Source organism: Ursus americanus, chromosome 2 (genome assembly GCF_024610735.1).
Source record: "Ursus americanus isolate L20-20 chromosome 2, mUrsAme1.1.p, whole genome shotgun sequence".
Lineage (NCBI taxonomy): Eukaryota > Metazoa > Chordata > Mammalia > Carnivora > Ursidae > Ursus > Ursus americanus.
In genome coordinates, this window is record NC_142128.1 from 21,107,688 (window position 1) to 21,179,776 (window position 72,089).

General features: G+C 39.3%; 1 protein-coding gene across 3 annotated transcripts; it reads right to left on the reverse strand.

Annotated features, from left to right (window-relative positions):
- Positions 1–22,039: 22,039 nt before the first annotated feature.
- On the reverse strand, positions 22,040–52,897 carry RBBP6 (RB binding protein 6, ubiquitin ligase). Of its 3 annotated transcripts, XM_087869709.1 has the most exons (19): positions 51,630–52,897; positions 46,643–46,742; positions 44,492–44,528; positions 39,934–39,978; positions 37,759–37,847; positions 37,549–37,645; positions 37,020–37,159; positions 35,346–35,459; positions 34,223–34,395; positions 32,879–32,982; positions 32,423–32,760; positions 31,272–31,368; positions 31,037–31,115; positions 30,883–30,937; positions 29,637–29,705; positions 27,406–27,768; positions 27,014–27,115; positions 24,399–26,159; positions 22,040–24,032 (listed from the first exon to the last, which is right to left on the reverse strand). In XM_087869709.1, exons 1-19 carry the CDS (start codon positions 51,793–51,795, stop codon positions 22,460–22,462), a joined length of 5,502 nt encoding a protein of 1,833 aa, XP_087725835.1. In that variant the 5' UTR covers positions 51,796–52,897; the 3' UTR covers positions 22,040–22,459. The 3 variants fall into 3 exon arrangements, with proteins under 3 accessions (XP_087725835.1, XP_045632373.2, XP_045632374.2); XM_045776417.2 differs by lacking the exon at positions 35,346–35,459; XM_045776418.2 differs by lacking the exons at positions 27,014–27,115; positions 35,346–35,459.
- Between the last annotated feature and the right edge of the window lie 19,192 nt (positions 52,898–72,089).

Below are 72,089 nucleotides of genomic sequence, written 5' to 3' on the forward strand. Positions count from 1 at the left end.
TGATACTCACTCCAGTGAACTAGTAAGCTGTGTGGACCTTAGAAGGAGACAGAGTGCTTCCCTGTCACTTTGCAATGTGGGGGCGAGGTCCAGCAAAGGAGGATGATGTTTTAAGGCCAGATGGGTAGCGGTGTAAAATGCCTCTCACAGGAAAGAGCCTGCTCCAAATAATAAAAGTTCTATACTGTTCTATACGGGAAAGGAGAGAAGGTGTCTGTGGCACACACAGATGACTGCTTACCCCCATGGAGTTTACGAGATGTGATACTTTGTTTCCTGCATGTGGCAGAATGGGGGTTTAGGGTGGAAATTAGACTTGGGGGTAGACTAACAGAGAATTTACATTTCTGTACACCCAAGTTTGTGTGACCGGGAATTTTGCATTTGCTATATCTGTTTGTGTTGCTCTTGTCTCCCCCAGACAACGAGGACCTCAAGGGCAGAGACCTTGCCTTGCACATTTCTACAACTCATATTCCTTGTCAACAAAATCCCTTTCTTGTTCCAACAGCAATGTTGCCAACCCCAGGGATGACCTGAGTGACTGCTCCAGGGGTGGGTATGTGACAGCTCTTGCCAGAGGCGGTGAAAGGGTCAACTGCTTGGACCTTCTGGAAAGATTTGTCCTACTTGATAAGAGAGAGGCTCGTGAGGAAAAAAGTCCTTTTCTTGCTTGCTACGTTTTGCCCCCTGGATGTGGTTACGGGAGTCAGCCACCATGTGACAATGAGATAAAGAACATCACTGACATGCTAAAGATGACAAAGAGGAAGGACAGAAAAAAACATAGATCCTTCATGGAACGGAGCTGCCAAACCGACCAGCTGTTTTAGGAAAATTAAGCAACTCTATGGTTTAAGCTCCTTTTAGCCAGATAGTTTCTCACTTGTGGTTAGATACATACATCCTAACTGAAACAGCACCCAGGGAATTTGGCAGCTGCTACCTGATCATCAATGGCCTTTGAAGGACAGCATCCGTGAAGCTGTGGAGACGGAAGCCTGGTGATAGTGGGTTAAGAAGTAAATTGGGCCCCACATCGGGCTCCCCGTTCAGCGGGGAGCCTGTTTCTCCCTCTGCCTGCTACTCCCCCTACTTGTGTACACACTCTCTCTCTCTCTCTCTCTCACTGTCAAATAAATAAATAAATTCTAAAAAAAAAAAAAAAAAAGAAGAAGTAAATTGGAACATTCTGTTCTTGACAATACAGAGGACCCAATAGTCATAGAGAAGTTCTGGATAAAAATAGCAGACATTCCTTTAAGTCATAGCTGAGCTCTCTAAAAGGGAAGAAGAAACAAAACCAGAGAGCTAACCACATAAGTTAACCCCGTGCCAATCCTGAAGAACTGGCACTTGGTGGGGACATGGTATCCTTAGAAGATTGGGTTGTAGCTCTAAGCAGCTGTTGGTGACAAAGTCTTGTGCCTGAAAGCTGGAACTGAAATTTCCACATCAACTTAGGGACCTTAAAGCACTGTAGTCTCAGTGAAAATGTGGCACAGAACAAAGTTTACCTTTATGTCCAACCAAACATGGAATCTTGTGGGATTTAACCTGAATTCTAGGTCAGGGAAAAAAACTGACTCCTCCTGATAATTAAAAACCATGGCCTGTCCTCATGTGTCTTTAATGTTTGAATATACAGTTGACTCTTGAACAATGCAGGGGTGAGTGGCACTGACCCCTGATGCAGTCAAAAAGCCATACACAACCTTCGACTCTTCAAAAACTTAACTACTAATATCTTACTATTGACCAGAAGCCTTACTGATAACATAGTCGATTAATACATATTTTGTATATGTAATATATACTGTATTCTCATAAAGTAAGCTAGAGGAAAATGTTATTAAGAAAATTGTAACAAAGAGAAAATACATTTACAGTAATGTAAAACAAAAAAAAGTCCATATATAAGAGGACCCGCACAGTTCAAAACTGTGCTGTTCAAAGGTCAACTGTAAACCACTTTTATGACCCAGGAATATCAAAATAAAAAATAACACATAAAGGGGAAAGCCTTGGACAGGCAAACATAAAACTGATCTAGAGGCAAAGTTCTTAAGCCCAGGCCTCACAGAATTCCCACAGATTAAGGTCCCATTGCAGATGAGTTCATAACCCAAAATTATAAAACACCAGTTCTTTTAACACATGAAGTGCTAGTAGAACAAAGAGCAGGACAAACCCTATAAATTTTGTATAATAAAACAGTTGAGGGGCACGTGGGTGGCTCAGTTAAGTGTCTGACTCTTGATTTCAGCTCAGGTCATTATCTCAGGAGCCTGGGATCGAGCCCTGTACCCCCTCCACAGGCTCCCTGCTCAGCAGGGAGTCTGCTTGTCTCCCGCTCCCTCTGCCCCTCCTCCTGCTCATGCACTCTCTCTCTCTCTCTCTCAAATAAATCCTTAAAAAAACAGTTGAACGAAGTCTATTAAAAAAAACTTTATGCTTAACTTTTAAAAAAGAGGGAGTGCCTTTTGATTACAAATAAGATGGAACGACAGAAATTAGATGTACCTGTCTGCCTGAAATTGAAAAAAAAAAAAAAGACAAATATAAGATAACAGTTTTTTGAAGACGTTGAACATCAAATAACAAAGGACAGTGATCTGCAGGACAAAGGAAACAGATGAGTTGAGCCTTATTATTGCCCCATATTACTGCCCAGACAGAGGCTGCAGTGCGGAGGTAGAACTCAGACTGAGGCTGGTGGTCTTCCCAAATCAAAGAGACAGAGCTGGGAGTCCAGGGAGGCCAAGCAGATGGAGTGCGCAGGGCAGGGTGCTGGCAGAGCTGCACAGAAAATGAACTCCAGAGACCTGCAAAGGTGCCTCCCAAGTCTTCAAGCTGAGTACATATCATCATATGCATGTGAGAAAACTACCTAGAACAATGGAAAAAACTACCCAAAAGGATTTGAGAGACCAAGTTTTGGGGCACACATAGGGCCAGGAATCACCCCTCCTCACTACCTAGGATGGAAAACTTCCTAATTCACAGGGTATCAGGTGCAATTGTCAGAAATGTTTTGCCTCAGTGGTAATGAATTACCCATAGACTAAACACAACTCTGGTTTAGTCAAACAAACTTTAAAAGCAAGCCTTGAAAGGATCAACAAGGAACTTAGATGTATCCCATACCAAAGTTAACAATATTTAAAGAAACAAAGAAATAGCGAGCACACGTCAAAGGAAAATTCACTGTCTACCATCCAATCTCAAATATTATCAGACATGCAAGGAAACAGAAAAACATAACTCACAGAGAGGAGAAACCAATCAAAACTAATCTAGAAATGGCACAAAAAAATAGAATTAGTATATAAGGAAATTCAAGCAATTAAGATTATTATGTTCCATAATTATTCCATACAAGAAGCTAGAGGAAAGATGAGATATGTTAAGTAGAAACATGGATGATATAACAAAGAACAGAATCAATCTTCTAGATGTGAAAACTATAATGACTGAGAAGAAAATTACACTGCAGAAAATTAAAAGCAGATTATACTTGTAAGATATTAGTGAACCTGAAGACATAGCAATAGAAACAATCCAAAATGAAACACACAGAAAAAAAAGATAGAAAGAAAGGCACAGAGCATTAGTGAGCTAGGGGACAACTTCGAGCGGCCTAATAAACACATAATTGGAGACCCTGAAAGGAGGGGGATAGAAAAAATATTTTAAGAAATCATGACTGAAATTTTTTCAAATGATGAAAACTATACACATGCAGATTCAAAAAGCTAAACAAACACCAACCATAAAAAACATAAGGAAAACTATACCAAAGAACGTCGTAATCAAATTGCTTAAAACCAATTATAAGGAGAAAATATTAAAAATGGTCAGGGATCATTTGCTGGAATTGCTATAACTAAAAAAAACCCATATGCTTTTGTGTTGATAAAGTTGTGGAGGAATTGAAATCCTCATGCATTGCTGGTGAGAATGTAAAATGGTATAGCCACTTTGGAAAACAGTTTGGCAGTTCCTCAAGAAGTTAAACATTCAATTACTATTTGATCCAACAGTTCTGATCCTAGGTATATACCCAAGAAAAATTAAAACATGTTTTCATAAAAACTAATACATGAGTATTCATAGCAACATTAACCACAACAGCCAAAACATGGAAACCCAAATGTCTGTCAACTGATTAAAGAGAAGCAAAATGTGGTATGTACTTACAATGTAATGTTATTTGGCCATAAAAAGAAATTAAATACTGATACAAGGTATAGCATGAATGAACCTTAAAAGCATTATGTTAAGTGAAAGAAGGCAGTCACCAAAAAAACCACATATTATATGATCGCTTCATATCGACTATCCAGTATAGGCACATCTGTAAAGAAAAGTAGATCAGGGCTGGAGAGATAAGGATTTGGGGGATGTGGTAACAGCTAAAGGGTATGGGTTTCCTTTCAGGGTAATAAAATGTTCTAAAGTTGATTGTAGTGATCACTGCACAACTCTGTGAATACACTAAAAGCCAGTGAACCGTACATTTTAAATATATAGTATGTGAACTACATTTCAATAAAGCAGTTATAAAAAATAAAAGAGGGGGCGCCTGGGTGGCACAGCAGTTGAGCATCTGCCTTCAGCTCAGGGCGTGATCCCAGTGTTCTGGGATCGAGCCCCACATCAGGCTCCTCCGCTATGAGCCTGCTTCTTCCTCTCCCACTCCCCCTGCTTGTGTTCCCTCTCTCGCTGGCTGTCTCTATCTCTGTCGAATAAATAAATAAAATCTGTAAAAAAAATAAAAAATAAATAAAAGAACAATGAGAGAAGGGGAAAGATATTTTACAGAGAAACAAAGGTAAGGATGACAGATTTTTGTTGGAAAAAATGCATATGAGAAGACAGTATAACATCCTTAGAGTCCTAAAAGGGAAAAAGTGAACCTAGAATTCTATACGAACAAATAAATCTTTCAAAAATGAAAGCAAAATAAAAATACTTTTAGTCATATAGAAGCTGAAAGAATTCATCCCCAGCAGACCTTCACTCTAGGAAATGTTCAAGGAAGTTCTTCAGGCAGAAGAAAATGATGCCAGATGGAAATCTGGATCTACATAAAAGAATAAAGAGCACAAGGAATGGTAACTATGTGAGTAAATAGAAATACTTTGCTTCTTGTTATTTAAATCTCTACAAAAATAATAACAATGTATTGTAGGTATACAAAATAAGTAGAAGTAAAGTATATGACAAAAACAGCACAAAAACCAGAAGGGCAGAAAAAGAAGTATAATGTTGTAAGATTCTTATACTAACTACATGTGAAGTGGAGTATCACTTGAAAGTGGGCTGCAATAAGTTTAAGATGTCTACTATAAACCATAGAGCAAGCACTAAAATAACATAATTAAAAGTCATAGCTAATAAGCCACAGAGGAGATGAAATGGAATAACAAAAATATTCGTTTCATCTAAAAGCAGAAAAAAAAGGAAAAGGGAAACAAAGAACAGATCATCTCAGCCCATTCATATCAACAATCACATTAAATGTAAATGATCAAAACACCCATTCAAAAGCAGAGATTGTCAGATTGAATAAAAAAGCAAGAAATCAACTATATGCTAAAAGAAACCCATTTTGAATATAAAATACAAATAGGCTAAAAATACATGCACAGAGAAAGATTATACCATGCTAACATTAACCAAAGGAAGGTTGGAATGGTTCTATGAATACTGAACATAGAGAGATGTCTACTACAAGAGATAAAGAAGGTAATTTCCTAATGACAATAGGGGTTAATTCATCAAAAGGATATAACAAACTTAACATTTATTCACCAAGTAAGAGAGCTTCATAATAAATAAAGCACAACAGATAGAACAGTCAGGAAAAATGGGCAAATCCACAATTACAGGCAGATATTTCAACATCCATCTTTCAATAATTAATAGAATTAGACAAAAAACAAGCATAGATGACTTGAACATTTTGACAAACTCGCTCTAACTGACATTTATAGGACACTCCAAGCAAACAACAGCAGAATACACATTTCTTTCAAGTGCACATAGAATGTTTACCAGGTTAAACTACAGCCTTGGTCATAAGACAAATTTCAATAAACTCAAATAGATAAAAATCATACAAAGTATCTTCTACCAAAATGGAATTAGAAATCAGTAACATAAATATATTTGAAAAATCTCTAAATATTTGGAAACTAAATAACATACTTCTAAATAACCCATGGGTGAAAGGAGAAATCGAAAAGGAAACTAGAATTTTGAACCAAATAAAAATAAAAATTTAACATATAAAACTGTGTTGGATGCATCTAACATGGTATTTAAATGGAAATCTGTGACACTAAAATGCCTATACTAGAAAAGAAAGACCTCCACTCAATAACTTCAGCTATTGCCTTAAGAAATTAGGAGGGGAAAAAAGCAAATAAAACACACAGTAAGCAGAAGAAAGGAAATAAAAAATTAGAATTGATAACAAAACAGAAAACTAAAAGATAATACAGAAAAATCCATGAAACCAAAAGCTGATGTTTTCAGATCAATAAAATTAATAAACTTCCAACTATGCTGATCAAGGAGAAAAAAGAAGACACAAATTAACAATATCAGGAATGAGAAAGAAGGCATTGCTCCAGATTCTATGAATATTAAAAAGGATAAGAAGAAGATACTATGAGTAACTGTATGTTGATGAATGTGACAATTCTGATGAAATAGGCAAATGCCTGGAAAGACACAAACTGTCAAAGCTCACTCAAGAATAGATAGATAACTTGGATAAGTGTTGTATCTATTAAAGAAATTGAAATTGTACTTAAAATCTTTTCAACAAGGAAAATTCCAGAGCCAGATGACTTCAGTGAGTAATTCTACCAAATTCTTAAGGAAGAAAAAATTCCAATTCTACACCAGTTCTTCCAGAAAACTGAAGGAGGAGGAATATTTCTCAATGAACTCTACAAAGCCAGCACTATTCAGATAGCAAATTCAGACAAATATGGTACAAGGAACATAACTAAAAATTAATATCCCTCTTGAACATAGATGAAAAATTCTTAACAAAATTCTATTAAATTGAATTTAATATCATATGAAAAGGCTACCACATAATGATCCAGTGGGGTTTATTCCAACAATATAAGGTTAATTTAACATTTAATCGATGTAATTCACATAACTAGAAAAGAAAACCCACATAATTATTTCAATATATGCACCCCCAAAATATTGGACAAAACACAACACTCATTTTTTTTTTTTAAGATTTTATTTATTTATTTGACACAGAGAGAGAGACAGCCAGCGAGAGAGGGAACACAAGCAGGGGGAGTGGGAGAGGAAGAAGCAGGCTCCCAGTGGAGGAGCCTGATGTGGGGCTCCATCCCAGAATGCTGGGATCACGCCCTGAGCCGAAGGCAGATGCTTAACGACTGCGCCACCCAGGCACCCCCACAACACCCATTTCTAATAATTCTCAGCAAACTAGAAATAGAAGGGAATTCCCCTAACCTGATAAAAGGCATCTATGAGAACAATCTACAGCTAACATCACACATAGTGGTAAAAGACCAAAAACTTTCCCCCTAAGATCAGGAACAAGACAAGGACGTCTGTTCTCACTACCACTATTCGACATTGTAATACAGGTCTTGGCTAGGGCACTTAGGCAAGAAAATAAATAAATAAATAAATAAATAAATAAATAAATAAATAAATAAATAAATAAAGGCATCTAGATTGGAAAGAAAGAAGGAAAATTGTCTTTATGTGCAGGCAAAAGGGTAATTTATATTGAAAATAGTATTAAAAGAGTTACTAGAGGGGCGCCTGGGTGGCGCAGTCGTTAAGCGTCTGCCTTCAGCTCAGGGCATCATCCCAGGGTCCTGGGATCGAGCCCCGCATTGGGCTCCCTGCTCCGCTGGGAGCCTGCTTCTTCCTCTCCCACTCCCCCTGCTTGTGTTCCCTCTCTCGCTGGCTGTCTCTATCTCTGTCAAATAAATAAAATAAAATCTTTTTAAAAAATAAGTTACTAGAATTAACATGGTAAGTTTAGTGAGATTTCAAGATACAAGACCAATTTCCAAAATTGTTGCTAGACACTAGCAACTATCAGAATGGAAATTTTAAGAAATACTACGAAAATATGAAAAGCCTGGGGACAAATCTGACCCAAAATGTGTAAGTCCTGTACACTAAAAATTACAAAACCCTGAGAGAAATGAAAGAATATCTAAATAAGTGTAAAGGTACCGGGGTTTATGGATTGGAAGACTCAGTATTGTTAAAATGTCAATTCTCCCCAAATTGATCTATTGACTCAATTCAATCTTAATCAAAATTCCAGAAGGAGGGGTGCCTGGCTGGCTCAGCTGGTGGAGTGTGTGACTCTTGATCTCAGGGTTCTGAGTTCAAGGCCCACACTGGGTGTAGAAATTACTTAAAAATAAAATCTTAAGAAAAAATCCCAGAAGGCTTTTTTAAAATAAAAATTGGTAAGCTGAGTACATACTATTAGTGTTCATAGTAGCACTATTCACAAAGGCAAAAAAGTGAAAATATTCTAAATTTCTGGACAGAAGAATAGATAAACAAAAATGTGGCATATACATACAATGGGCTATTATTCAGCCTTAAAAAGAAAGCAAATTCTGACATGTGCTGTAACATGGATGAAACCTGAAGGAATTACACTAAGTGAAATAAATCAGACACAAAAGGACAAATGTAATAGAATTCCACTTATGTGAGGTTAAATTCATAAAGAAAGAAAATAGAATGGTTGTTGCCAGAGGCTGGGGGCGGGGAGGAGAGATGGGGTGTCACTGTTTAATGGATACAGACCTTCATTTTGGGATGATGAAAAAGATGGATGGTTGTGATGATTGTTCAACAGTGTGAAGGTACTTAATGCCACTGAACCGTACATCCAAAAATGGCTAAAATGCTAAGTGGTGTTATGTCCATTCTACCACAACAAAAATGTTGATTCCAAAATTCATGGTAATATGGAAGGTGTAGAACAGTGGGGGGAAACTTTGAATCAGATCAAAACTGGAGAATAGAGTTACAGTAACCAAGACAATGTAGTATTGGTGTAAAGACAGATGCAAAAAACAGTGGAACAAAACAGGAATTATGGAAGAAGACCCACATAAACCTGGCCAATTAATGTTTAACAAACCTGCAAAGGCAATTCGGTTGAGAAAGTTAGTCTTTTCAGCAAATGGTGCTAACAAAATTTATACATATGTTAAAAAACAAACAAATACTTCAACCCCTACCTTGTACTCAACAAAAGTTAACTCAAAATGGATCACGGGGACACCTCCCAATTCATTTTATGAGACCAGTGTTACCCTGATCCTAAAACCAGGCAGATATCACAAGAGAAAAACATTACACCCAATATCCCTTATAGATGAAAAATTCCTAAATAAAATACTAGCAAACAATTCAGTATCATATAAAAGTAATTATACACCATGATCAACTGGGATCTCAGGAATGCAAAGCTGGTGTTTAACCTATGAAAATAAATCAACATAATACACTATATTAAATAAAAAACAAAAACCACAGTATCATCTCAATAGACACAGAAAAAGCATTTGACCAACTCCAACACCCCTGGACTCAGTGAACTAGGGACACTCAATAAACTAGCAATAGAAGGAAGCTCCTTCAACCTGGTAAAAATTATTTATGAAAAATTTGGTGCTACTTAATCAGGAAAGCCTGACTGCTTTTTCCCTGGAAACAGAACATGACAAGAATGTTTCCTCTTGCCACTTCTATTTAACATCACCAGAAAAATTAGGCATAGAAAAAAGAAAGAGGGATCCAAATTGGAAAGGAAGAACCACTGTTTCCAGAGGACATGACCTTACATACAGAAAATCCTAAAGAACTCTACAAAAAACGGTGAGAGCTAATTAACGAGTTCAGCAAGGTTGCAGAATACGAGATCAATATATAGAAAAATCCATTGTAGTTCTATACACTACTAATGAACAACAAGAAATCAAATTAAAGAAGCAATTCAGTTTATAATAACATTACTAAGAATAAAGTACCAAGGAATAAGTTTGTCCAAGAATGTACAAAACTTGTACACTGAAAACTACAAAACATTGCTGAAAGAAGTTAATAAGATATAAAAAAGGGAAAGATTTCTTGTGTTTATGGACTAGAAGATTTAATATTATTAACATGGCAATACTACCACAAGAGATCATTGTAATCCCTATCAAAATCCCTGATATCTTTTTTTTTTCCAGAAATGGACAGTCTAACCCTAAAATTCATATGGAAATGCAAAGGACCCAGAAGAACCAAAACAAAATTTTTTTTAAAGAAGCAATTTGGAAGACTCATACTTCCCAATTTCAAAACTTATATAAAGATGCAGTGTGGTACTGGCTTAACGATGGGCATATGTATCAATGGAACAGAATTAAGAATCCAGATATAAACCCTTACCGTCATGGTCAATTGATTTTGGAGAAGGTGCCAAGATTCAGTGGGGAAACAGCAGCCTTCCAACAAATGGTGCTAGGACAAGAGAATGTCCACATGCAAAAGAATAAAGGTGGACCACTACCTCCTATCACACGCAAAATTTTACTCGAAATATATTAAAGACCTAAATGTAAGAGCTAAAACAGTAAAATTCCTGAAATGTAGAAAAGTAGATTTTCATGACCTTAGACTAGGCAATGTTTTCTTAGATGTGACACAAAAGCACAAGTGACAAAAGAAAAAAAATAAGGTAAATTCGACATCAACAAGATTAAAAGCTTGTGCTTCAAAGGACACCATAAAGGAAGTGAAAAGACAATCCACAGACTGGGAGAAGATATTTGCAAACATATATCTGATAAGGGACTTGTATCCAGACTATATAAGAACTCTTGCAACTCAACAGTAAAGACAAACAGCCCAAGGGAAAAATGGGCAGAGGATCTGAATTGACATTTCAAAAAAAAAAAAAGATATGCAAATAACCATTAAGCCCATGAAAAGATGCGCTTAACATCATCAGTCATCAGAGAAACACAAATCCAAACCACAATGAAATATCACTTTATATCCACCAGGAGAGCTATAAGCAAGAAGAATAACAGTAAGTGTTGGGGAGAATGTGGAGAAACTCTTCGAACACCACTGGTGAGAATATAAAATGGTAGAGCTGGGGCACCTGGCTGGTTCAGTCAAGAGAGCATGTGACTCTTGATCTGGGGGTAAATTCAAGCCCCATGTTGAGCATGGAGCCTACTTAAAAAAAAAAAAAATGGTAGAGCTGCTTTGGGAACCATTGGGCATATGATCCAGCAATTCCACTTATAGGATTGAGAACTGAAAATACACATCCACAGAAAAACTTGTATGTGAATATTCATAGCAGCATTGTTCATAATAACCAAAAAGTCTGAAACAGGTCAAATGTCCAACAAGTGATGGATCAACAAAATGTGGACTATTCAGTCATAGGAAGAAATGAGGTACTGATACACCCTACAACAGGGCTGAATCCTGAAAACGTTTTTTTTTTTTTGGTTGTTAAGATTTATTTATCTAATAGAGAGAGAGTGAGCGAGCATGAGTGGGGGGAGGAGTGCAGGGAGAGAGAGAAGCAGACTCCCCTCTGAGCAGGGAGACCAACAGACGACACGGGACTCAATCCCAAGACCCCGGGATCTCAACCCAAGCCAAAGGCAAACACTTAACTGACCGAGCCATCCAGGCACCCTGAACCCTGAAAACGTTTATGCTCAGTGAAAAGAAGCCAGACACAGAAGGTCACATACTGTATGATTCAGTTTACATGAAACGTCCATAATAGGCAAATCCACAGAGGCAGAAAGTAGATTAGTGGTTGCCAGGAGCAGAGGTGAGGAGGGAACGGGGAATGACTAATGGGCATGGGGTTCCTTTCTGGGGCGATGAAAGTGTTCTAATTAGATGGTGGTATCAGTGGTACAACTCTGTGAATATACTTAAAACCACTGAATCATATATGTGAAAGAGGTGAACTTTATGGTATATGAAATATATCTCAGTAGAGCTGGTATTAAAAACTGGATCATCAATCTAAGCTTAGAACCAAAGTTATAAAGTAAGCTTTCTGAATTTGGGTTAGGCAAAGATTTCTTAGAAATGCCACCAAAAGCATGGTCTTTAAGACTGAACATGTAAGCTGGACTCCACCAAAAGAAAAAACGCTGGGCTTCAAAAAACAATGTTAAGTGAATGAGAAACTAGCCACAGAATAGGAAAATATATTTGGATATCACATATTTGATAAAGGGCTTGTACCCAGAATATATAAAGAACTCTCAAAATAGTTAAATTTTAAAACGGGTGAAAGATTAGAACAGACACTTGGCTAAAGAAGATTGGCAAACACCACATGAAAAGGTGTTCAACAGGAAATGTAACTTAAGTGTACAATGAGATCCTTCTTATCAGGATGGCCAAAATAAAAAGACTGGCCACACATGTTGGCAAGGATGCGCAGGAACTTGAACTCCCTTACACCGCTGACAAAAATGAAAAATGGTCAGCCCCTTTAGAAAACAGTTGGGAAATTTCTTAAAGTATTAAACAGACACCTACTAGATGATCCAGGAACTTCATTCCTAGGTAATTATTATGAGAAACGAGAGTATATATGTATACATAAAAAAGACTTGTACCTGTATGTTCACCACAGGTTTGTAATATTCAAAAATTAGAAACAACCTGCATGTCCATCAATAGGTGAATAGATAAATAAAGAAAAATAAACTTTAAAAAAATCCGATTCAGCAAGAAAATAAATGATACATGCCATGGCAGGGATGAATCTCAAAATAATTACACTGAGTGAAGGAAGCCAGACCCCGCCCCCCCCAAAAAAAAGAATACCAACTGTATGATTCCATGTATATGAAGGTCTAGAAAATTCAAATTAATTTACACTGTTAGGAAGCAGATCAGTGGTTGCTTGGGGGCTGAGGATGGGGAAGAGTAAGACAGGGCCTTCCAAAAGGCACAAGAAAATATTTAGAGGTGACAGATATGTCCATTATCTTGATGGTAGTGATGGTTGATGGTTTTACAGGTATACGCATATGTAAAAATTTATCAAATTTTGTTGTTTAAATACATCAGCTTATTGTGTGATAATTTATTATTTTCATTTATTTCATTTATTTTATTTTATTTTATTTTATTTTATTTTATTTTATTTTATTTTATTTGAGAGAGAGATAGTGACAGAGAGCACAAGCAGGGGGAGCAGGAGAGAAAGAAGACGACTCCCCTCTGAGCAGGGAGACCGGCGGAAGACTTGATCCCAGGACCCCGGGATCATGACCTGAGCCGAAGGCAGATGCTTAACTGACTGAGCCACCCAGGCGCCCTTTATTGTGTGATAATTAAATCTCAGTAAAAATGCTTAAAATAAAAGAAAAATAGCCTGTGATGTCTGAGTATTTGAAACAATAATTGGGCTAAGAGAAAAGCGCCACTAAATTCAGTATTAGTGTACCTAACACTGTATGTAATAGCAATAGCTGATAATCTAAACTATCAATAGGTGACTAGTTAAATGTTACATTTATACAAAATGGAATATTATGCAACTGTAAAAAAATAATAGGAACATTTTTTTAATGCATTGATAAAGAAAGATGTCCAAGTTTTATTAGTAAGTGAAAAATGCAAAGGGCTAAATAGTATGCTCCGTACTATTTTGCTCTAAAGTTATTTGTATAATAAGGAAAAGTAATAAAGAGAGTGTGTCTGTGTGCATGTATATATATAAAGAAACTCTGGAAGGATATACAAGTACCTAATAACAGTGGTTACTTGGGCTGAGGGGTAATTATTGATGGAAAGTGTACAAAAATGTGTTGAAACTCTTCATATTCATATATGCACACACATAAACATATGCATACATAACACTAAAGGGCAAGCCACCAGCAGATATTTTAATACTATTATTGATCACAGAGAGTAGGATTGAGGAATTCCAGTTAAACATGATGAACTGCATAGATTTACCTCTGCTCCTTCCTTAAAGTGCACCTTGATGATAATGAAGAGGGGGAAAGGCATGAAGGAACAAGAACAAGAATAGGCAATAACAAGTTTTGGAAGGTGAAATTCACATGGAAGTGGTAACTGACCTAAAGGACCAGAAAATCAGAGGTCTAAATCAGAAGCCCAAAGCCAAATTATTCATAACACAGAAGCCCAGGAAGATCCAGAAGACACTGATAGCAAGTACTACTGAAATCAGCAATGCAGAGAGGGCCGAAAGAGAGAAGACAAAGCCGCTCACTCTGGCGGAAGAGTGGAGACTAACTCTCTGGAGAGTTGTAACTCGAGCAGCGGTTCCCAACTTTGGCTGTATGTTGGAATCACCTGGGAGATTCTAAAAAGCGTGATGTTCAGGTCATACCCTGATGTATTAAATCAGAAACTCTGGGGGTGGCATCCACCCAGTCTTCAGTACCAGTTAAGCTCCCCAGGTAATTGCAATACACAGCCCTTAGGAGAACCGCTAAACGGGAGAGCCTCTGCATTCAAGGACATTAGGCATAGCTGTGCACGGCTGTAATCAAAATAGGGAGAGCAAATGTAACCCTTTATACTTAATGGAGCCTACTTATCTCCAGAAAAGTTCCTGGTAGCCAGGTTGGTAATTATACTGCTCCTCCACTAGCCTGCTCTGAAGAGTGGAGAATTCCACTGGTGGGGAAACTAGCCCAGGAAAAATGCTTGAGAGCACACTTACCATGATGAGCACTGAGTGATGTATGGACCTGCTGAATCACTCTGTTGTACACCTGAAACTAACAGAACACTCTCTGTTAACTGTAGTGGAATTAAAATTTTTAAAATAAGGGGCGCCTGGGTAGCACAGTCGTTAAGCGTCTGCCTTCGGTTCAGGGCGTGATCCCGGCGTTTTGGGATCGAGTCCCACATCGGCTCCTCCGCTGGGAGCCTGCTTCTTCCTCTCCGACTCCCCTGCTGTGTTCCTTCTCTTGCTGGCTATCTCTCTGTCACATAAATAAATAAAATCTTAAAAAAAAATAAAATAAATAAAAATTTTAAAATAATTGTTCAAAAAAGGAAAATGCCTGGAAGATATTGGCAGCTGGGGATCCGCTAATAAAATGATCTAATCAGATCAGCCTATGATAGAACCCACTTGACAAACCTTGCACACAGTTTCTAATGCAAAGAGCATATAGGAAAACCTTAAAAAAAAAACAAAAAACCCTATCACATCTTCACCAACCCTGTTACACCCATGAAAAAAGAACAGGATATTATAAAAAGGGAACAATAAGAAAACAAAAAAGAATTCTGAGAGATTATAAATATGCTAGCAGAAATAAAAATTGGAATATGTCAAGGAAACTTTGCAAAAAACAGGTATGGAAAATAGGAGAAAAGATACATCAGAAACCAGTGATGTACTGTATGGTGACTAACATAATATAATAAAAATAATAAATAAAAATAAAAAAATAGGAGAAAAGAAGTAAGAAAATCAGAGAATCAGTCCAGGAAATCTAACATCTAAATATATGTCCCAGGGGCGCCTGGGTGGCTCAGTCGATTAAGTGTCTGCCTTTGGCTCAGGTCATGATCCCGGGTTCCTGGGATTGAATCCTGCATCAGGCTCCCTACTCAGCGTGGAGCCTGCTTCTCCCTCACCCTCTGAACCCCTCACCCCAGGGCTTGTGTGCTCTCTCTCTTGCAAATAAACAAAATCTTTTAATTAACAAACAAAATGTCCCAGATAAATATGGAGAACGCTATCCCACAAGTAATAAAAGATGGTTTCTAGAAATGGAAGACCTGAGTCTCCGGATTGAAGGGCTCATAGAACATTCAGCAAGATAAATTTTAAAAGACTCACATCAACACACATCATCAGATTTTTAACGTACTCAGGATACAAGGAAGTTCCCGAAAGTATCCTGGGAGAGAAAAATATCACAAAAACCAGTCAGGAGCCACAATGCCTTTGAACTCCTTATCAGCAATGCTGGAAGCTGTATTATGAGCATTGTCTGCAAGTATGAGTGAAAATAACTTCCAACCTACGATTCTCTACCCAAACCATTAATCAAGTGTGGGGGTGGAGTAAGAACATTCTTGATATTGTAGGCTCTCAAAAAATGTACCTCTTCACGCAGCCTTTCTCAAGAATCTACTAGGGCATGTGCCCTTCACCCCAAGTGAGGCAGCCAACCTGGAAAGAGAAAGATATAGGATGGAAGACACAAAGATCCACTGCAAGGAGAGGGTGAGGAAAATCCCCAGGATGGTAGTAAAGAAACTTGCAGGGTCATAGCTGTGTGGCTGGCCTAGAGGACAACCAATTTTTACGGGAGAGTTATCACAAGAAAAAAAGATAAAACTGAAAGGCCACTTGATTCATTTGAATATACTGAGGAGAGATTTACATTTTTTGGTAATCTATAGGACATGCAACACTTTAAAAAATAAGTCAGTTATTAATTCCAGGGAAACCCAAATTTTACAGGAAAAAGAATTCTAATATACCAAATGACTTGATTTTGAACTACAGATATAAAGACATAATTATGTCTCCCATCATCTTTTTTAAGTAAGCTTTACACCCAACATGGGACTTGAACTCATGACCCTGAGACCAAGAGTCGCATGCTCTACCCACTGAGCCAGCCAGGTGCCCCAATACATAATAATGTCCATACCATTTCAATGTAGCCCAAATGGGAACTTTCATTTGGAGGATGGGAAAAGATACATGGGTGGGGTGGGGAGGGAGATGAGGAACTGAAGTCCGCAGTAGCTAATACTTGAAACTGAAACATCAAGGGAAGAGTTCATTCTTTATATTCAATGGTGTTTTTATTTTTAAAGAAAGAACTAGAAGAGTTGGAATTGATTGCATCTGAAGCGCTGAAGTCAGGGTGCAGTGGGGTTGGGGCAGGAGGCTCAAGTGCTTTATGTCTTGAATAACTTTGACGTTTTAGGCGATGAAGGGCTTTGTTAGAAATAAAAGCAAAACACATTTTAAAAGCCTGCAAACCGAGGATGCATATTATGGTCTGAGCGAACTTAGTGAAAAGCTAACCACCACAGACAAATGCTGATGGAAATGCCAAGGTGGTGGGAGGAGGGAGAACCGGGTTGGTTTTGGACTTGCAGGTCCATTGCCTGAAGGCAATGGAACTTTGTTTTACTGGCACTTTTATTGCCAGTGACATTTAACCTTTTCAAATGTCAATTGGCCATTTGTATTCTGTGTAATAGTTGAGTTTGTAATTTTTAAAAATTACAGGGGGAAGAAAAGAGTTGCTATTTTCAAGAACTGCCTGCAGCTTCTTCTGCTCTCTAATGGTATAATTCATCACAGGAAGATTGTTTCTTGGCTCAGAAAAATACCTTAAAAGATGGACAGCCTGTGGTGTAGGACAGAAAAGAAGCAAAGACATTGAACACAGGTTAAATGAGAGGATGTGATGTATTCTGAGGGAAATGTCACAAAACTTAGGAAGACCGAGAGACTCTACCATAGTGAGATCTGAAGAGAACAATCAGCATCAGGAATAGATGTCAGGGAATCAGAAAGGAGCAGACCAAAGTAAACCACATCTCACAAGCAGTATCAGAAATATTGGGGAAGATCTTGGGTTTCCAGTTGACTGACAGTTTGAAAAATAAAGACCTAAGCTATTAAAGAGAAGCTGGTATCTTTTCTTAAAAGGAAAATTGACCAACACTTGGGTTATGTAAAATAAAACTGTGGATAAAAAGATTTAATCCATCTAGAATTTTCGGGTGTGAAAAAATTTTTCGCTAAATGGTAAACCAGTTTTATCAAAGCTACTTACGGAAAAATGGACCTTTTCCACATTTGTTTATGCTGAAACTGTTATTTGATACTTCTTTATTTGGGCCAATTTCCAGAGTTTCATTCAATTCCACTGATCTGTCTACCGGTTCTAGTACAGACACTATCATGATTCAAAAACTGTGTATCTCCCCTCCACCCCACACTCTGTGATAGCCAGGGGAATGAGGCCTCTGTGGTCTGACCTTCGTGGCAATGAGACCACATACAGCAAATCAGTTTTTGGATGGAACCTTCCCCTATCCCCATCAACATCGTAGCTTATGCTTCAGGTTTCCTTTGTGCAATTTCCATCATATTAAAATGACCACAAAGGGAGTAATCTTCATATGCTCCATAACCTACCATTGTCCCTCCAGGTTATGAGGTGTTTGTATTGCCCAAGATCTTCTATTTGCACTTCCCAAGAGTCCATCTGCTTTCTCAAGGAAGAGAATTCTGGGCATCTGTCTTTAGTTCTTAAAAAAACACAAACAAAAACACAACTTTTAAAATGTGGCATTGTGGCAAAATCCCACATTTCTGACTGTCTGCCCCTCCCATCCTTTCTCTGGACTCTAGCACTGATACCGTTTCCTCCTATGTTCACTTTTCATCCAACTTGCTTTTATTAGTTTTAAGTTTCAGGACATGAAAAAGAATCAGTCTACCAGATTTACTTAGGTCATTAAGCTAAGGTTAAAACATTAAGCTAAGGTTACCAAAATTTTAAAGTGTCAATGTTTCTACAAAAACGATTTTGAATCCTAAAGGTATGTCCATTCTTTCACTAGTAACTCTTACTACTTTAGACGTTAAAAATGAAGAATTAAATTGAAAAAGATCCACACTGGCCAAGCCAGCTTCATAGCAAATTACTAAGTAGCCAGATTTCTGAGTGGAAAAGCAAGATTCACTCTAGTGTTGGTTCAAAATTGGGATCACTGTTCACCCGCCACTAGTTTTTTGTGAACTGTATTAAATTAGCAATAGCTATTCTTTAAAAGTCCTCTTAATATGATCTTATAAATAATCTCAGAAGCCTGTAACAAAGAGAAGCCTTGATGAAGTGTGTAGACTGCATTACTCAAAAGAATTCTCATTGAAATCTCTGAGCATTCCTGTTAACCCCGTTTTTCGTATTAGTGTGCTCAACTGTTACTCACACAGCAGAGCCATGTTACCCTTTAAGGGTTTTAGTGGCTTACTTTATTCAATTCTTTCATGATCATTTGCGATTCTTAAAATTAATTAAAAATACTAATGCCAAAAGAACGTGTTTGTGATATATAAAAAGAGAAAGCAGAGCACACTATATATACACGTACCTATGTATTAGTGAGGCTTTGTTAAAACAAGAGACCAGCTGAAATTGGCTTACATAAATAGCAATAGTATAAAAGGGCTCAGAGAAGAAGAGCTTGTGCCAAACCAGAGGTTTTGTTCCACGTAGTTTTGCACAGTAAGAACAGCATTCATTAGGGGCGCCTGGGTGGCACAGCGGTTAAGCGTCTGCCTTCAGCTCAGGGCGTGATCCCGGCATTATGGGATCGAGCCCCACATCAGGCTCCTCCGCTAGGAGCCTGCTTCTTCCTCTCCCACTCCCCTGCTGTGTTCCCTCTCTCGCTGGCTGTCTCTATCTCTGTCGAATAAATAAATAAAATAAAATCTTAAAAAAAAAAAAAAAGAACAGCATTCATTAAAGGAGTTAAAGACAGGAAAAAGTGGACAAGACAGATGGGGACACGTGCACAAATCGGGATGAATAAACCATTAACTACCTTTCTAACTCTAAAATCCCAGGCTTAAAAATTTGGAGGGGATTTATTTAGTGCTCTTCATTTGGCATCCTGAGACTAGTAAAGGAGTTATTCTCAGGCCCCTGATCGTTAAGGCTCTGTAATATCCTTGGCACACTCAAGGAGCTGGTTATTGGAAGGATACTATCTTCCAAGCCTATAGTAGTTCAAAAATTATTTTCCTCCCTTAAAAATGTTGACGTATCGCTGGTTTCCAGGAAGTTTGCAAAATTTAACTTCAAGCTAAAAAAAGTTACTTCATCTTATCAACTCAAATATTATTATGTGCAAGGCGTGGTTTGGCTTCCGGAATATAAACCCCACATTCCTTTTGAGGCCCTCTCAGTCCATTGAGGAAGACAACCAGAGCCCACAGAAAACAACTGGAGTGTCCTCACAGCATATTCAGTGACGTTATTCCACTTTGGGTGCATATGGGGGTGGGGAGGCAGGCACTGTGAGGGAAGAGTTTAAAAAAAAAAAAAAAAAAGGCAAGCTAATTCTTGAACAGTGGGTAGGAAACTGAGACAGGCAAAGGAGGAAGAAAACTCCAGCCAGACGAAAACAGCTAGAGTAGAAGACACGGAGATAGACGATGGCCTTCCCGGGGTCCAGCAAAAATAGGTAAGTCTTAACATGTGATGTCCCACTCCTCTCTACATGGCAGGGCTGAGTTGGACTAGTTAGGCTTGAGTACCCAAGGCTGGACTGAACCTTCACAGGCAGTGGAATTTCCTGGTCAAAGTAGTATCAGACATCAAAAGTTAGAATTTTTAAGGATCAAATAAATACAAGCAACTAGCACAGTGCCTGGCAGGTACTTCTTACAATTTCTTTTAAGCCTTTAATTTCATTAAGCAGCCCATTCAGCAACCTTATTTAGGTTTGAGAGTTAAGCTGTTTGGGTACAGGAAGATGGATAAGGGGGAGCAGGTTTGGGGAGTGTCTTGTGGTGGAAATGATGGGGTTCAGGCAATCACAGAAAGGACAGACAGTAGAAAGAGTAAGGGAGGAGTTAAAACCTCAGGCCTAAGCAAGGCCAGTAGAGGATGGAGCTGAAGACCAGGCTGCAGATGAAAGATTGGTTTCAATTTAAGAGCACAATGGCCACAGATAATGAATTCTGGAAAACTGTCATAAGAGTGTACTGCTGTTAAAGGGAAGGTCAGTTGAGAGTAAAATCAAAGGCCAGGAGCCTACCTAAGGAAATTGACCTCACATGATGAAGTTTAAGAGTCCTGGGTGCTAGAATCCTCAAATGAACGTGGGCGATATGATCCTGATCTGGGGTCCTGATTAGTACGAATGGAGAGGGAAGCCTAGCTGGAGTACCTCAGAGTAGAAGTGGTAGTAGGTGTTGTGTGGGGTGGGGTGTGGTGGGGCTGCGAGGGGCACAACAGACACCTTCAACCCCAGTGACCGAGCCCTTTAAAGAAAAGTTGGTTTCACTTAACTTAACACACTTAATTTTGACAGACATGTAACAAGCTTAACTCAGTCCTGAATGGCTTTCATGAAGTCAACAGCATCTGTGACACACATTTATCTCTTTAAATCCTTTCTTTAAATACTAAAAGTTGCATTAAAAACACTCAGTGAAGTATTTTTGCATACTGTCCCGACGGCCCAGTCTGGAAATCCTGACCAGGCATGGACACCGGAGGTTCATAGAGGTAGCTGCTAACGTAGGTACTTTCCTCTCTCACGACTAACAGTCCAGGGGTACCTAGGACCACCCTCAGACTGGAGCTGGTCTCTTCTCCTCCTTCCAGCCACTGTCATCTTGATCCCTGTCTATACTGCCTTGTTTCTGAGGTACCATTCTTACCCTAACTCCCCAAACCCTTTCAGTAGCTTTTCATTACCTATGATAACTTCCTGAACCACAGCCACAAAGGAAGAGCCCATCAGTCTAACCTATGCTCCTGGACCTCCTGCTGCTTGCTCTTGTCAACAGGGCAGACTCGGCAGGCCACAGACGCTCACAGCTGTGTGCTTTAGCTGGCACTTTATCAAGGAATTTAACATTGGTTTATCAGGGTTTCAAGAAAGACAGAACCATAAACAAATCACAATTCCTCGTTGCTCAAATTCAAGTCCAAACTTCTAATTACTATCTTTGTTTAAGACCCTTTTCGATTTTTTTTCAACCTGTTCTCCAATTAATCCTGATTTCTTATTTCTGGCCACCTACTACCAGCCCACTGATGAAGTCTACCTACCATGTTTACTTCATCATTTTGTATATTTGGTGCAGCTCATACTACAGGCTCAAAGGCTATTTTAAATGAGGAAATGGAAGGGGGAAGAGACATGACACACTTCCTCCAAATAACACAAACATTCGACATTTGAAAAGTTTACTGAAAACTTTTATTGTAATCAAAAAGTGACATAACGGGGTTGTAATGAATTCAGCAAATCATTCTGCTGATATTTTAGAACTGATACCAGCTTTTGCCAGGCAATTAAAAAAATTCAAATGTGAAAATTTCACAGTACAGTAAACTCCACCCCAACTAATTAATGGTGGTTAAAAATAATAGGCCCTAGCAAAACCTCTCATGTTACATGGTCACAACTCACAATTCTGTACAAAAGTTCGTGTTATAAAGCTCTGATGTAAAAATCAAATAATCAAGCAGCAATATTTTAAGTGCAGCACAGGGTCTTCCATATCATTATTTACAAGGCTTGAATCTCTTTACATTATAACAAAATTTAATACAGATGACTTAGTAATTAAGTCAATTTTTTAAAATCTGTCCTTTTATACAGGGACAGATTTCACTTTTTGGTCATCTTTCTCCTTCTCCTTTTCTTTATCTTTGCTCTTCTTTGACTTCTTCTTCTTGTGTTTGTGTTTTTGGCTTTTTTCCAATTCTACTTCAGTGCCTGCGTGCTTCTTATGCTTCTTATGTTTTTTATGTTTCTTGTGCTTTTTCTTTTCCTTCTTCTTCTTCTTCTTCTTGCTGTCCTGACTTTCTGCAGAGCTGGCACTACTGCTGTGGCTTCGGGTTTGGCTTCCAGAAGGGCTATGACTTCTACTAGGACTAACGCTAGGGCTGCTTTGACTCTGGCTCCTCGCCGTGCCTATCTGGCCGCCTGCTGCTGGGTCCAGGCTGTCTTTTGCTTTCTCCACGACTTTATCTTTCAGTTCCTTAGAAACTTTTCCTGAAGTTTCCTCCTCTTTTACAGACACATTGCTTTCACTGTCACTTTCATTATAGTCTGGTTCAAAAGCAGCTTCATCAGTTTCTCTAGTTAAGTCGGAGGAAAGTCGGGAGGAGTGACTTAACTGCGGTTTCGGCTTGACCACATTCTTGTCAGTCTGCCCAGGAACTTGCTCTTTTTCAGTCTGTGGGTCTGGTGGGTTAAGCACATACGGTGGTAATTTATTGCCACTTGACTCTTTATTGTTCCTTGCTTCTAACATGTGCTTCTCACGATCTTTACAAGGATTTTTATCTACAGGTTTTGTCTCTTCACTTGGGCGTTTAGTATCATAAGTGGCTCTTTGATCATGAGGTTTTTTGTCTCTTGAGGGACTGGAATTGCTCTTTTTGGGATCTCCTGTTCCTTTTTTGGGCAAGTCTCTCTCCTCCCTTGGCTTAGCTTTCTGTCCAGACGCAGAATCTTTACTTCGAGAAGGAGAGTCTTTTCTTCTTGTTAATTCATTCCTTTCATCTCTACGTTTGGAACTTGAGTAATCTCTGCTGTCATAGTCGGGTTTTTTGTCTCTGTTGGGGGTAAAGTCTTTAGTTGAAGAACCTCGAACGGAATCATGCTTATCTGAAGTTCTCGTCTCTTTGGAAGATTGAGACAGACTTTTAAAATTTCCCTGCTCATTCAGACGGTCCAAGTTACTATCCTTCTCTGGCTGAGTGCTGTTCTTCCTCTTCTCAGGGTTTTCCTTCTCTAACACCGAATGATCTCGATCTTTGGTCTTCCCCTTTTCACTGGATGCAGAGTTTTTTGAACTTTTGATCTCATGCTGTATAAGTTCGTGGCTCACTTCCTTGGTGAGTTTCTGAATTTTCTCTGATGACTCGCTTTCTTTTTCGGTATACTTGACTGTATTTAATGGTTTAGTGCTAACATTTTTAATAACACTGGCGGGTTTTCCTACACTTGGTATAGGCTGTGTGGTCTTAACATCTTCTTCTTCAGATTCAAAGTCATCTTTATCCCATTTGGACTGAGGAACCTGAATCATAATAATAACATCTTCAGCAGGAGTTGTATTGTCATTATTATACTCTTCCATAGTTTTAATGACAGTACGTTTTGTATCTGTTTTTTCTTCAGATTTCCGCACAGGACTGCCTCCAGTTGAGCTCGTACTAAAAAAAAAATTAAAATATTGTTAGTTTATGATGAATTTAATGAAGAATTTACTACTACTGAACACTGATAAATATAAAAAGGCTAAATTAAACATAAATGTCCTTTTAACTCTCAAAAGCCAATGGCCCTACTCTGATGGAGATTAAATGATTAAAATGTAGGATTGTGTAAAAAGAAAAAAAATGTGGCTCACCCACAAAATCTACTTACAACCTTCAACTCCTTTCTTTAAGGACAAGAATAAACCAGCCTAACCCCTTCTTAATTAACATACCACGCTTTAGAAGCACAAGCACTGACAAAATGAAAGGAAATTCTTTCCCAAAACACACACCCACACCCAAGCACCCATAATCAGTCACCTGGTATAATCCACAAGTGTTGAGCTGGATCCGTCAGCTCCAGCTACTTTGCGTCTGACCTTTCCTTTGACTTTTTCTTGTTTAACTTTGCTAGATGTTGACTCCAATTTTTCAGAGGGTTCTTTTGTATTAGATACATTTTCTGTACTTCCAATTTTTTTACCAGTTTCTCTGTTGAGCTTGATTTTTTTGGCTGGAGCAGTTGATGATGAAATTTTGTCTTTCTCAGGGGTCCTATCCATCTTTTCAATATCAGGTTCCATTTTGCGCTTTGGTGATGGTTTCACTATTTCAGTCACTTCTAGTTTAGAGATTTTCATTGAAGAGGATTCAAAATCTTTGTCTACACCCTTTTCTTCAGTTTTTCTTTTTCGTTTTTCTCCCTTGCTGTCAGGTGGCTTACTTTTCTCACTAGGCTTCTTGGCCTTTTCTTCCTTATTAGTTGGCTTTTCTGATTTGACATCTTTGGAGTAATCCTTCTTCACTTTTTCCTCCTTGACTGGCTTTGTCTCTTGGTGTTCTTTTGTCGACTTAGAGTGAGCTTTCCTGGGGGTACCAATGATCTTTTCATCTTTTTGGGAGGAAGATGATGATTTAGCACTGTCAGTCTTTGGAGTCTCCTCTTTGGCTTTTTTAAGTGGAGGTTCAGATCGAGGAGATTTTTCACGCTCTCCGTCTAGTTTTTCTTGAGGTCCCTTAGCAGGTTTTGCAACGTTTTCCTTTTTGGACACAGTAGAACCATCATTTTTCCGTTTGGTCTTATCACCTTTCGCTTTTGGTTTGTCTTTCTCCCTCTTGTCTTTTTCAGACACGGATTTAAAAGTGATAGATTCTGCATCCATTGGTTCATCCCTAACAGGTGTAGCATCATCTCGACTTGGGAGAACAAACAACGAGTCTGTTTTATTTTCTTCACCACTTGTAGGTTCTCTTGATTTCCTAGAAGTTTCTAATAATTCAGGGTTTAGAAAGCCTTCACTTTCCTCCCCCTTTCTTCTTTTCCTATGTTTCTTATGTTTGTTTCCTTTACCATCTCCTGGAGCATTTTCACTCTCCTTCTCTTTCGACTTTGTGTTGTCCTTCTGATTGTGACTGTCTCTTGTTGAAAGCTTTTCTGGGTAGTTGCCACCTAAATTTCGACTCCTATGACTTTGTCCACCAGCATAATCTTCTCTGCGGCCTCTTGTGAAGGGAGAATTCCTGATATTAAGAGGCAAAAACCTCTCTGGAGAAAAGGTCTCTCTATTTGCTGATGGTCTAGGCTGTGCTCCAGTAGCATAACCTATTTTATAATACTTTTCATACCACTCTCTATATTTTCTCTCCCATTCTCGGTAACGCTCTTTTTCAAATGGGTCTCTAAAGTCAACACTCCTCCCATAATAAGCTTTCATGTCATAAGGTGGCGGAACTTCTCTGTATCTATTAAAATATTCACGTTCTGTTTCCCCTTGAGGCACATTACGTTTATTGGGAGATTGTCCCCTAAATGCTTGAGGAGATCTTGACCGTGAATGGTATCGTCTATATGGGGGTGACCTTGACCTAGATCGATGATATCCATGAGATCTAGACCGTGAACGGTAATTTCGGCTCTTGCCTCTGCCTCTTCTGGGGTATGGAGGTGATCGTGAATAGGAACGAGAGTGGGAGCGGCTAAATGATCGAGAATAAGAACGTGAACGTGTTGAACCAGATCTTGACTTAGAATAAGTATACGAACTTCTTGAATATGATGAACCACTATAGGGAGATTTAGACCTAAAAACAAAAACAAAACAATAGTTGATAGTTGAGAAATATATACAAAATAAAATGCAGACTCAGATTCTAGCACGCTCTCCTCACGGTTCCATCTTTCTTTATATCAAATTTCATCTTAGATGATTAAAGAGGCACAGTGACCTCTACTGGAATGGAATAAAGTACACAAAGATCAGAGCAATAACTTGTTACAAAACAAAAGTGAAATCTTGACAATTAGAGTGAAGCGCATTAATGTACCGTGAGTTATATGAGCTAATTAACATTAAACAAAATGCCAATTAAATTTAAATTTTACTTCCTATCTGGTTATTTTAAGCAGGAGTAATTTCTTTGCCCTACATTGGCCAATAGTCTAGCTTTGAAAGGAACCACATTTCAAATGTAAGCTTAAAAAAGTAAGTCTTTTAAACAAACTTCCAGGGAATTTTTATAATTCAGTTTTTCTATCGATAAAGCAATCTGTATTCTACCACTACTTCATTAATTACACAGGTTAATGTTCCAGCAAGAAGCTGTAGCCTCAGGTAAAAGGGTCCTCAGAAATGTTCTTTGGCTATTCCTCTATTTCTTTCCTTCCACAAACATTTCCCAATTATTTCACGCTACAAATAACTTTGAGGGACAAGGGCAATTTAATCCCCATAACTGCTAGTTCTACACAATAGAATTTACATTGAGACATTATTTCAAAAAACAGATATTGGGAAGTAAGCTACATGTCCATTTCTATAAACCTAGACCGAATCAGAAAAATTCCGTAAGTGCAATGTTATTTATATCCATAGCTAATCCCTGGATATTCAAAGTCCCATTTGTAATTCTGTTGTGAAGGCTTGCAAAACACTAACCTGGAAAATGAGCGCCTACGCTCCTTTTGAATCTTTTTGTATTCCATCAATTCCTTAGCAAAATCATTTGTAAACTCATCTAGCTTGGACTTTTTCTTTTCCCTAGTAAAATAAAGTTAAAGAGTGAAAGTTAACAAAAACCATTTAAGAAAACTAACAAGACAAATGTAATTAGATCATGAATGAAATGAATGAAATTGCCATTAGTTTTCCACTTTAAAACTATTAATAACTAAGAATCCCTGAGGAAGTTGCTTGTATGGCTTTGGTTTAATTTTTAGGTGATTTTTCTTGTACTAACTGGAAACACTAGAAAATGTTTCCAAAGATACCTGGTTTAATGTTACATCAGAAAATGAAAGTGTATGAGAATTGCAAATTAAAACACTCACTCTTCTTTTAGCCGTCGTTGCTCTCTATAGAATTCTTCCCTGGACAACGGGGGTGCTTGTGTTGTTGGGATGGTATTTGAGTGAGCTGTCTGCACTCCTGACGATACCCAAGTTGTCGATAAATTGGCCGGAGCTGGAGGAAAGCCTGGAGGAGGGACACTATAGCCAGCAGGTGGCGGCTGGCCAGGAGGAAACTGAGGAGAGAACTGTGGAGGAGGCACACCTGGAGGGAGAGGAAGTGTATGGGGTGGGGGCGGGTACAAAGGAGGGGGTGGCACAGGCACAAAAACTGGCGTTGCTGGTAGCGACGGTCCTTGAGTTCTCTGTGATCTTTCGCTGTGGTGTCGTCCGCGGTTTATACTTCTGGAGAAATAAATTCCGAGATATTATTCCCTCAAACAAAAACCACCCAAGACACGACAAAGTAAGCTTGTCTTTTCTATTCATAATTATCTTCAAACTTACAAACGATGGAATAGAATTAACTATTCAAATAAGCATAGGAACTTAGTTATCTGAAAACAATTTTTAAGGCCACTTGGGGACTGAAATGATACAGGTTTACAGGGCCTTCTCTCTAAGGAGACGCTATATTTACAAGGTCTCTTTTGTGAAGTTCAATTCATTATCACTTCACAACCATCTTTTGTGACTTCCTAATGTGTCATTTAAAGGAACTGATAAGGTTAATGCCTCTCTAACCGAGGCCTCCCCAAAATGCCTTCCAGACCAAAACTTTTGATGAAGAAAAACCACTTCCTGTAATCCTTTGAGGTAGGAAGTGTGGAAAGGATCCTTCTAAGTAGTACTTCAAAAATACCTAGAACTTAGGTATTTATAATTTTGTATTTCACCTGACATTATATGCATCATGAGCATTTCCCGATGTCATTAAAATGTCTTTAGTTTTAAGGGGTGCCTAGGTGGTTCAGTCAGTTAAGCTTCTGCCTTCGGCTCAGGTCATGATCTCAGGGTCCTGGGATCAAGCCCCACATCCGGCTCCCTGCTCAGTGGGGAGTCTGCTTCTCCCTCTCTCTCTGACCTTCCTCCCTGCGTGTTACCTGCCCTCCCCCACCACAAAGAAAGAGTTTTAAATGGCTTCATAATTTTATTTTGTTTTTGCATTTAAAGTACTTTTTATTAATTTGTTACATTTTTTAAAAAACTGGAAGTATAGTTGACACACAAGGTTCAGGTGTGCAACACAGCGATTCAGTAAGTCTATACCTTATGTGAGGTTCACAGTGTAACTACTATCTGTCATCATACCACCCTATCCCGATACCATTGATTATATTCCCTATGCTCTACCTTTCATCCTCAAGAAAATAAGTAATACTCTTAACATTTATAATTAACAGCTAAAAATCTCAATATTTTATTTCTAAGGGTTGGGTGAAAATAACAGTGCTGGCCAGTTTCTGAATTGTCTCCCATCAAAGAAATAGTGGCTTCTTTAAAAGGTGGGCTTATTTCTGTTAGGCTAAGGGTTCTTTAAATTATAAATAACTGGTACAGAACAGCAGCATCATGGCTTTAGATTTTAAGCCTCTTTTCAGAGTCTGAATTAGTAAATACTATCTTCTATTAACATGTGATCTAGTAACAAAGTTATTACTTAGCAATTCTCAATGGCATACTAGAAGATACCCTTAATATTCTTGTTATAGAGTTAATTTAGAGGCCCTTTACCCTGGTGGCGAGTGTGACCTAGATAATAAGACCTAGGGCTTACTTCGCAGAATAACACTGCTTTCGCCTGTCCAGGGCAAGAGCTTCGAACAATCTCTGTCTCTTCTTTTGGAAAAGGGAACGTGGGAAAAGATTCAGACAATGGAGTCTAGAAGAGAAATAAATGCAAGTCTTCTTCACACTTGGGAGGTGAGCTAGTTAACTTTCATCTTAAATTAAACTGGCACCTTAAATGTTGTCTGGGCCTTAATGACTTCTTCCACCCTCAAAAGAGTAAATGTAAGCTGATATTCTGCCATGTGCTGGGAGAAAGTAGTCATTGGGAAAGAGTACTAAAGACGTAGCCTAAAACCATCATTTAAAGACTAAATGTAATCTATTCTTCTCTAGGCCTCAAGGGCAACTCCTGAGGACTTGAGTGAGATAAGCATAAACCAAATGACCTCCCTCCCCTGCCACTGCTGTGATTTAATTTCTCTGTGTTGTATTTTTCAGCGTGTCATCCGATCACAATATTTCAAGATGTTTAACAAGCCTACCTGTAGCAGCTCCTCTCCCCCCTTCTAATTTGCTGCGGTGGAGAAACCAGATATCCAAGCTTATTGGAACTGTGTGGAAAGATAAAATGGGCTTGAGTATAACACACGATCTCTTAGCACGTAGACTTTAAGACACATATTTTAACTATTTTAGAAACTTTTTCCTCTCCCTGATCCCCATTCCAAAATTTGTTCCAGATGGAGGAGATATGAGCAAGTATTAAATTTACTTAAACTATTTTTTCTGATTAATTATTGTGACAATAATTAAACCTCAACGTACAGTATTTTTCACAACCTGGTATTCCATTTAGCACTCTACAAGTGACTGTGAACTTGTTACAGAAGAGAAATAGAGCCCTTTTATCTGCTGGGCACTGTGCAGCTGAGCTAGTTAGCACTGTTCCAACTGTGCAGATGAGGCAATGGAGCTGAGGAGTAAAACCCCATATCACTGCTAAGTGCAGGGGCTGGGACTCCAACCCAAGCCTATCTGTCTCCAGATCCTGTATTCCTTCTACTAATATAGTCTGCTAAGTCTCTCACTTAGCCCACTTTTGAAAATAAAAAAATCTGACTTATCTTTCAAGCAAACATGTCAAAGTTTGAGAATATAAGCCAGTTTATATAAATTTATAAGCCTGTTTATATAGATTATAGAAACAGAAATGACAGTACACATAAAGACCATTCATAAACAAATATACTAATTTTTAATGCCACAAGACCATCAAATACAAAGATCAAAATTCTATGGATTTTAATATTTAATAAAATTTCACTAATACAAATTATTCAAAATGAGAAATTCTGTGTTTGGTAGCCTTAATATGTGTTTACTCAAATCAAATTTTGAAAATCCATGTTAAGGCTGGGAAAAAGTTTATTAGCTTTTATTAGCACAATAAGTGATTCAGTATTTAAAATACTCTTTCAAAAAAAAATACTTTCATTTACTTCTTGTCTATTCATTAACTGAGATCCTGTTGAGATCACCATTTGGACATGAGAGTAACAAGAATTGATAAGAATTTATATTTTACCATTTCAAGAAAAGAATTACTTATTCTTTTAGAAAGGAGTTCTTCACATAATCTTGAATTTATGACATTTTACATAAAAACTATGTTAACACGGCATATGAAAGAGGAGTTTACAATAAAAGATATTCAGCAACAAAGTAGATTATAATTCCCATTATCTAGTTCAAAAGGAATTATCTGGAGATTTTTAAACATATACTTACTGTTCCCAACCTGGCCGACCACCACCCGGACGAGCAGTGTTTATTCTTACTGGACCTTGGAAACAAAAACAATAGGTAAGTATAAAACAGCATGTTACGTAAAGTTACAACTATTTGTGAAAGGAGAAAATGTTCAAGACAGAATTTTACTCACCAGTTGTGGGGATCAACTGTCCATGCAACAGTGACTGTCCAAGCAAAGATGGGGTTCCAAGTACAGGTACCTGGTAACCCTGTAGGAAAAAAACATGAATAAAAAGAAACAGTTAAAAAGAAAAAAAAAAAAAAGAAAGACAAAAGAGGGAGAGTTAAAAAGAAAAAAAATCAAACAAAACCCAGAATAACTACTGTAAGACACAACTCCAAATTTAAAAGCCAATCAAACTTACCTTCTCCTCCATAAGAGCAGTGATTGCAATTGAAGAGGCCCCCTTTGAGTGCTCAGGCGCAAGGGCTGCAGCCGGCAGTATTTTACTATCAGAGTCCCTACAAAAAAACATAGTTTGCGATACATTAAAACGTCATCAGAAATGGAGGATTCAGAGTAAAAAAATTACTAACTCTTTTCGCCCACCACCTGCATTAAGGTGAGTTAAATCAAAGCTGATGAAAACTTCTGAGGAAAGTGAGAGGACTGAACCTTTGCAGAGTTCCTCAAACACACACTGGTAAGTAAAAAAAAGGAATCTCCTTAAGGAGTCCCATCTGTGATAGCTATGATAGAAACCAGTTCAGTGGTTAAGAAAAATAAAGCTTAAAAAAAAAAGAAAGTCCAAGTGTGGGACCTAAAGAAGACAGGATTAAGAGTAAATTCTACTTCCAGCTCCACCACTGAATCAAAGGGGTGATCTTAGAAAAGCCAATGAACTCTGAGACAAATTCTCACTGTTAATCACAGCATATCAGTGAGAAGTCTTCCATATATATGTAAAGGTCCCAGTCCTTAAGATTTTTGCTTCCGTAGGTCTGTACAGACCCCTGTATTTATTTTTTTTAAAAAGGTGGTTGATTATTTAAGAATTTATGAGCCACTGGACTACATAGTTGAAGGTCCTTTCTGTGTCTGAAGTGGTTAGGATTCAAGTGAGTTTTCATTGGTCTTCTACCTAACAATCCGTTTCTGATTTCTCTGCCGCCACCAATGTTTTATCCCCTCTACTCCACCGATCCAAACTGTGCTTAGTTCTGCTCAAATCGACTCTAATACCATCACTATGACCACAAGTGAATTCTCTTTATGATTCAACATTTAACAAGGGTTGCTGGCAACTTGTATAGTTCTTGATCTTGGGATGCCTAATCATTTGCTGAGTGAATCTCCTTCATTTGCCTTTTCCTCCAATAAGAGTAAGTCATCTCTAACAAGGAAACTTTTAGAAGAGGGTTACTTTATTGAGTCCTCCACCTTACTGAGCACAGTGATTCACAAGGATGATACACACTGCAGGCCGCTACAACTGCTAAAGCAACATACAACAATAAAAAGCTGTATTACTGATCTCACTTTTTTCTGAATAGTGAGAGATGCAAAAAGACTTACCGGAAAGGTCCATCTGATTTTTCTGAGTGGACTGATATGGAGACTGTCGCCGTTATATCAGGTACAGGAGCTGGGGTAGAAGATGAATTTCCAGGCACAGGAGCAGCCAAAGACGACGGGTTGGAAGTTAAGGAAGACATAGAAGGAGCTGGGTGAGTTGATGAAGATGTCACTGGAATCATCAGAGGATCCTGTTGTCTTGATATTGGAGACCTCATCAAAGGTTGTAGGTTCCGCTGAATGAGTGGTCTCGGAGGTGGTATTGGGGGTGTGGGTGGGGGTAACTGTTTTCGTAGTCTTTTTGTATAACCAGTTTCATTTTTGAAGTTATTAACAGCCTACAGATACCAAACCGAAAAATGCAGGAAAACGTTAAGGCTGTATTTACTCAAGTACAGTTTAAATGATCAAAAATTTTAAAAATTTTTTCAAAAAAGGGATACAAAGATAGTTTACCTGTCGTAAGAATTTATTGGCAATTAAAGCATCAGGAGAGACATCATTTTGATGGCATGTTGGACATGTATGATCATCTGATTCCAAGAGTGCGGTTCTTATACCTATGTCAAATAATTTAAATATTAATAAAAGCAGAGTACAAACTCAGTGTTTAGGGAATGAATTACAAAGACCACTCATATCTAATCAGTTACATTATTGTTTCCAAGCACACATCACACTAATCATTTCTAAGATTAAGAAACTTAGAAATAAAATCTCTCGCCTGACCACTCCTCTGCTCTAACTTTTCTCTACCTTAAAAACAGAAGTCATGAATATAATTTCAACAAACATTTAAACTGAGAGAAAAAGCACTCTTTCCTAAATATTCTCTTTGTTTAGCTACTAGTTGGAATATTGTAGGGGAAAACAATAGAAATAAGATATAGTCTAGAATGATAAAAACTTTACATGGCTAGCAGGCTTTTAAAGACAGCCTCACGAGAAAAGTACAGGTCAAAAACCAGAAGCGTTATTCAGGCAAAGAGGTCAGCGACACCTTCAGCACAGTGCACAGGAATAACACTAAATTAATAGATTCACTGATTATGCTTCAGCGTAGTAAAAAAATCCAGTAATGTGGTTTGTTAAATCTAAGACACACTCTGAAGCAAATCTTAAGTGACCTCTTCTTGACTTTGGTCTTCACTAAAGAGGCCCCAAAATAAAAGATTTATATCCCAAAGCTATGTTTAGAAATTAAAAAGGCAGAGCAGGATCGAGCAGTGAAATTTTCAGATGATGCCATTTTCATCTGGGTTAAGAAGGGGCAAATTCAGAATAAGTGGCAGAAAAAACCAAATGCTAATATAAATGATTCGGAAAAAAAGTCAATAAGTCACCGCATGGCAAATGTTGGGTAGTATTTTTACAGAGAGCAGTTCTCAATCACTATTAGGAATTTTAGAATAAGCTATTTTTCACAATCCAGGAAAGGTATTTAAGTACCATTTAAAAATATTTCCAGAATATCTAAGTCCCAAAAAGCTTTCAAAATTTTGCCTACCATTTAAAATGTATAGGAAACAAAAATCCTCCATTCCATAAAACCTCACTACAGCTACCCTGATGAAGGTATCAGAGGTGGTCCATTCTAATAATCAACAGGACAAAGAGGCGGTTGATAAAAAAAAAAGTGCAGCCACAAAAACGGTTCTTGCTATTAAATGCTCACTGATGAACTGACCAATTACCGACATTTCATACTTCATTATTAAAACCTATAATGTTGCTTAGAGCCTTTCCAAGTAAATACACATGTTCTGAGATCTAGGTCTTTGAAGGTTCAATGTTTCTTACATTCATCGCAGTAACTGTTTCCACAGCAGGGAATGACAACAGCATCAGTCATAATATCTTTGCAGATGAGACACAACAATTCATCTGGAATAGGATCATCTTCTTCCGAAGAAGAAGATGGCTCCTCTGGTAAGAAAGGTGGTTTTTCTTTCTTCCCAATTGCATATGCTTCTCTGTAAAAGAAGGTTTTACTGTTTTAACACTGTTAAGAAGGCCAAGTATTTCCAAGATATGTACATGTTCTACTACACCATATGCGAACTTATAACGCGGTAATGATGCTAAGTTTGTTTACACAAGTACAATACCTTCCAAAATAAGGGAGTAATTATGAACATCCTCCCCCTAAACAACAAAAAGACATAAAACAAAATCCTAAACAAGTATAACAAAAAGAAACAAACACTATAAAGCTGGCTAACAGGATCTTAAGAATCTACAACTCTAGAACTGAGGGCCAGAGAATAAAGGGACACATTCGGTGCCACAAAATTAAGTTTAAGTGGCAGAGACAGGATTTGAACTTAGACATGACAATGCCCTAATCACAATTTTCTCTATCCTACCAGGTTACTTGAAAAACAAACGAAATTTCTCCTCCACAATCCAACAGTGTGAAGGTATTAGAGTGAATGCCGTACCACAGGAAACAGAAATTGGTGCTGACATTACACAATCAAGGGAGATAACCTCAAGGGAAATAGGACACTACCAACCACACCAGTAGCTAGAAGTAGACTGCAAAACCAGTGGTCTACTTATGATCAGTATTTTAAAAGCGAGACTAATCTATTTATAGCCCACTAAGAAATACTAATGACTTAAGTGATCGGAGTATGTGTTACAAAAATATAAAGTAACACTTCCATCATTTGGGGTTCATTTTTTGGTAGAAGTGCATTTTGCAGAAATGTTGTACATTTAATATATTAAAAAGAAAAAACATAATACACTATTCTCAGACTTGTCACCACTATTTTGAACACCCCCATCTTCTCTGTAATCAGGCAGATTTATAAAACACAGGAATTCCTAGATAAATTCTTTCTACCTCATTTAGGAACAGAGTGTGTCAATCTCAACGCTGGAAATGAAAGAATCTCAGCTGTACAGAGTAGGGTACCTTAGGTGTGTTATTTGTGTTGCAGTTGCTCCATAGACATCACCACGATTCCAGAAATAAGTATCAATTTGCTTATGCCCCATTGTTCCCAATTTGTGAAAGAGGAGTCTCCCACTGCCCAAAAGAGAGAAAAGAAAAAAAAAAAAAAAAAAAAGAGGAGAACAGAGGATAGAAAAAGAAACAGAAGAAGAGTCTGAGTTGCTTATCAGTGGTGTTAGTGGAGAGGGTGAAAGTTTCATTTAAAATATTTGGGCTCCCATTTTCCCCAGTATTTGCTGTGTGTTTGGCACAAATGGGTTTTTGTATTTCAGCATTCAAAAGCAATGAAGTTAATTATTAGTTAGGGTTCACAATGGTGGTGTTAATTTTTTCAACACAAATTTCTATTTAAATACTTTTACTTGTATATTTTATATTAAGATGAAGCGGTCTGCTCTTAAATTGTGTCTGTAAAAATCATCCATTTCAACCTAAATTGTTTGGAAGCATGTATGAAATGTCTGAATTAGAAACAGCATAACAACAGACTGCTCTAAGATGAACCACAAAACACAGGATGGCGACGGAGAAAAAATAGATGGGGGTGAAACTGAGAAAGTGAACAAGGTTGGGAGTTTGGGAGAACATTCATCCCTATCTGTGAACTAAAACAAGGTACTATTACTAAAGTGCATACTTGAAACCACTCCGTCTGTTCCCTATCATTCCACAGCATAGCCATCTTTCTCCAACACCCTCACCTGCTCACTACACTGCACTTCAACACGACAGCATGAAACTGAGGAAAACTGTGCTGCGCATTTTCCCTGTCACTATGAACACTGCCAGCTATTCTCTAAATTGATGTTTCTCAAGGTATGTCCTGAGGACGTGCTCACTTCATAATCCACTGGAGGACTGGTTAAAGAATGCAGTACAAAGGGACAATTAATACTGTGCTCGATATTACGTGAGTTCACAGCTGCCCAGGGCAACTGAAAATGTAATTAGATGTATCAATAAGAGCAGATAAAATGAGAAGTTATCTAGTTGAACTATACCACTAGGTTTTCACATCTATCCATTTCATTAAAATTGACTCATTAAGTAAAATCTGAAAACCCACTTAAAATAAGCATGAAGCTGTAGCATATAGCGCTGTAGCTCTTCTAAGCTAATGGCTTAGAAAATAAACCATATTTTAGAATCTTCACACTCACACAGTATATCCAAACTTGTTCAAGAGGACTCAGCTTTTCATTTATTCTTGGCACTTATATTTGCCTTGACATCTTGTAAAACGTTTATGCTTAAGCCTTTTGTTTCTCAAAAGGATTAAGGTATTTGTCTTCTTCACTTAAAAAATGTAGACAGCATATAAGATTATGTGGGAGTATGTGAATGAGGAAGAAAGCAGGGTATGACAGAAAAAGAAAAAAATCAGAAGACTACAAGGGAAGTGGCACTCAGTGATAACAAAAAACCCCAAATCCATTTTAAATTTGCATTTAATGGAGCAGACTGCAGCCTCTCATTCTTCACACAGAAATGCAACACATGGAGACTAACAGTCTTGCTATACAATCAGCGCTCACAAGAAATCCAAATAGCCACGTTATGAGCCCGAGACTACAGAGAGTACTGGCGCCTGGCCGGATGGCGGCCTCACAGGTCATACCTAACTCGCATACTTACGCATCTATAGTTGGTATTGCGTATTTTCCAGTGTTGGTGAGCATTGCACCTTTCATGTTAGGATCTTTCACCTCCATCATAAAACTTCTGGGAATACCAGTGCTCTTTTTAATCCTAGGACCAGATTCAAAGTTTTTATCCTATTCGGAAGGAAAAGGAGAAAGGAGGAAGAAAGAAAGCAGTTACCTTTACTTAATATTAAATAACACGCATTGCTCATTAACTGCTTCTATTATTTGTAGGGCTTTACACTCTCATTTAATCATCACAACAGCCACGAGAGGGAAATGCTATGAGCATCTCAGTCTCACAGAGAAGAAACAACAGGCCTAAAGAATCAAGTAGTCTGCCCACGCTCACGCAGCTATTAAGTGGCAAAGCCAAGGTCTGAAGCCCGGCAATTGGGCTCCAGAGCCTGTGCTCATTTGCCACTGTAATAGAAAAGGCAGTAGTCACCAAGAAAAAAACACAATGGCTAAGAAACAATTAAGAAAAATAAGGTGTACCAGGGTTTCCACTTTGGACTTACCCCATTTGTTGGGCAATTCTTAATATAATGGCCAGGTTTACCACAACGAAAACAGGTATAAGATGGAGGTGGTGGACCTAGAGGTTTCTTCATGTAACTGAAAGGAAAAAAAAATTATATGTACACAAAAACTTGAAAAAATAATGCTTTTGATTGGGGGGGAAAACCCACCCCAAAGTACCTATTAGTATGAAGCATTTATGGACTTACTTGATTGGGTCGTATTCATGGCCAGATTGCGACATCATTGCTTTAATTTTATCTTCTTCAGAAGCATTGGCTTCAGCCAGATTGGCAGTCTGTTTAACAGGTAATTATTTGACACACACATTAGAAACACATTTAAGACCACACAGCCAAAGACAACACCACTCATCCTGTAAAGAGCAGTATCTAATCTTGCATAAAACCTAAAACTGAAAACTATTTACATGTATAACCTAGAAGAGGCACCGGGAGTTCCTTAGGCCATTACATGATGTTTGGGTGTCTGCAGGGCTGAGGAAGATTGTTCTGGGGGCACTCAAACCTTAGACCCTGTTTGTACCTTACATTAAGATTTGCATATGACTTCTCTAAGAGTTAAAAACAGATTAAGGAAACACTTGATATTTTAAATCTTAAAAATAATTCAAGTGTCACAACACCAAGACTTACAACTTGGAGGTAGGGTTGTAGATAGAACAACTGAACATATTATGCAGCTGATATTAAGCCAGAAGGCTCTTTAAGCAGTAGCATCAGTTTCAAATTAAGTGCAAAGCACATGCAACTGAGCACTCATAATTTTAAATCCAACTCTCCAAAGTCTTATGAATTTCATTAATCTTTAAGGTATTATACACAGAATAGTCTAGATATAAGCAGGGTCTAAGGGAGTGAGTCCTAATAACTTTAATCTTCAAGCATCTAGCACTCACATCAGCCATTCATTGGGTTTTATCTTTACATTCATCCACAAAACAAGCAACCAGTTTTAACATTTTATTGTAATTTTATATACAAAGAATGCTTAACATTAACAGAGCTTAGAACAACAGCAACATTTACAGAAAACTGGATTACAGATGTTGAACAACTAATTTGTTTGAACCCAAACATTAATTTACAAATAGTTAAAAAAAAAAAAATCCCCCAAACCTCCAAAATTCCCCAACTGCTTCCCACAAAGAAACAATGGTAGGAACAGACCAAAACTCAAATATGGTCCTTACAGCACATAAGAATTAAAACCGTGAACTATAAACTGCTTAAGAGGTTAACTCTATGCTAGACCACTTTGCATTAGAAAATGGTAAGAGAGGATGGTTTCAGCCCACTTTGTGTCTTAGAATCATCAATTTTAATGTTTAGTTTTCCCGGAACAAGAGCTTAAAAAGCTTATTTGTTACGAGGACATTTTTGGGGGATACATTCTAGGGTAAAAGGACACAACCTCTAACAAAGCCAAGGATAAGATAGGGACAGCACTAATGGAAAATCCATCCAACTCATTAATCTTGGTTACTTAAGTTTGGTTTTACATTTCTGATAGTAGGGAAAAAAGGATTTTTGGAAAACTGGAAGACTTCCTTCTTGCTCCTAAAAAAATCTGTCTATTCTGTAACATAGGTCTTCTTTTTTTTAAAGGCATGATTTGCAAGCTACATCTATTGTTTTAAAAAGTAATCCATCACTAGTGCTTTCCCAAACAAAAGTACACATTGTTGAGCAGAAAATGCAAGCAATTTTATCGCAAAACATGGCATATACAATTATTTCAGGAGGTAACAATTTGCCCCTCTGCCAAACATACACATTGGTATATTCCTGCAAACAGCTTTATACATTTACACAATTCATGTAGTCTGTGTTCAAACAAATTAGGTTGTTTAAAACTTTTTCTAATGCAGACAGACTACAAGTCTATAGCATAAAGAAACAATTTTAACACATTTAAAATGTTGACCTTCATGGGATCAATTCAAATATTCAAGAAATAACCATGCAATCGTCCATGTAAAGGAAAGCTTCTATTTTGGCTGCTTAAAGAAAGTCCACGTAATTTACAGCCAAAACCAGGAAATTCCTCCAGAACTTTGTTAGTTTCCAATGTATAATTAAACAAAATGTATGAGGGAAAAAAAAAACCAAGTAAGTGTAGCTTCATGTGTTTCTTCTGTCTTGAAGATGAACAACACTCCAACATTATGGTGAGGCTGCCAAAATACTCCCCCTATCTTCTCAAAACGGCAACTACTCTTTACAGGATAGTAATAATGTGTACAATGTTTTCGCAAAATACATCCTCCCCCAACCCCTCTTCAAACAATTGTTCCACATTAAAAAAATACGATGTTAGAAAAAAATCTATATTTTCAAGAATATATATATATATATATATACCTTTGTAAGCTGGGCCAGAGAAATAGACGCAGAAGAGTCATCAATCTGTTCACAAAAAATTAAACACACATTCAAGTTCCACACTGAAAACAACTGAAAGTGATCATTTAGTCCCTACTGCCACTTAATGTTCAAATATTGGGCATTTTCTTAGACGTTTTCTAAAGAATGTCATTTCCAGTTTTAAAGCTGAAATTGTAGCTCACCCTGCTTTACCCTTCTCTACGTATTTCACACACAGTAAAAGATTAAAGTTGAGGGGGACTCAATTACAATGAAAAAAAGAACAACAATAGGGTAAAGAAAAATATATCACAGAAAATGTGTTCAGAGCACTGACTAAATATTAAAGAAGAGTCCCGTGTCTATCAATGGTCTCTAAATTGGATAATGCTTAAGATAATGTACACTAGACGAGAGAATAAGAAATCTAACTTTCCTGGAATGCCATTATATAACATTGTAAAAACAAGCAGCTCTTTAAAGGCTCAGATAATTGCTTTAATAAAACAGCTCCCACATAATTGCTACTTTTTTCTCTATTTTTGAGCATGTACTGTTCATTCTGAATAAGTTTGTTTATTCTCCCATACAAAGAGTAAGAATGGCTTCTTGCCAAAGAAACCACAGCTTTATCAGGGCAAAGATGTTAAGGCAAAAAAAGGGAAACCAAAGGTAGCCTGGGCAAAGGCAAAGAGGGCTATTATAAGAGGATGGACTTTAATGTGTGAAGAAAGTTCATTTAATCAAATGGAACAAGTATTATATATTGAAGGATATAAGAAGGATTTTAAAAATGTATTTTCAAATGTGATATTAAAAAATGTTTATTTGATCCCTGAAATGATTTTAATGTTTTTAGAAGTGTATGTGTATGTGTGTACACACGTACGTACACACACACACACATACACACCCCTTTAGCATATAACTCTAAAGATACGATTTCCCTGTTTTTAAGTGTGCCAAAATGAAAACGTTATTAGCTTCCTATGTAGTAACTGGGTTGCTTATTCAACAGGTTATAAATTCCTCATGCATTATTGGTCAGAACTCTTGTTTAAAATGGAGAGGATGTAACGAGATGTCTGGATCAAAGAAAAACAACAACAACAACAACAACAAAGTGAGTCTCCATCAGGTATTTTGCAAATACTCCAGAGAACTAAGAGTATTAAAATAAAAGCAGCATGACTGAGAGCCCCAAATAGAAATGTTACCAGTTTCAATATGAAGTTCTTAGCACACTGCCTACCACAGTAGGAGTTCAATAAGTAAAAATAATGTTGGCTAAATTTAAAATACATCTTATAAATATCTTAGGGTTTTAAAAGTTAGTTTAATGGATATTATTACTGGGATGCTTATTTAAAGAAAAGATTCTTAGCTCCCCACTGAGGCATGGCAGAGTTTACAATGCAGTAACTCCACATTCCTAATACACAACCATACAATCCACCAACGTGTTCTTATTCTCATCTAGCTTTTAAGTGCTCTTTCGTTACAGAACTAATCTCAAAGGGAAGCTTAAAGAAAAAAAAATACACAAATATCCTTCTTATCCAGAATAAATTCTGATCATCTGTTTTGAAGAGGGTTACATTTTACATCGGCTAGGAATTATTTGAATCTAAGTAGCAAGAACTGAACAATTACTGTCAGGCATCATCTATGTTTCTAACCAAAGAAACATATTAATAGCCTTTCAAAATAAATCCATTACGGTCTACAATATTAATACTGATCATTTCTTTAAAAGAAAGCAGCTATATTAACTTTCTTACAGCTGGAACTAAAATACTAACATTTTTTGTTCTTCCCATTCCTAAGATACAGCTGTCTTTTGGTTCTTAAGCCGGGCTTCCTTGCCCTTTTAGTTTTCTGCCAACTTGTTTTAGTATCCTATAAAGTGGTTTCAGATATTCAACAACATCTACATCACTTTTTTTTTTTCCACCAAACAATTACTCTAGCACCTTAAATACCTTAAAATCCACAAGGAAGTAAAATTTACCACAAACCGAGAAAGGCATCCAACTGTTTTCTGCATATAGCAAGGTACTAGAAATTAAGTGAAAACTGCCGACAAGAAATGGTTTTAAAATGACTAGGAATTTACATGTCCTGAGCATGAATAAATGTATTAACTCTTAGATATTAATGATTTAAAAAATGCACCATGTTAAAGAAAGTAGTATTTTAAAAAAACTGATCAATGCATACTTTGGACATCATTAAAATTAACCCACTTCCCCACATCTAATTCGTGGTCTTGCTTCTGGGAGAAAGAATCTGAAATTTTTTATGCCACCTACATTTGCTTGAAATTAAAGGATCCTACAAAATGCGATTCTGATATTTAGTAAGCAGGAAGAACACCCAGCTTTGCAGTACCAACATGGAAGGATGACTAAATAAAACAAAGCTAAGGAATATAGATAAATAGCCATCCTTGACCACAACTGGCTTAGGTTACCAAAAATGTACACACATTTACTTTTATTAATTAGAAGTTAGAAATCTGGTTTGGTGGCTCTATCTTACTTGGCTTTTGTGAATGTGTACAATAACAGGTGATTTGTAAAATGGGCATTAATTATGCTTGATGAATATATCCTCATCCTAAACGCCAGCAGTGTACCCCAAGCAAATAAATGATGGGGATATTATCTAATGTTTCCATTTCAGACATTCTACCTAAAAATTAAAGCCACTTTAAAAGTATCAAAAAAAAAGAAAAAAGAAAAAAAGAAAAGAGAAACCTAAATAAGCATAAAATAAACTGCTTCTTGTAGTGTAATACAGACATGCCAGGGAACACACAAGGCTAAAAGAATGTTAACTTTATTTATGAACATGTGATCTGTGTTTATACACATGCTAATAAACAAAAAGGAAATAACTGTTTTCAAGAAATAAAACTTCATCTGAATTAGTTTAAATACTATATAAAAGTACTTTATACAAAATTTGTGTTACATTAACTACTACAGTCACCAGGATAGTCACTCTAATTTGTGCTAGCATTTGGATACATAAAATCAGTTTTAAACCAATCACCAGCAAAACAGAAACTTGGACAGTTTTTTACAGCATTATGCTTGAAAAACCAAAAAACCAAAACAAAACAAAAAACCAAAAAAACCAAAAAACCCAAAAAACAAAACAAAACAAAACAAAACCAAAAACCAAAAAAACCAAAAAACAAAAAACCCCATATACCCCGGGGTGCATGGGGGGGACCCCAAAACACTAAGTTTTGATCTTTGAATCACCATATTTTAGTTCCATGAGAACTAAAGGCCATATACTTTAGAGAACAAGTCCAAAGTTCAGATATTCTATATTATCATGTTTAAGATGCAATGATCCAAGGTTAGTGAAATGCCTGATACACAATTAAAGATCAGTAGTATTTAAAAAGGATAAAGTAAAACAGCAAGCAATACCCTTGAATTCTAAATCAAGATTTCAGACATCTTGTATTGTGTACAGATCAAGCCTGAGCAGTAAAATGTTTTGAGAACCATCAAGTTTACAGAACCCAATTACTACAGCCCTACGCTCCGAAACAAATGTGTCACCCCACAACTTAGGAATACTGCTCCCTTTTACTTACGACCTCCAAGTCAACATAGTGTCATACTCAAGCTATGATCATAAAAATTAAGATGTTATCCCGGTTAAGCGGAGTTACCTTTGATGAGCTACAGCTTTCAATTAGCTTACAATTAATGCAGCATTTTATCTCTATGAGAAAGAGGGAAATACTTGAGTTTGGAGAACTATGCAGGCTGGAAGTGGAAGACCTTATATTAAAATTTAAAAACAATGTACTCAATTGTATAAATCACCAATGAGACATTTATATACTCACGGGGGCCCAATTTCAGGTCTCACTTTATAGTACAGATATAAACAAAGAATAAAAGCTTGAAATTGCCAAATAAGACAAAACTAATAAAGCTGCATCAAAAGTCTCTGGAAAGCTCTTTTCTATATGTGTCTGAACTTGGAGAAAGCATCAAAGTTTAACATTAGCTTTGCATATTGCTAATGCATTTTCTAAAGCCATCAATCAGGCAGAAAAAAAACTAACAAAAACTAAGTGATACAACGTGAAAATGGCAAAATATACACTCCAAACATTATTTTTATTGCAAGAAACAAAAAGCACACAACAGCCTGTACATACATACAAAATACTAACTATAGACAGACAGATGTAGAACATGTTATCATGTTCATTAGTGTAAAACCTACACGAGCTAAGAAGAATCATATACATTAACTGTACAACACAGTGTCATACAGGGAGGATGCTATATTTAATATGAAACAGTGTTTTTTGGGGGCACAAATTACCCATTTCTACAAAGTAAGTGTGCAAATTATGCCACATATATCCATATTCAACTGAGCTGTCATCAAAATACATTTTATTTACAATATGTACTATGATCAGTTGGATATTAAGTTCTAAATGATTTACTTCACTGCTACATTATAAAGGTAAAAGCAATGTGTAGAAAAAGTGTGAGATTGTGTTTTTACATACTGCTTTTGAAGTTCCCATCACTGGTTCAGTTCGACTTCTAAAAAATAAACAAAAATGAAAATGGCATTAATTATAAGCAGCTATTTAAGGATTTTTGTGCTAAAACATTCTAATACATATCTCTAATCACGTATCTTTATGCACACAAATTTCTTTTAGTAAAAAGATTTAAAAACAACCAATTTCCTAAGTTATAAGTACACTTTGATTAATCTTTACCACCTTTAGTTTAAGACTTATTTGTGGCAATAAAATAAAATAAAATAAGATAAAATAAAATAAAATAAAATAAAATTCCGTACTAAGGAATTCTAGAATAGGTGTAACCTGCCATTTACAATAGATGTTTTCTCACAGGTATTATGAAGACCTTTTGTTAACAAACACTGTAGCTATTTCTTAATAGACTGAACAACCAAATTACATTATTCCCTGGTTTTCTAATAGACAACAAATGTAAATTTTCATACATCAGATTTTCTTGTTAACATTTATAATTTGGATCCCTGAGAAATTGCTGTGCTCCAAAAACTAAATTTCAAGTCCAGAAAGACAGGCTGATAGTTACTTTAACTTCTTTTAAGTCTCAAAACAATGACCAAAGATTAAACGAGAATTCTAACTTCCAGAAAAACTCAATATAGTCTGACAGTGTATTAGTTCAAAGAATGAGTTTGATGGTTATGAAGAACTGAACAAATTGATTTTTTAAAGTACATACAAATAAAGCCCAAGAAGAAACTCTTTTAAAAGTCCTCACAGGAAAGGGGACAGGGGTTGAGTTGCTAAATACAGCGCTTAAATGCTCAGTCGAAGTTTACGCTATCCTGACTACAGAGAAATGCTAGTGCGCATCTGAAAGGAGTTTCTAAGTTTACATGTGATTTGCAAGTCCTGGATAAAAATGAAGCTTTCATAAACTCAGAGGCATATTACGAGACAAACAGATTACAAAGGAAATCGCACAGTGAATTAACACACAATTTTAAGAGGCAACTTATTTTCCCATGTACTTCAAATAATTCTCTCCCTAAGAGTTTCTTAGTATCAAAAAAAAAAAAAAAATCAACTGAAAACTGAATGTTTACTGTTTTTAAAAAGCACTTGGTAAATTACAGTGTAACTTCACACTAAATTCCAGGAATTAATTATTCCCTTATAATTTCTTAAAATTACACAAAATTAAAAGCACATAAAGTCACTTGGCTTTTATTAAAAAAAAAAGTATGCAGGTTTTTAAGTTGGTGCTATACAGAACATATTACACAAAAGGATCTCCAAATGCTAGAACATGGAATATAACTTTATAGCAAACTAACGACAATAATTTTAGAATGAATTTGCCCATATGAGGTAAAGCTCCAAGAAATGACTATTCTACCTCAATTCCAAGAACACATTCCATTTCCCAGGACTAGCAAATTCCAGAATTTTTCATTGGCCAAAAGCAGAATTTGCCAAAATTTCAAATAAGGCTACCTAACTTCTAAGTGGAAATTACCCTTTTCACATCATTATAATTCTAACGCTGTTAAAATTGCAAGGAGGCAGGTAAAGTTAAAAGATATATTTTAATTCTGCATCTTTCATGAATTCCTTAAGCTCTAGGCTGGTGCTAAAATACTGCTGTGTTCTTACTCCAATAATGGGAGTCTACGATGGGCCAGGCACTGTTTAATTCTTCCAGCTCTCTTCTTGAGTCAAGTACTCATATCCCTATATTATTTTGAGAAATCTATTTTGAGGCTTAAGATAACTTACCCAAAGTCACACAACTGGCGTGAAGCAGCTACGGAGTCAAACCTAAGCCAGATTCCATAAATCCTATAAACTCTACAGCTTCCCAACAAAAGCCCCTTTTTGAGGAGCAAATGTTAGCATTACTAAACACTCTGGATGCCATCAAAATATTTAGGACAAATCTTTTAACATACTTATATAGCAAAAAATTCTTCCTGATAGCTCATACTACTAACTACAGATTAAGTTAACTAAGGGAAGAAACCAGGAAAAAATGAACCTATCCTCACAGTTTTAAGGACTAAGAAGATATTAAGGTAATGACTACAGTTCTAAAATACTTGTTCTTTCTCAAAAAACAAAAAAGTCTATTTTGAGGACTTAAATACATGAGATTTGATAAATACTTACATAACATACGTCTTGCTTGTAGATTTAACACCTCCAATAGGAATTCTTCTAACAATTACAGATGAATTCTTAGGAATTAGAGCATTATCATCAGTATATTCTGTAAAAAAGAGAGACAGTTGAATTTCTATTTGGCGATTTGGAGAAGTCAGTCCTCAAGAATTAGAAAACTTCAACCAAACATAAATTTTATGGAAAATGTACTTAAATTTAAAAGAGCATTAATCACTACATGTTCCTTGCATCTGGATTACTGTTATTGTCAGAACAAATATCCAAAGCCATAAGGAGGTTCTCTTCAAAGAACACCAAATACTCTCAGCAGGTTCTTGACTCTAGAACTCCTATTTCTGTGGAACCCCAAATCTCAGTAAGACTAAGTCATGCTTTAGTTTATTTAAGCATCTTAACTATGAGAAAAAGCTGTTATTTAAAATGAAGGCATTCTTTCCGCCCTAGCCCCTCAACCTATTACTAAAAACAACAGACTAAAGAAATTATGACATGTTTTGAATAGAGAAAAAAGTTTTGTAAAAAGAATTAGTAGTGGGATACAACTTCAGATAGAATGTTGATTTAAGGCCCTTCTAAGGAACCCTTAATTAAGACTTAAAGACTGAGAAGCTAGACGGATATACAAAAAAGCTGGACAAAGAGTGTTTCAGATAGAAAGAAAAGCAGTGAAAAAAAATCATAGAAAGTCCAGAATAGCTGGAAGATAATGAAAGAAAAGAATGACTTGAACTACAAATAGAAAGGTACAGATCACACACTGATTTATATTTTGTTTCTAAGTACAACAGGAAGTCACTGAAGGATTTTAAACAAAAATGATAACAATTTGATTTACATTAATAAAAAACAAACAAGGTAACTCCAGTTATCTTTGTGGACAACGAACCCATAGGGGAACAAAGAGGGTGACCAATAAGGAGGCTGCTGCGAAGTCCCAGTAAGAGACGATGGTCTGTGCTGCGATGTGACAGATGAAGGGAGAGAATCACAATGTTTTGAGGCAGAATTGATAAGGCTATCAATGGATTTAAGGGGGGCGATGAAAGAAAAAGAGCAATCAGGCATAAAAAACTGGGTTCCTGGCTTAAGCCAACTGGAAGAACAGTGATGTAACTGAGAAGAAAACAGAGAGGATGAATGGATCCTATTTTTCTACTCTTTAAACTCCCTATTACTTGCAATACTTCTGGAAGAATGAAATTAAGAGAGAACCTGGACCAATTAACTTAACTATGGGTAAAAAGCTTTCCTGAGAAAGGAATCTGTAAAATTACTAAAAAGAAAAATAGGGAGATAGACATGAGAATGTACCCATCTCCCCCAGTCACACAATCAGGTATTAGGGTTCATTCTTTTAAGATTGTGGAGTTTACTTGCTTCACTTACTCAGCACCAAGTGGCTGACTACCTCTGTTCTTCCAGTTACTCTAATTTATCACACATGTGAGCATTTTAAGCTTATATATACTCTATTAATTTTAATCATAACATTATTAGTTATTTCCTGTTACAAACTAAACTGCTCAAGAAAGGGTTCTTTTCAGTATATTTCAAGGAGTAGACTGTATCTCACAGGCATCCAATCACAGCGATGCAATTTCCTAGACCGTTAGAGACTATCATCATCTTGATAGTTCATGATAGTTCCAAATTTCAAGCAAGCTCTGAGTAAGAAAAACTGGATGATGGGAGATGTTCAAAAAATAAATTTTAGAAACAAAACTTGGTGTCAAACATTTGACAAAGACTTTCTGAATATGTAACAACTTTCAAAAGCATTCACTGTAGCCTTCCAAGACAATTTATTAATTTGATCAGCACAGTACTGTGTCAGACTAAAAGTCATACGCCCCAACACCAGATGCTCTGATTGACCTTTTAAGTACCTGAATTACACTGGTGACTTCCTACCCTTAAAATACTTTACTAAGTAGCCTTTTAGCTTCAAAAGACCCTTTCCAGGTGCCAGTGTATTTCTGATCCAAAAATATGAAGACCATTGATTTCAGAATGAAAAACAAGATGAATCTGAGAAATGGATAAGAGTCTTTTAAAAATACTTCATTCTCAGCTTTCAAATCTTTCACACTTAAGTTCAGAATGAAGGTTTGTTTTGTTGGGTGTTTTTGTTTGTTTGTTTGTTTGTTTGTTTTTGGAGGTGGGGAAGAAGCTGAAAGGTAGGAAAACAAATTTATATGGGAAAGCTATATTAAAATATAGGCAGATCATTTGGGATTTGTTTTGAAAGGTAGTCTAGAAATAAAGGAGCAGAATTCTTACATCTAAAACATGAAATTCTGATCCAAGCATTTTGGTCTAATCAAGATTTAAGGGTCCTAAACTTGGACAGATTCCTGAAACTCTAAGGAATGTTTTACAGAAATGTCATATACTGGGTAATTTAAACATTAATTCAAACAAATTAAAGTGATCCAGTTCAGCATCTTCTCCTAGGCAATCTCCTAACTATGAGGCTATAAACATTTTTTTTTTAAAGATTTTATTTATTTATTTGACAGAGAGACAGCCAGTGAGAGAGGGAACACAAGCAGGGGGAGCGGGAGAGGAAGAAGCAGGCTCATAGCAGAGGAGCCTGATGTGGGGCTCGATCTCATAACGCCGGGATCACGCCCTGAGCCAAAGGCAGACGCTTAACGACTGAGCCACCCAGGCGCCCCTACAAACATTTATTTTGTACTCTCTAAATCTAATGGTGCTAAACCCAGCCCATTCTTACTCAGCTGCCTGTGACATGGGACACTAAATTTCCCGTAAAATTCATTAAGTGACTATCCTCTGTGTTACCACCAATATTTTTTCCTCCCTTAATTTGAGGATTGCACAAAACACACTCTCTCTCCCCAGAAGCTCCTTCTCTTAATCTAACATCAAAGCTTTCTCCAGTAAGGACAATTCACACAAAACATATAAAAGAAAATATGCTGCTGGGCAGAACACTTCCCTGGCTTTCAGGGTTTGTAAAAATAATACATCACATAATTTCCTGGCTTAGAAAAGAAAATAACACAATGTCACAAAACTCTTAGATTTTTGGACAAGAATTCCATCAACTATAACTTACTCCAATCTAACAAAGTTGTATTCAATTATTAGGTGGAGAAAATGAACAAAGTCTATGATAAAATCATTTAATACTCCAGTAAAATGTAAAACCTGCCCAAGTATAGGACTAAAATTGCCTTAATATTCTTTACTTTCATTTATATTTTCTTCCTCTCATTTTTAAGTATCATTAACATATCAGCATGTCCTGAAATTCTTATAAGCCCAATTGTCCTGTGAAGTGCGGCTACAATACTTAAGGGACACTTTTGGCTGCCTTAAAAAAAAAAAAAAAAAGTCTTTCCTTTAAGGTATTTTCTTGAATAGTGTTTTAAAAAGCTGTTTCTCAACTGCTCATAAACAGCAATTTTTCCTCTCCTTAAGTAGAGGATTCTACACATAATTACAATCAATCACCAAAGCTTCATGTGAAGTATCCCTTAGGTATGACATTTTAAAAGGTGGTGGGGGCAGCGGAGAATATTCTTTCACGTGTTACCATGTGACTAAATAAAGTTCTTTCTTAACGAATTATTTTTGAGTCATGCCATTTCTTAATATAATTATACTTACATCTGGATGTAAATGGGATACAGCTCTTTTACATGACAAGATTTACTCTATTAAAAACTACAGACTAGGGGCACTGGCTGGCTCAGTTGGTAGTGTGTGTGACTCTTGATCTTGAGGTTGTAAGTTCAAGCCCCACACTGGGTGTAGAGATTACGTGAAAATAAAATCTTTAAAAAACAAAACAAAACCCAAAACCCCATATAGGCTAGAAGTGAGGGACCTCCCCCCAATTTCAACCCAAGTCACACCTTAAGCCAAATTTACTGATCGATAAAATAGCCTAAGCTAATTAGAACTTCTTTATTTCTTCTCATCCCAAAATGACCTACTGAAAACTACACATCAGCATTACAGTAACGAGAAAAAGAAACCAAAACAAAGGCAGAACCAGAATCTGAAGAGACTGTTTATCACACTGTCATATCTAATGTTAAATTCCCAACATTACAAAATGCTTTTAAAAAGGAGAAAGAACTTAATTCCTATTAGTGGCTTGTTTGAAACTCATGTGGTAGCAGCCTACTATTCTCCATATACTAGTAACAACATAATCATGTAAAGTCTAGCAATTACTACTTTAAAAAACAAAAGCCTTTACTTTTGATCTTTACTAAATTGCTACTAAATTTTAAGAGTAATGTGATGAACTAAGACCTCAACCACTTAATTATTGTATTACTAATTCTGGAATTTACACACAAAAGTGGTAACATAAGAACACATCAAGTTCCAAAAGCAATTCCAACATTAATGACTGGATGGATTAAATCCTCAAAAATATTTAAGTGAGGATCCCTTCCCCACAACACAGGCAACTCCAAACTAAAAATAAATTAAGTGCACAAGGACAGGAAGAAAAGTAGTACATAAAACCTGCCACTGAACCCCAAACCGTTGTCAGGTTAGAGAGTTAGAGAAGTATCTCTACTGCTGCTTTAACAAGTAAGAAGCCTCCATATGCTCTCCTCCCCTCCTTCTGGTGAAAAACAAACTGGAAAACGCCACAAGGCAAGCACCCCAAGAACCTGGATAACACCCCTCTCCCTCTCCCACCAAAATCCTCATTTTAAATAACATTTGAGAATAATCAGACTTCAACCTTTCAGATTAGCCTGTTACCGATGATCGCATGTAAGCAGACATCAAATAAGCCAGTTAAACTCCCAGGCCGACCGCTGCAACCCTTGGGTCTCAATGAAAGTTGTACCAAAAGTATTAGAATGAACAGTCCCACAAGAGACGTAATGGCGGTTAGCCTTCTGCCAGGCAACCAGTATCTAGCACAACTAGTATCTATCTTCAACCAGCAACTATCTGGAGCCCATGTGGCTCTTACCTTCTTTCGTCTGCGCGTTGGTGATCTGCAGGTCGCAGTCGGCAGCTTTCAACTTCTCTCTCCCCATAATCTGCTTCTTTAAATCGCAGAGGGAGATGTGAAGCCCATCAAAGGTGACGGTATCATAGTTGAGTTTAGAGGAAAATTTATAATGCACACAGGACATGGTGCCAAAGGATTCCTAAGGTTCAGCGAGGAGACGTGGACACTCTCAATATATGTATATTTATAAACTTAAGAGCAAAATATGTACACACACAAAACACTCAAAAGACACCGAAGGACCCTAAGGCCTCAGATTAAATACCCCCCAACCACAAGCAGGGGTTCGTAAAAACAATAATCCAGAACCCCCCGCCCCCCCGATACTCAGAAGCACTTCATACGGGAGGAAGCGGACGAGGACGGGGAAAGGGGAAATCGAGAATCCGCCAACGGGCACAATGTCACCCGGCTGGGTCCCCCTCGCTCATGCTAAGGGCCGGCAGGAGACGGGGGGGCAGGCGGTGCAGTCAGTAGCGGTCAGTCCACACGTTAGAGTCCGAATGACCCCGCGGGGTCAGGGGTCCATAGCGCGGCCGCACCTCCCGGTTGGTCTCTCTTTCCGTGGATTGGGGTGACCCAGGCCCCGGGAGAAGGTTGGGGGAGAGGGCCTAGGCCCGGAGTCCACGAGCGGCCTCTCGCCTCCTCCTGGCTTCCGGACGACCGGCGTCAGCTTCCCCAGGCCCAGGCCCCCCCACACACAAACCCCTGTCGCCTGCTCCCCGGAGGCCACGAGCGGCCCGCGGCCTAGGCCAAAAAACGCGCGGTCGGCGGAGGAGAGGCCTTCCCGCAGGCCGCCCCCGGCTCCGCCTCCCCCCCGCCGCCGCCGCCGCCGCCGCCGCCTCAGACACAAAGCCGGTACTAGGCCTCAACTAGGCCTCGAAGCACTTCCTCACCACCCCGGGCCCCAGCCAGCGGCCGGGTGGCTTTGGCAGACCCTGGGGACGCCGCCGAGGCTCCCCGACGCTTCCTCTCGCCGTGTGCTCCGCGCTTCTCTCGCCTTTCGCTCCCGTCGCCTTTCGGCCCCGAACCGCGAGAGGAGGCCCGGAAACCGCCAGGCAACGGCAAGGGCTTCGGGGCTCTCTTTTTGTTTTGCCCCCCTGCCGCTCTCGGGCCCTCACCCAGCGCCGGCGACACCTCCAAGCCAGGCACTATGGCGGACGCGGCCTGGCTTCAAGCGAGCGCCCCACTCCGGGGTCTCTTAAGCAGGGATTGCACGGGCGGCGCGCGCGAGGCGGGGCTGGCGTGCGCCGATAGGCGGGCCGGGAGGCGGGGCCCGCGGCGTCACAAAGCGCACCGGCCCGCCCACGTGACCCCGCGCTTTGTGACTCGGAGCGCGGAACCTGAACCAGCCGGGAGAACGGAAGGAACCATCTGCCTCAAGAAGGAGGGGGCGCTGGCCGGAGGGCCGGCTCACCGGGCGGCTCCGGGGCGGAGCTCGGATTTCAGCTGCTACCGCGCTTGTTAGTCTCCGCGGTGAAGTGGTGTGCCCAGGGGTGGCCGGCTAACTCCCTTTCCCCGCAATCCCCAGCAACTCCCCCAGTTCAAGTAAACATTATGGTTGCTATGCAGTGAACTATGGTTGCTATGCAAGCGCCCCCTAGCCTCCCCTTCCAACAAACCAGTTACCTTCAGCTCTTCCTAAGTGGAAATTCTGGAGCAGCCCCCTGGGTGGAACTGACAAAACCACCACTATAAAGATTTACCGAGCTCTCACTATGTGCTAGGCACAGGGCTGAGCTCTTTGTAACACTGCCAGGCTCTGGAGCCCAGTTGTCGTAGTTGGAACCCTAGCCGTGGAGGTCAAGATTTAACTCCTCCGTGCCTCAGTTTCCTTGGCTGTAAAGTGCAGTTTAAAATTGTACTCGGTCTACGGGGTTGTTATGGATTAAATGAATGAATATGTTCCCATTGTTTAGGACCATGCCTGGCATATGGTTCAATGTCTCTCACACGTAATTCAATAAATGTCATTTTAACAACATCAACAAAAACCCCGAAGTGGTCAGCGCTACCATTGTCTCCGATTTATAGATAAGGGAACGGAAACTAGCAATCGAGAACTTTCTGAATTCGCAGAATCAGGGGAATGCCTGCTTTGTAGCGGGGTCCAAAATCCCATTCCTAATTGTAAACGAAGGGAACTGTGCCAAGACCCCCCTGAGTGGATTGGAGATTATTTTTTCCTTGGGGCATGGGGAAGTTATTATGACATCCATAAAATTCATACTGTAACAAAATTGCATTCATAAACTGTAATAATCACTATAATTTACAGTGCATTTTCCTCATCCTCTCTGGATTTTTACTGGCTTGGGCTCAGAGAAGTTAGTCACTGAGAACAAGATCACGCAGCCATGATGGGACAGTTTGCCAGGGACTTCCTAAATACACACACCCAATCTTTACAGAAGGTGGTTTAAATTGATCATCTTGTCAGGAACGTTTTCCTAAGGCAACCTTATCCAAATAGGATGGCCACCACTCTATCTCTTCCTCTTTTTTATTTTCTTCCAAGCATTTGTTACTACTTGACATGGTATATATTTACTTTTTAATTTTCTGTTTCCCCCCACAGCTGAGAACAGGGGTTTTTGTCTTTTGGTCATGCGATATACCCAGCTCTTAGAACCCCAGCCTGGACATAGTAAGCACTAGAAAAATGTGTTGAATAAGTACATTTTTATATGGCCTATGGAAATACCATGGCAGTAAGATTTTTGCAAATCAAGGGCAGCACCAGAGACCCAAATACAATTTAACTCAACCACATCATTAGCATCAGTGCTTTTCACATATAACAAATTTCTCCCACCTTTATCTTTGATAACTGACCAAAATTTTCTTGCTCTTGGGTCCACTTCAGAATGGCTGCTTTTCTTGAAAAACCTGTGTGAACCAAAGGGGGGAAATTACATCTAAGGAAAGAAAAGGTGGACAGGAAAATGAAGTATTGTATTGGTATTCACACCTCTAAAGTGGTAAATCTATATTCTTTCACTGGTCTTTGGCTAATTCCTCACACTTAATTCAATACTAATTAAATCAGCCTGTTGGGAATTGAAGCAGGCCACATTCTCAGGATAGAGTGGGTTAGAATCCTGCCAGAAGATGAGCATGTGTCCTTGGAAAGATAGTCAGTGTTCTGATTTGGTCCAATGGTTCTCCTCATCCAAGAGCCCTTTACAATGCTTTTGGAGACCTCACTCTATATCACATTGAACAGGTCAAAATTCACCCACAACCCGCATTAAATGTGCTTGTGATGGGATTTAATTCAGTTGCTTGCCTAATCGACAAAATGTTACTTTTGGTTCATTTCACGAAATTCCTTAACGAATCTCAACTTCGTAAATTTCTGTTGGTAATATGGAGATGCTCTCCCTGCCACTTCTCCCCTCACCCCACCCCAATCAATATTCGTGTAAGCCCTTTGGAAAAGCCTTTTGTACTGTACCTACCTTTCCAAACTTCTTATATGTAGCAAATCTGGAGCTCCCACCTCCTAGAATTTGAAACCTTTGTCACTCTCAAGCCCACTGTACCCTCACATCGCCACCAAACACATACATCTAGTGGACCCCCTACCTTATTTTCATAGGCCGACATTTCCGTTTCAGAGAATAGAATTGGGACACCCAAGAAAGTCTGCCAGTCTGCAGTGGGGGACGTGTGTTACTATCCAGGCTCTGGAGGTTAGAATGAGATCTACCCTGCCCAGGCTGCTACATGCTCTTATAATCTAATCCCACCAAGTACCCCAACAGCAGATTCTGAGTCTGGCCTCCGCGTTCTCAGCCCAAATTCACAAAAGATAGATAGATCCTTTATATCATCGATGTATCTTCCCCAGATGGTTCATTGCCTTTACATTTTCTTTATTTAATACTGAAACCTACAAAAAAAGTTTTGCATTTTTATGTAATAAAGTCCATCAATCTTTTTTCCTCATGGTTCTTACCTTTACTTGTATGTCGTAAAAAGTATTTCCTAGCCACTCAGCACCCACCTTAGATTTTTATTTGCTTGTGTTTCCTTCCAGTTTATGTATGGGGATCATGATTTTAAATTAAACTCTGTAATCGATTTGAATTTTCTTGTGTGTAGGGTGTAATATAAAGCAGAGACCATTTTCTCCCTTTTTAAATTATGAAATATATTAATAAAGGAGAAAAAGCATAAAATATGTATTTATGGTTTGATGCAAATTATACATGTGTCTTATAAAGGGACTTTCTTTTGCTTTTTAACTATTTATATTTTATGGCAATTTATAACAGATTGAATGATTTTAGTTTTTATAAGATTTTTGCAACATTTTACTTGAAATTTTTCATTTTCTCTTCTTGGCAACATTATATTTTTTATTTTTTTAAAGATTTATTTATTTATCTGAGAGAGAGAGCATGAGCAAGCAGGGGGAGGGGCAGAGGGAGAGAGAGAATCCTGAAGCAGACTCCCCACTGAGCAGAGAGCCCCACTCAGGAGTTCAATCCCAGGACCCTGAGATCATGATCTGAGCCAAAATCAAGAGTTGGCAGCTTAACCAACTGAGCCACCCAGGCGTCCCTTGGCAACATTTTAAAGCACATTTAATTTGTCTAAAGCTAAAGGTCACTGACTGATCATATGAACTGACTTTTTGTGAACAATCTAGTTTCCCCATTATTCAGTCATTCATTCATTCAACACTCATTCAACTGGCAAAATTAAAAAGGCTGACAATACCATGTATGGGAGATGGGGATCAATGGGATCCCCCATGATCACTGGGGGGTTTGGAAGAGTAACTCTGGAAAATAGGTTGACATCCTCTTGCAAATTTAAGCATTTTTATACCCTATGAATCAGTCATTGCATTCCTGGTTATATATACCCAAGGCAAAATTTAACTCATGTACTTCCATGAGAATTTCACGGGACCTCTCTTCTCAGGAGCAAAAAGCAGAAACAACCAGAATGCCCTTGAGAAGGGAATGAATGAATACATGATGGTCTATCCCCAGACAGTGGAGTATAATGCAATAGTGAAAATAAATAAAATAACAGTAAATGTAACAACATGGCAATGGGATCTTTTTAGCTGTTCTGGAGTCAGAAAAGCAAGTCTCAGAAGTTGACATACCATACCCTTCTTACAAATTTCAAAAACAACTCAAAGCCAACAATGCATTACTTAGGAGGCAGACAAATGCAACGCATCTGAAAACTGGCAACCAGGAGACACAACATTCAAGACAGGGGTTACCTCTGAGCTGGAAGGATGAGACAGGTGAGGAGCCCAGAGGAGATAGGCGTTATCAGCAGTGAGCTAATTCTTGCGTGGGTTCACAGGTAGTCTTTAGTGTACTGAAAATGGACAAATAAAGAATACTTAAACTAAAGGGGAATCATGCACAGAACAGTAAAAGGTCATGAGATTAGGAGTATGATTAATGTGTCCCTGGGGTTTCATCTCTCCTTTCTTCCTACCGCCAGCAAAGACTCTCACAGTCAGAAAAAAATTAGGTCCCTTTCAGAGCAACAAAACACAGGCTAGCTCCCTAAACCCTTTTGCAGCACTGAATGCTGTAACTGTAAATAAAACTCATGTTTAGCTTATACTTTTACAATTTGGTTCTAGTTTTCTTGTGTTGATGGATCAGGGAGGGGACTTGGCCATCAGACTTCTTGGATGCGGGGCTCGATCACAGGACCCTCAGGACTTGATCCCAGGATCTCAGGATCATGACCTGAGCCGAAGGCAGATGCTTAACCGACTGAGCCACCCAGGCGCCTCTATCCGGTGACTCCTAATTCCACTCCACCACATAAAGGGAGGCCTGGAAACCAGGAATGTTTTGAAGAGGAGAGGCCTCATAAAAGTGCCAGGGGACGTTATATATAGAAAGACATACGCCACACTTGCTTCTCCAAGAAATTCCAGGGCTCTAGGTAAACGCAAAGGAGGAGCAGGAATGGGAATGCTATTGAGCCAGAGCTGAGGCAAAGCACAGATCCTTGGCCGAAGCCCTTCTCTCTCAGGTGAATGTGACCTTTTTATTCATTCCCCAGACATGAACTATGTAATGAGTGACCAGGGGTACCAGGCACTGTGCTGGGCACAGTGCAGTGAACAAGTCAAAGTCCCTGCCTGCAGGGAGTTTGCGATAAGTAAAGGATTTTAGAGGCTCCAAAACTTGCTGTGTGACTTTGGGAAAGTAACGTAACTTCTCTGGCCCTTGGTTTCCTCCAGGGCCTCTTTCGTGGGTCCTGTGTGATTATGCTTGATGTAGTGCTCTGCTGTGATCATCATGACCATTCCGCATAATTTGCATTTTCATTTTGCACCAAGCCCCACAAACTATGTAGCTGATCTTGGTTTCTTGACTTGTGAAACAGAGTTAAAATAGTACCTTCCTAGAAACAGAAACCAAGGGTTACGGGAAGGGGAAGTGAGGAGATGATGTTCAATGGGTACAGAGTTTCATTTTTGCAAAAACAAAAAAAGAACAACAATGTTCTAGAGCTCTTTGCGTAACAATGTGATTATACTTAACACTACTGAACCGTAAACTTAAAAATGGTTAAGCTGGTAAATTTTATGTTATGTGTTAAAAAAAAAAAAAAGACCAAAATATAGTACCTTCCTTATAAGGTTGTTAACATAATTCCATGACAGAGTCTGGCACAGAAGCATCATGTAAATGTTGTTTGGAAAATAAATTTAAGGGACACCTGGGTGGCTCAGTGGGTAAAGAATCTGCCTTTAGCTCAGGTCATGATCCCCAGCCCTGCATCGGGCTCCCTGCTCAGAGGGGAGCCTGCTTTTCCCTCTCCCTCTGGGGCTCCCCCTGCTTGTGCTCACGCTCACTTGCTCATGCTCTCTCTCTCTCTCTCTCTGTCAAATAAATGAATAAAATCTTTTAAGGAAATTTTTTAAAAAGAAAAGAAACTTAAGCAGCAAATGCTAGAGAGGTTTCTTTGAAGTTGAAATGCTTCCATCTTGGATAAGCATAACCACAAAACAACTATGGCTAGCCTTGGCCTCCCATTTCCTATTCACCACCCTGCGCCAAGTACTTTGAATGCAGATGTCTTTAAATCCTCTCAAGAACCCTGTGAATAGGTCCCAATATTATCCCTATTTCATAAGCGAGGCAATGAGGTTCAGAGAGGTGAGGTCATGTGCTTGAGGTCACAGAGGAGCTGCAATTTAAAAAGGGGTGTGCCTGAATGGGAAGGGCATTCTCATAACCACTGACTCTATTTTACTGCCCAGGCATCCTTCCGAGGGGCCAGTGGCTGGGGGGCCCTCCCTTCAGGTACCAGGAGCGAAGCTGGTCTGCTGCCAACAGACTGTCGCCTGGCCCTCCTCCCTCTGTCTTCCACTTAACCTCTACTGTCTTTGGTCCTGTGTTTTTATCTTGTCTCTGCTCCTAGATTAAGGCCCCAGACCTCATCATCTGCCTCTTCTATGTCTTTCCTGAGGCACCTGGCAGGTGCTCGGTAATTATTTGGGGAGCCCAAAACTGACTCTTGATAAGTGGTTCTGCTTGGCTTCTCCAGCAGTAACAAGCTTGGTAGATTAAAGCAGGGCAGTGGCCTTGAATGTCCCCTCATCCTCCCGAACCTCCCTTGAGGAAGTGCAAGCGGGGACGCCTTTCAGGCTCTGTGCATGCCCCTCCCCGACTCTGCATCCAGGACGGTTGGTCTGATAGACTGGGCTACGTGCTTCACGTGTACTATCTCACTTCACCTTTCTGTGACCCTGTGAGGTAGGTCTGATTCTTTTCCTGATTTTACACAGGAAGAAAACAGGCTCACAGGGGGGAGCCCAAGGTCACACAGCCCAGAGGTGAGGCCAGGGTCACAGCCAGTAGGGATGGAGCCAGGATTCGAACCCAGTTGGTGAGCTTACTCTCCCCGTCAGGTATCCCCCCCCCCCCCCCAGTGGCATCTGTTACACCTTGCCGGTCTCAGGTGCACAATTTGCCTTTAGTTTGCTGGCTTTGCTCCTGGAGGACGCTGGTCGGGAGGAGTGGGGAGATGAGAGAAAGTGGTGATGGCAAAGGCTCTCATTCATCTCCTAGATACTTATGGAGTGTTCTAGGCATGGTTCCTGACAGGCTTCTGGTGCTCAGGTCACAGCAGCAACCATGGCTGGCAAAGCTGTTGCTATCTTGCAATTTCCATTCTAGTGTTGGATACAATAAGCACTTAGGCAAGCAAAGGAGAGATAGCTATGGAATGCCATAAGTATTTTTTTATACAAATGGAATTATTTTATTTTATTTTATTTTATTTTATTTTTATTATTTATTTATTTGTCAGAGAGAGAGAGCACAAGCAGGGGGAATGGCAGGCAGAGGGAGAAGCAGACTCCCGCTGAGCAAGGAGCCTGATACGGGACTCGATCTCAGGACCCTGGGATCGTGACCTGAGCTGAAGGCAGATGCTTAAACGACTGCACCACCCAGGCATCCTGGGTATATATCCTGCCAGGATTATGAAGAAAATAAAACAAGGTTAGCAAGATGGAGAGTGATGAGGGAGGGTAGAAGAGGGGGATTTACACCAGACGGCCACTGTGAGGAGGCGACATTGGAGTTGGCATTTGAATGACGAGAATGAACTAGCCTTGTGAGGTTCTAGGGGAAGAATGTTCTAGGTAGGACGAATGGCAAATGCAAGAGTCTTCAGCTGTGAGCCATCACAGTGGAAAGGCTGGTGTGGCTCAAGTGTGGATCATGACAGGGAGTGACTGAGCTCAGGTCAGAGAGATTAGCAGGCGCCAGATCAAGTAAGACCATAAAACCCACTTAAACAAAGTTTGATTTGAGAGAGGAATGTCCTAGAGGGGTATGAGAACTCAGGGCCATCTTGTTTTTGACATTCAGGGCAATTCAACTATGGTTGGTACCATGGGTTCCTACCACCCAAGTTACAGCTGAACTATACCTTCTGAAACATCCCGGGAGTTTGTGGTATCCTGAAGGGCTCAAGATAACTGGTGCTGTCAGGTGTGGTTTATCTTAAAGACAGAGGTTGGCTGACACGGCTGCCATGGTTCACAGCATCTTTCCCAGTGGTCACATGACCAGGGTTGTGGCTTCAGACAGGAGGGGAAGGATGATCTCAGGGACAGCCGTCTCTTCCTGCAGCTCCTAGAACCTGTTCCACCTGTCACGCAGGCTGGTGACATAGCTCCCTCAGGAATGGGTCAAAGGTAACCCCAATTATCTAGTCCTATGACTCGGTAAAGAGCCAGTGAGTCAGGAAAAGGAAGACAGGGAGGGGAAGGGAATGCCTATATTTGGGCACTGGAGTGTGCCAGGGCACGGAGCTCGCTCCCAACGCAGAGGCTGGAGAGCCTGATTCAAGGAGGTCTTTGCAGGTCCTGCAGGTGATTCGGAGGCACAGCCAGGATTAAAGACCCACCACATTCTGGGGTGCACGTGGCTGAAGACACAGAGGCAGGTGCCACACAGCCTTTGTGCTAACCCGACTCTGCCGCATACGGCCATGAGGGGCACTGAGCTCGCTGTCCAGTGGAGCTGACAGTAATAGTACCTCATTCATAGGCTTTTGCAAGGATAAAGCCCCCGAGGGCAGTCCCCGCACAGAGTAAGCGCCCCGTAAACATCGCCTCCTGGTGCTACTTCACTGCCCTTCAGAAACACCTTGTGAGGAAGGTTATCATGATTATTCAGATTGACAAATGAGAACTGAGGTGAAGTGACCTTTCCAAGGTCATACTGAAAGTGTTTTACTTCAAAACAAAAAGGAGAAAAACCAAACCAAACCAAAACAAAAACCCAGGACTCCTGGGTGGCTCAGTAGGTTAAGGGTCCAGCTCTTGATTTCGGCTCAGGTCATCATGATCCAGGGTCGTGAGATCGAGCCCCACGTCAGGCTCTGTGCTGGGTTTGGTGCCTGCTTGAGATTGTCTCTCTCCTCTCCCTCTCCCCCTCCCCCACTGCCCGCGGGCACACGCCTCTCTCTCTCTCTCTCTCTCGCTCGCTCTCTCTCAAATAAATGAATCTTAAACAAAACAAAACAAAACAAAACACCAAAATGCAGTCCATTCCTAAATGCTCAAATGATCTGGGGTCTGATGGGTCCATAGTACCCATTGCTCTGCAGACGGGTGAGAAGAACACCTTTCTTCCAGGGTTGTCTGGAAGGTGAAATATGGTAATTCAAGAGCGAGGCAAAATTTCTCTCCTAGTCATGGCTGAGTAACCCCTCACAGATGGGTCCTGCACAAATAACAACTATAAACTCTGAACGAAATGCAAAAAAACAGAAAAACACACAAACAAACCCCCCCCCCCCCCCGCAAAATCAAACTACCTGTAGACACTGGGGAACGATCAAAAAACAGGCAGGTGCTAGAGGGATGTCGTCACTTGGAAGAAAGGGACAGCGCAGGTTGAGAGTCCTTGTTTTCCAAGGCAGGCAAGGGAGGGTGGCCAAAACTGCCAAGATACCCGGTTTTACCAGCCTGAAGAACCAGAGGTCAGGGTACGCGGAAACACAGGCTCTGGACGTTGAGTAGGGAATCCTGGGAAAGGAAGATCCAGAGAAAGGGAGCCCCAAAGTCTATGTATGAGCCCTCCCCACATCTCTAGCAGAGCACTTGAAGACATAGCTAACCCTGGGCAAAGTGAACTGATGGCTTCAACTGCCACTCATCCCCGCGGAGGCGGTCTGCAATTCAAGTTTAGACAAATTAACTGCCTGCTTTAAAAAAAGGAAAAAAAAAAAAAAAGGATGAGACAAGCTGTTATATACTGATGTGGAAGGGTATTCAAAATATACAGTTAGGTGCAAAGCAAAGACCGGTGTATAATATGCTTCCAAAACTTGTGTGTGTGTGTGTGTGTGTGTGTGTTTATATGTGTATATACACTCACACACATATTTGTATATCTAAATGTATATACATGTAAATGTGTTTACATCTACATGTATCCATACATACTTGTATATATCTAGAATATTTCTGAGAAGCCGAAAGAATCGACAAAGTAGTAACAGTGATTGTCTTCTGGGAAGGGAAAACAGAATTGAACGGTTGGCCCAGCGACAGAGAGGAAGAACCACATTTTCCCCCCTTCGTTTTTTTTTTTTTAAGTCAGATTCATTGAAGTATAAATTACATATGGAAGAATTCACTCCTTTTTAGTTTACACTTGTCTGATTTTTGGCAAACACATGCGATCACGAAGGAAATGCCGCAGTCAAGATATAGAATGTTTCCATCAGCCTCCAAAATTCCTGTGTACTCCTTTGGGGTCAGCCGCTCTGTACCCTGAGCCCCTGACACTCCTTGACCTGTTTTCTGTTCCTACAAGTGGGCCTTTTCCAGCTTATCATGTAAAATAGAATTATATAGTCTGTTGCCTTTTGAGGCTGGCTTCTTCCACTTAGCATACTGCATTTGAAATGCATCCATCTCGCTATAATACCAGCAGCTCATTCCCTTCTGTTGCTGACTAATCTTCCATTGTATGGATGCCCCATGGTTGGTTGACTCGTCAGTTGAATATTTGGGTTATCTCTTGTTCTGGCAATTACCAATAACACTGCTACAAAATTAATGTGTAGGTTTTCCCTTGAACATAAGTTTTCTTTTTTTAATTTAAATTCAATTAATTAACATATACTGTATTATTAATTTCAGAGGTAGAGCTCAGTGATTCATCAGTTGCATACAATACCCAGTGCTCATTATATCACATGTCCTCCTTAATGCCCATCACTCAGTTATCCCACCCACCTGACCCTCTCCCCTCCAGCAACCCTCAGTTTGTTTCCTAGAGTTAAGAATCTCCTATGGTTTGTCTCCCTCTCTGTTTTCATCTTATTTTATTTTTCTCTCCCTTCTCCTATGATCCTGTTTTATTTCTTGAATTCCACGTATGCGTGAAATCATATGATAATTGTCTTTCTCTGATTGACTTATTTCACTTAACATAATACCCTCTAGTTACATCCACGTTGTTGCAAATGGTAAGATTTTGTTGATGGCTGAGTAATATTCCATTGAATATATATACACCACATCTTATTTATCCATTCATCTGTCAATGGACATCAGGGCTCTTTCCATAGATTGGCTATTGTGGACATTGCTGCTATAAACATTGGGGTGCAGGTGCACCTTCATGTATTTTTATCACTCCCAAAAGAAACCCTGAAGCCATTAGCTGTCATTCCGCATTCATACCCGCCTGACCTTTCCGCTCTCTGCCCCAGCCCCACCCCAACCAACAATTTACTTTTCTCTACTGATTTGCCTATTCTGAACCTTTCATATAGTTGGTACCATACATTATGTGGTCTTTGGCGTCTAACATCTTTCACGTAGCATAAGGTTTCATTTAACACACATGTTTTCAAATGTATTAGTACCTCATGCTGAATAATTCCCCAGCTTTTTAATGGCAGAGTAATAAACCAATCCGTAGAGTTTTGTTTTTCCATCCATCAATTGATGAGTATTTGGATTGTTTCCACTTTGGGGCTATTATGAATAATGCTGTATGAACGTTCGAGTACAAATGTTCGCATGGACATTATCTTTCAACTCTCTTGGTACAGGAGTGGAATTGCATGGTCATATGGTAATTCTATGTTTAACTTCTTGAGGAACCACCAGACTATTTTCCACAACAACTATACCATTTTACATTTGCATCAGCAATGTATGGGGGCTCCTGTTTTTTCACATCCTCACGGACACTCGTTATTGTCCTCCTTTTTGATGATAGCCATGTGGTGGGTGGGCAGAACGTCCTATCGTATTGTGGTTTTGGTTTTCATTTCCTTATTGACTAATGACGTTGAGCATCTCTTCATGTACTTATGGGCCATTTGTATATTTCCTTTATCTATACATATATATTCAAATGCTCTGAACATTTTAAAATTGGGTTATTTGTCTTTTTGTTATTGAATTATAAGAGTTCTTTATGTAGTCTGGATACAGATTCCTCATCAGGTATATACTTTGCAAGTATTTTCTCCCATGATGTAATTTGTCTTTTTACTTTCTTGATGATGTTCTTTGAAGGACAAAAGTTTTTAATTTTGATGAAAACTTCCATTTTTTCTTTTGGTATCATATCGAAGAAACCAGTGCCTGATCTACAGTCACAAAGATAGATTCTTACATTTTCTTCTAGGAGTTTTATATTTATATCTATATCTAGGCCTACGGTTCATCTTCAGTTAAGACTATTCTATCCTCATTGAGTAGCCTGGGCACCTTTGTTGATAATCAATCAGCCATAAATATACGTTTGTTTCTGAACTCTCAAATCTATTCTATTAATCTATAATTCTATCTTTAAATCAGGACTATACTTTCTTGATCATGACCTGAGCCGAAACCAAGAGTTGGATGCTTAACTGACTGAGCCAACCAGGTACCCCCTTTTTGAGTTAATTTTTGATTATGGGTAAAGGCTCATTTTTGTTTTGTTATTTTGGGTTGGCAGGTGTTATAGTACTGTTTGCTCAATAGACTGTCCTTTCTCCCCTGAATGCCTTTTGAGTTTTGTTGAGAGCAACCCATATATATTTATTTTCCTTTGTTTTATATATATACACGTATACATGTATATATATTAACTTATATATACATATTTCTGTGCATATATACATATATATGTAGAAAGTGCATAAAATATGTTTAGTTTAAAGAGTAATTATATACAGGGGCACCTGGCTGGCTCAGTCAGTGGAGCATGGGACTCTTGATCTCAGGGGTGTGGGTTTGAGCCCCACACTGGGTGTAGAGATTGCTTAAAAATTAAAAAAAAAAAAACACCTTTAAAAAAAGGAATAATTATATACAGTACTACTCAGGTCCATCTCCAAATACAGCCCCATTCTTCTCTCCAAGAGTACTGACCATCTTGATTTTACAATAATAATCCCCTTGTTCTTAAAGATTTACTGTGCTTGTATGCGTCCTTAAATAATTTAGCATAGTTTTGACTGTTTTGAAATGTTATTATATGAATGGAATCTTACTGTGTTCTTTTAAAATTTTTGATTGTGGTATAATACATATAACATAAGATTCACCATATTAATCATCTGTGAATGTACATTTCACTGGTATTAAGTGCTTCCCAGTGTTATGCAACCATCTCCAGAACTCTTTTCATCTTGCAAAACTGAAACTCTGTACCCACTAAGCAGTGACTCCCCATGACCCCTCCCCCGAATGTATTCTTTTGTATCTTGCTTCTTTTGTTCAATATGATGTTGGTGAGAGCTCCCTGTGACATCCCACATAATGACGTAGCTCATTCATTTTCATTGCTCTATTGTGGTGCTTCTCAAAATCGGACCATCTGAGAAGTCAAAACTATTTTCTTTTTCTTTAAAAAAAATATTGTTTTTAAGATTTTATTTATTTGACAGAGAGATAGAAAGAGAGCACAAGTAGGCAGAGAGGCAGAGAGGGAGAAGCAGGCTCCCTGCAGAGCAAGGAGCCCGATGCAGCACTCGATCCCAGGACCCTGGGGTCATGACCTGAGCCGAAGGCAGCTGCTCAACCGACTGAGCCCCCCAGGTGGCCCACAATTATTTTTATATTACTGACGACACAGACGTAGCCTATAAATACTAAGACATTATTTGTCTTTTTAAATCTTCATTCTCTCATGAGGGTACCGTGGAGCTTTTGAGAAACTACGTGGTGTGTAATATTGCAACAAACCTTAAATAGAAGCAGATATAAGAACTCATTTGTCTTCCATTAAAGAAGACATTAACGAGATTTGTAAAAACGTAAAGCTGCCATTCTTGCTAGTTAAAAAAAGAGTTATTTTTCATACTAGTATGATCCATGTCATAGTTTATTATTTTTAAAATGAATAAACAAAGAGATATATTAAAAGTTTCTCAGTTTAGGGGTACCTGGCTGGCTCCGTTGGTAAAACATGTAACCCTTGATCTCAGGGTTGTGAATTTGAGCCCCACATTGGGTGTAGAGATTGTTTAAAAATAAAACCTTAAAAAAAAAGGGTTCTCACTTTAAATTTCTCATTTGGTAAATACATATAGATATAACCCACATAAACAAAAGCTCTTTGGGAGTAGCTGGTAGTTTTTAAGAAGTGAAGAAGTCCTGAGATTTTAAAGATTGACAATCTTTTTAAAGATTGCCAGGGGCACCTGGGTGGCTCAGTCAGGTAAATGTCTGCCTTCGGCTCAGGTCATGATCTCAGGGTACTGGGATCGAGCCCCCTGTCGGGCTCCCTGCTCAGTGGGGAGTCTGCCTCTCCCTCTCCCTCTGTTCTCTCTCTCAAAAATAAATAAGAATCTTTAAAAAAAATTGACATCACTGCTGTATCATATTCATCCTATGAATATGCCACAATTTATTTATACATTCTACTGTAGATGGAATATGGGATGTTTCCAACAGCATTAAGAATAATACTCCCATAAATAACCTTGAACATGTCTCCTCCTCATGCACATCTTCATGAGGAAAGGAATTGTACATCTTTGACTTCGAGAATGACATACTGTTTTCCGGAGTGGTCGTACCCACTTGTTCTCCCACCAGCTCGACATTTGCATCAACATATAGAATGACAACACTTTTAATTTTTTTTTGGCCAACTTTACAGATGTATGATAGAGATCTACTTTTCATCGTGTATTCTTTTGTGTATTTGGAATTTTGTTCCGTGTGCATGTGCAATTATGAAACTTGCTCTGTGTGTGTGTGTTTGAAAAAGAAAAAGTGTAACTGGGGAGAGGGGCAGAGAGAATCTTAAGCAGGCTCCACACCTAGCCCAGAGCCTGATGTGGGGCTCGATCCTACCACCCATGAGATCATGACCTGAGCTGAAATCAAGAGCAGGATGCTTAACCAACTGAGCCACCCCCAGGAGTCCCATGAAACTTACAATATATGTTTTTTTTTTAAGATTTTATTTATTTATTTGACAGAGACAGAGACAGCCAGTGAGAGAGGGAACACAAGCAGGGGGAGTGGGAGAGGAAGAAGCAGGCTCACAGCGGAGGAGCCTGACGTGGGGCTCGATCCCATAACGCGGGATCACGCCCTGAGCCGAAGGGAAACGCTTAACCGCTGTGCCACCCAGGCACCCCTACAATATATGTTTTTAAAGAGAAAATTTGTCTTTATAAAACCACTTTAAAATAACTTTCCATACAAATACGTTGACAGTGCTTCTATATATTTTTCCCTGAAGAAATTTCCTTGGAAAAACGATGTGCTTCTTGTCTGCGTGTCTTATTTCTTTGGCAAATATGGGCGAATGGCAGAGCTGGAATTTTAACCCTCGTGTCTCTCTTCCTCCAGGCTCTTTCGCTTCTCTTTAGGACAGCACGGTGACAGGCAGCAGATCTTTTCTAGTTTTATTTTATCTTTTGATTTAGTTCCAAGCCACCTTCCCAGAAGGATGCTGCTGATGGCTGCCCCCTAGTGGACCCCCGCAAAACTGCTTCTACTGGATGTAAGAAATCCCCTTGCGCGCTGAGCTCTTTCCGGCGGGAGGGCGAGGCCTCCGCTCTGTATTAGCATCTGCTTCCCGTAGAGAACAAACGCACTGATAATCCTCAGTAAAGAAATGACATGCTTACCTTGACAGCATAAGAATACTCTTGGGGACTGATCAAGGGCAGCCTGTACCGTCCCAGCTTTGGTTACAAGCTTGGCTTGGCTATCAGATTTAAAAGGCACGACGGGCTTTAATCCAATACACTTTCTCAACTTCAGCACTGTTGACATTTTGGGCTGGATAATCTTTTGTGATGGGGGGCGGGGCGACTGTGCTGTGCTTTGCAGGATGTTTAACAGCTTTCTTGGCCTCTACTCGTTAGATGTCAGTGGCATCCTTTCCCTAATTGTGACGGCCAAAAATGTCCCCAGACATTGCCAAATACCTTGTGGGGGGGCACAACCGTTGAGAAGCACTGTAATAGAGGGATACAAACCGAGAGATGCAGCTTGCACGTCTTTATCTCATCGGGAAAGCCAGCACTGCCCGTGTCCAGAGCTTCTCTTGCCCCCTCACGCACCCGGCTACAATGGCAAGAGCCAAGACATGCATAAACCACCTTTATACAGAGAAGCCTCTGCCTTGATTTCTCACCCATCTTTGATGCCATTATTACTCACGTGGGCTGAAGTCTCGCGTGCAGACTCAGAAAGCTACAGGTGCCCGACGTTCCACGTTTATCTTAAATCTTTGTTTTCCAAAGAGACTGCAATGGGAGAACTCAAGAGACCTGACATCGCCCCCAGGCAGTCCTGCTTTAATCTAAGCCTGAAGCTAACCAACGCTTTACTTATCTACATAAGCCATACCCAGCAAATTAGAGTTGGTTTACTAAGTGGTTCCCCTCCCTGCAGAGACGCTATTCATGCCCCACCCCATCCCCCAAACCACCACCACCAAAAAAAAAAAAAAAAAAAAGAGGAAGAAGAAGAAAAGAAAAGGAAAAAGAACCAGGCCTCTGTGTCTGCCAGGCCCTACACAACCTCAGCAGCTCCTTTCCGCTTCCCCGATCCCTACATCATCCCCAATGAACTTCATGGGGCCATCGAAAATCTGGGCTTCTGGGGTGGCTGGCAATGGCTTACTTAGCCCCCTCACTTAAAAGAGTCTGCTGTATGTCATGTATATTGTCCTGGTTATGGGTTATGGTACATTGATTCTATCTAGAAACTCGTCAGCATGCTCGAGACATCCTGAAATGTTCCCCTAAAAGAAAAGTCTGGGGAAAATTTCGCAGGCCACGATTCCACTCCAAGGACACCAAGATTATTTCAAGACATGGGTGGCTTCTTACATGGCAAAGTAGTCTAGGGAACATTGGCAGCTGCTGGAAATGTACTGGGGCCAAGGAAATTCTGGAAATCTCAAAGAATCACCTTTTCTACTCGAAAATCCCTCAGAGATCCTTACTTTCCCTCCCTCCCAGAACCCTAAAGTAATTCAGGAGAAACAATCCTTCTCTTCCCCACTGTTCAGGTTGCTGAAAAGATCAGTCATGAACTTGAATTTACTGATGGCCATTGGGGAGGCCCTGCCTGGGGTGGAGTTGTCTCCAGCAGAATTCCTCCGGAAGCCAATCCTGCAACAAGGTTGTGGGAAAAACTAGTTTATTTTAGCGGTTGATCCCAGGAAACACCAGTTAGGGATTAGAATCATGAGACACAGGAGGAAAGGAAGCCAGTCAATTAGGAGTGTTTTATGGAGCAGGCTACTGCTGTGGGAGATTGTGCATCATAGAGTTATTGTGACCACAAGAGAGACAGAGATGGGCTATTGGTCCATCCACTTTTTTTCCCAAAGATTTATTTATTTATTTATTTATTTATTTATTTATTTATTTGAGGGGGGAGGGACAGAGGGAGAGAGTGAGAGAATCTCAAGCAGACTCCCCGCTGAGCACAGAGCCCTATGTGGGGCTCAATCTCACAACCCTGAGATCATGACCTGAGCCAAGATCATGAGTCGGATGCTTCACCAACTGAGCCACCCAGGTGCCTAGTCCATTCATTGTTTTCAGTATTTGAGGGCACGCCCAGCCTCTCCTGCAGGTGGACCAGATGACCTCAGTGGCCAGAGCGAGTCCCAGGCAAAGAATTGCAGCTGCTTGCACTGGAGGCGAATGTGACAGCTGGGCGGCTAGATTCCCTCATACTCATATTAATTCATGCTTCTCTCTGTCTTGTCACCTGTCCCTCTGGGTGGTGGACCATTAGCACAGTTTCTTAAAAAAGACACCCAAAGGAGCGTTGGTGGGATAAACTCCATCTTCGCTGTTTCAGTTGGTCCCGAGGCCATCATTGATCCTCCATATCCATTCTCAAGTCTCCTCAACTTTTGGCCAGCAATTTTTTTCTCATCAACTTCTTTTTATTGAGATACAAGTCACAAACTATAAAATTCATTCATTCACAGTGTACAGTGTCATGGTTTTTAATGTACTCACAAAGTTGGACAACCATTATCGGTAAGTTCAGGACACTTGGATCACCCCCACAAGACACCACCAGTGGTCCCTCCCCCACTCGCTTCCCCAACCGCTGGCAACCACTCATCTACTTTCTTGTCTCTGTGCCCTTGCCTCTTCTGGACATTTCCTGTACCTGGAATCGGATAACGTGTGTGTTTTTTTTTTTTTAAAGATTTTATTTATTTATTCGACAGCGATAGAGACAGCCAGTGAGAGAGGGAACACAAGCAGGGGGAGTGGGAGAGGAAGAAGCAGGCTCATAGCGGAGGAGCCTGATGTGGGGCTCGATCCCATAACGCCGGGATCACGCCCTGAGCCGAAGGCAGACGCTTAACCGCTGTGCCACCCAGGCGCCCCACGTGTGGTCTTTTGTGTCTGGCTTCCTTCAGTTGGCGTCATATTCCCAAGGTTCATCCACACGGTAGCATGGATCAGTACCTCGTTCCTTCATGGCTGGCTGATTCTACTGCATGAATATACTATTTTTTTTGTCCATCTAAGATGGACATTTGGGTTGTTTCCACCTTTTGGCTACAATGAACATCGCTGCTGGGGATATTCTTGTACGAGTTTTCATGTGAACAGGTGTTTCCATTTCTCTTGGGTCTGTACCTAGGAGTGGAACTGCTTAGTTATCTGGTAACTCATCGTTGAACTTTTTGAGAACCTGCCACATGGTTTCCCAAAGCAGCTGTACTATTTTGCATCCCCACCAACGATGTATGAGGCTCCGATTTTTCTCACTTTCTCACCAGCACTCGCTCTTCTTCTTGATTATGGCCATCCTGGTGGGTGTGAAGTGAGATCTCATTTTGGTTTTGATTTGCAATTCCCTGAAGACTGATGATGCTAAGCATCTTTTCATGTGCTTATTTTGGCCACCAATTTTGCTTGTCTGGTGGTTTAGCCCAGATCTTCATCCCTAGGGCTCTGAGCCCCTGGTTTCCATGCCTGGAGGAGGCTGGGGTTGCTGTAATTGCCTCCTCACGGTTAAAATTGGGCACGGGAGCAACAAGCAGCCCCCCAGCAAATCCTCTGAGTTTCAGAATCCTTCTCTCCGTCCTCATTATGTAACAGCAATCCTATGTCCTAGTGATAATGAGAGTCAATTAGCTCAGCTAATACAGTAACTGCATTTTCTGCCTGCTGGGCTACTGGTGTAAGGAGCCCAAAATGACCAGGTAGCGGCTTAGCTTTAGGTAAGTGGAATGGTTAGTGTGTCACCTGGTAGGAGCATCCCTCCCCCTAGGAATGGGGGCCTTTTGTTCAGCAGAACTTAAAATCACAGAGAGAGGAAACACAGATTCCCTAAGTGGGTTGCTGGGAGTGATGGCGGAAGGGTAGGGATGCTATTCTTGGTTCTCAGACCTATGCATTATAACTTTATTATTAGGGACATACTGCCATATAATG

What these genes read in the sequence shown, in the direction of transcription:
- RBBP6 (XM_087869709.1), bottom strand. Translation starts at nt 51,795, where the DNA reads ATGTCCTGTGTGCATTATAAATTTTCCTCTAAACTCAACTATGATACC. An exon ending in AAACAGTTACTGCGATGAAT is followed by an intron (nt 32,983 to 34,222) that starts GTAAGAAACATT and finishes TATTTGACATAG; the next exon opens with GTATAAGAACCGCACTCTTG. An exon ending in CAACGACGGCTAAAAGAAGA is followed by an intron (nt 27,116 to 27,405) that starts GTGAGTGTTTTA and finishes TTATTTTACTAG; the next exon opens with GGAAAAGAAAAAGTCCAAGC.